This window comes from Lycium barbarum, chromosome 9 (assembly GCF_019175385.1).
Source record: "Lycium barbarum isolate Lr01 chromosome 9, ASM1917538v2, whole genome shotgun sequence".
Classification (NCBI taxonomy): Eukaryota; Viridiplantae; Streptophyta; class Magnoliopsida; order Solanales; family Solanaceae; genus Lycium; species Lycium barbarum.
The window spans coordinates 105,511,901-105,575,339 of record NC_083345.1 but is presented as its reverse complement, the minus strand read 5'-3'; the positions used below and the strand labels follow the sequence as shown (position 1 = coordinate 105,575,339).

The 63,439-nt window shown below is 35.7% G+C and overlaps 5 protein-coding genes and 1 long non-coding RNA gene across 6 annotated transcripts in view; 4 read left to right on the top strand and 2 right to left on the bottom strand.

Moving 5' to 3' along the window:
- Nucleotides 1-986, top strand: part of LOC132609248 (guanosine nucleotide diphosphate dissociation inhibitor 2-like) — a 6,838-nt gene extending 5,852 nt beyond the window's left edge. Inside the window, exon 13 of the mRNA XM_060323128.1 lies at nt 603-986. Coding sequence (XP_060179111.1) covers nt 603-653 — 51 coding nt within the window. The 3' untranslated portion in view covers nt 654-986. The remainder of the gene's footprint in view (nt 1-602) is intronic.
- A 1,677-nt stretch (nt 987-2,663) lies between these two features.
- Nucleotides 2,664-9,050, bottom strand: LOC132609247 (MLO-like protein 1). Its single transcript, XM_060323127.1, has 14 exons — nt 8,743-9,050; nt 8,278-8,335; nt 7,766-7,980; nt 6,870-6,986; nt 6,722-6,782; nt 6,344-6,438; nt 5,980-6,054; nt 5,810-5,898; nt 5,367-5,416; nt 5,173-5,213; nt 4,230-4,439; nt 4,053-4,120; nt 3,368-3,428; nt 2,664-3,274 (listed from the first exon to the last, which is right to left on the bottom strand). Exons 1-14 carry the CDS (start codon nt 8,869-8,871, stop codon nt 3,032-3,034), a joined length of 1,512 nt encoding a protein of 503 aa, XP_060179110.1. The 5' UTR covers nt 8,872-9,050; the 3' UTR covers nt 2,664-3,031.
- Nucleotides 9,051-26,811: 17,761 nt separating this feature from the next.
- LOC132612116 (uncharacterized) lies at nt 26,812-27,255 on the top strand. The gene has a single exon (XM_060326453.1). It carries the CDS (start codon nt 26,812-26,814, stop codon nt 27,253-27,255), a length of 444 nt encoding a protein of 147 aa, XP_060182436.1.
- Nucleotides 27,256-39,351: 12,096 nt separating this feature from the next.
- LOC132611429 (uncharacterized) lies at nt 39,352-41,575 on the bottom strand. Its single transcript, XR_009571634.1, has 3 exons — nt 41,378-41,575; nt 40,409-40,474; nt 39,352-39,468 (listed from the first exon to the last, which is right to left on the bottom strand). It is a non-coding gene; the product is annotated as an uncharacterized LOC132611429 (long non-coding RNA).
- An 11,433-nt stretch (nt 41,576-53,008) lies between these two features.
- Nucleotides 53,009-56,045, top strand: LOC132612115 (uncharacterized). Its single transcript, XM_060326452.1, has 4 exons — nt 53,009-53,149; nt 53,710-53,804; nt 53,965-54,044; nt 55,681-56,045. The coding sequence occupies exons 1-4, from the start codon at nt 53,009-53,011 to the stop codon at nt 56,043-56,045; spliced, it is 681 nt and encodes a 226-aa protein (XP_060182435.1).
- A 2,740-nt stretch (nt 56,046-58,785) lies between these two features.
- Nucleotides 58,786-60,089, top strand: LOC132612114 (uncharacterized mitochondrial protein AtMg00820-like). The gene is made up of 3 exons (XM_060326451.1): nt 58,786-59,084; nt 59,179-59,254; nt 60,003-60,089. The coding sequence occupies exons 1-3, from the start codon at nt 58,786-58,788 to the stop codon at nt 60,087-60,089; spliced, it is 462 nt and encodes a 153-aa protein (XP_060182434.1).
- The last annotated feature ends 3,350 nt before the right edge of the window (nt 60,090-63,439 follow it).

Below are 63,439 nucleotides of genomic sequence, written 5' to 3'. Positions count from 1 at the left end.
TTCGTCAACCAAGTTTGTTCAGTGGTCGTAAGCTTATTAATCTGACCCAAATTCTCTATTTTGGTACACGCCAAAGCCTTCCATTGCCGAATTGAAAGAGCCATCAATCACTATGATCTCTTTCTTACTAATCTGTCAAAGCATCTATATTTTTGTTGCTAGTCTTCTTGTGCCCTTCTCCAGTTTGTGTGGTAGAGGGGCATGGAAGTGTAGGTATACGTTGCTGTACCATTGCCCACATAGATTATATGAAGCATAGTTTCTAGCATGTGAAATCTTATGTTTACTTTTGTTAAGCTGGAGCTTTTGTACTGAAACTATCCTGGTGAAAAACTTCTCAAATTCATAGATATACCGTTATTGCATCAAATGGTACTTTCCCTAGGTCGCTGTTCCCTCCGCTACTCTCTTCCTGCCACCAGGAGTTAAGGGGTGGGGGTGGGTGGGGGTAGTTGGAAGGAAATGAAGGCCAAAGATAAGACTTGTAGCGTATTCTACTTTTCAGTCACTAGATTTCACTTAAAAGGTGGCATTATTTGTAATAACTAAATTGAACTTTGAAGGACCTAACTGAGTTTGACTCAATTGTATATCTTGTTCAGGTTCTTGACCTCAATGTGGATCTAAGTGCTGCAAGCGCCGCTGAAGAATGAGAAATTCCTTTACTCCTCTACTTTCACGTCTTTTGCTGCTGAATCCCTAGATGTGTCAACGGGATTCTGATGGTTTGGCTGTAGAAGTGGACTAACTTATGATGGTTTCTCTGTGATTACTATAGTTCAAATGATGTTTTTTCTTCCTGAACAAACCTATGTAATGTTTAAAGTTTAAATCACTTTTCTTAAACTTGGAGGTGCATGCCTGCCGGTCTCTCTTCTCCCCCTCCTCCCTTACTGTTATTGGTTGAGGCTGTACCTAGATGTGGGATTCAGATGTCGTTGATGTTGATGCCGAATTTGGTTTTATGAAATTTCATCCTTTGCCAATTGATTAGTCAATTCATCTACGACCTCATGTTTTTCTCAAATTGGAAGATGTTGGTAATACCATTTTCTCAACTCATTGTCTAACAGGGATATGCTTGTTTCTTTTGGTTTATATTGATTTTTGCCAATTTTTGCGGGTTAGGAAAGTAATTTAGTTTCATATTTGACTGGAAGTAGGAGCTTAAAGGTCTAAAATTGTTTTCGACCCTGGCTCCCTTGAATTTTTGAGGATTGTCTGATTATGCACACACAACAGGTTTTCTGATTTTAAACTCTTTTTTTTTCCTTTTCTTTTGTTTAATGGTATAGTGATACATTCTTACTTTTCGTTTTACCCACAAAGAGAATGAACTAACAGCCATAGTTCTAAAAATTGTCCCTTTTGGCGGTTGCTGCCAAAAATACTACTTGCTGCAATCGATGTAACAATGTCGATTGAGAATTCATACAATAGATTAGTCAGAGGCTCAAAGAATAATAGCTAAAGTTTTAGACTTCAAGGTAAATAGATACGTAGAAATTGAAACATTTACAGCTTTATTCTTTTCTTCAGATTTTTGCTTTACAGAAGCTCAAAGTAAACACTACAGCTGAAACCAAATCCTTAAGGAATTATGTCTTTTAACTCTCTTGAATCAGTAGTCCGGGCCTGTCAAATTAGGTCTTCGTGAAGAAGTTCACGGTGTTAAGCTCAGTGAGTTGAAAAAAGCAGGGCGTTGAGCTTGGTGAGGTGGGTTCAGTGAGTTGGATACGAACAGGGCGTTGAGCTCGGTGTGGTGGGTTCGAAAGATAAGAGACTCCATTGAGCGTTAAGCTCGGTGAGGTGGGTCGAAAGATAGGGAGTTGATGAGGCGGCTTCTCTAAGAAAAAACGCATGGTTCTTCCAATTCCACAACCCGATTTAAAATGATTAGTAGCCCAAAAAAATGCAAGTAAATTTGCTGCATTGCTTAGTATGAGCTAATCCGTTGATTTAGTTTGAAGCGGAAGTGCCACGATATTACAAGTTTTGAGATTATATATAGGAGAAAGGTGTTTTCATCCCTGATACCACTCTGGAAAGTATCTGAAAATAAAGCATGCAACAAAGGGCTAAATGACCAGAATGAATGGCAAAGCTTACCAATTCTGCACTCCTTTCTTCTATATCTGGTGGAGCTATTCCCAGACAACCTGAGAGCTGAGTGAGGACATTATTTCACATGCTTTTTTCCTTCCATGACGCATCAAATAGATGCGAGGGTGGATGACTCGGTAGGTCCTTGTATGGACTGATTGTGTTCCCCACAGGGAGAGCTTTAGAGGAAGGAATGCTTTCACAAGCGGTAGAAAGAGACATGTTCGATACTCACCTAGATAGACAAGCAGCCAACCTCGATTCCCGTAACGTAATTCATTCCCCGGTCTCCAACTATTAGGTTCGTGAGTTTGTGGTCCGTGTCTAAAGAAACTCTTTTCCACTCACGAACATGATTGTCAACTATTAGCATGAATGTCAAAAGTCAAAGAGAGTAAACAAACGAAAATTTTCTGTATTTATAGAGTAAGATTTGCATTGTGCTGGTTATTACCTACTGAAACGTGGGAACTAAAGATATCAGAAAGTTGTGACAACTTTGGTCCATATTCAATAGCAATCCATTTGCCTACTTATGGTGCAGAACATGGGAAGGCACGGACGAACAACCTATATATATAGCTTCAAAACCATATTACCGAGAAAAAATTTAATACAACCGAGTTTACTCTAAAAATAGTCTGACCATTCTTTTCTCTTCCTGAGGTAGGTATATGTATACATACAGCTTATACTCTAAAAATATTGCTCACTTTTACAAGTTTCTTTACTGTTTAACAGCTTTCAGATATCTGAGGAATGTTGTTGTTGGCATATTCATACCTAACGATTTTCCACAAAGCGGTGATTAAATGTATAACTTATACAAATCTTTCCATTTTCCAAGTCTTATCAGATCCATTCGTTCGTAGAGCTATTTACTCGACCGCAGACATTTCTGGAACATCTCCAACAGAGGGGCAAATAGTTAATTTACTTTTGAGTTGAGTTGGTTGGTCGCAGGCCTAATTTCCCCGGCATGGCCCTCTTCCATAGCAGATTCTTGTGTTTCTACTTGTGATAGCTGCACAGCCATAGGAGAAGGGGACTCTTTATGGACCACTTGGCTGGAGGAGCCATTGGTAGCTCTCCTTCTAGCCTTTTTAGCCCAAACAAGAAGCCCGTCTTGTAAATGATCGTTGAATATTTCTTTCTTGAAAGAACTTCCCATCTGCATTCATGCATCAAGACATTAGGAGAACGTTACAAGTGAAACAATATATTAAACCAAGTGGTAAATAATTGGTAGTAGAAGAAAGATCACCTGTGTGACAATTGCATATAGTGGTAGAGTACTATAACTGCAAAGGAATTGAACAAACACCCTGCAGAAGAACTCAATTAGATATGTCAACCTCATTAATATGAAATCTATTGAAGTGTGTGACACTGACCATCTCATCCATAGAGAGGACACTTTTACTTACTAAATTATATTTTCAACACGCCCCCTCACGTGCTAGCTTGATTCTTTTTCATGGGTCAAACACGTGGAAATTCTTTTTAAATAACGGGTGGCAGTGAGACTCGAACTCAGGACTTATACATGCTCCAATACCATATTGAAGTATGTGACCATCTTATCTAAAAGCTTAAGATGTTAAAGAGAGCACACTTCTATTTACTAAATTATATTCTCAACAAAATAATTGCCTCTTTTAAACCAAATATTAGCATAGTTGGTGTGGAGGCGTTAATGGTAAGACAAGTCGGACTCAAATAGGTGTGAACGATAAGCTAAAAGTAAAGTTTCACCCACCCCTGGTGTTTGCACCAAGCGAGTGAATACAAGACATATGTCCTGCGTATAATTTTTTTTTCACTTAACCATAGTTTGATCATATGTATTCTCACTTTAATTTGTGACTCATGGTTAAATTGTTCGGTTCGGCATAAAGACCCGATGCAGGCAAGTATTTTCCTCGGCTAGAGAAGGAGGGGGAACTTACCCTATGACAAGTCGTGGGATGATGTAACCAACCTGTCCCATGATGCAGGAGTTAAAATGATATTGAGCCTGTCAATGAACAAAACATGATATTCTCAATTACTAACGGAAGAAAATGAACCGAAAAGCATATGCCAATTGTTTCGTTAAGAGATTAAGGTCATGTTCTTGTGATTACCCAAATCCAGAAGAAAAATGCAATCTCAAAGGAGTTTTGGAAAAGGATGATATGAATAAGGAAAAGGACCAGACGCGGTCTATGAAACCAGAAGTGATCATCTGATGGCTTGACAACCAAATCTCCTTCCACCGCTATGTGCTTCGCAGCAACCTCTCCAGCAAGTTGAGTTATAACATGCTCTAGTTTAGTCCCCACAGCTAGTAAAAGCTGCATAATCACAATAACATATCCATCTTTTAGGAGTTGGTAGAAGGATACTGAAACTTTTTTGAACAATTGAACTAAGGGTTAATATTCTAAGATTGGTGACTATTAACTAAGATTGCTAAAGCTATATATATCCATGAAATATGAGAAGAGTCCTACTAATTAAGAGATTATTTCACAAATCCCTTGTCCTTCTATTAATAGCCTGTTTGGCCAAGCTTTTGGGAAGCCAAAAGTGTTTTTTTCTTTCTTTCAAAAGGCTTATTCTAGTAAGTTCAGGTGTTTAGTCCAGCTTTTAGGGGGGAAAAGTTAAGGGTTATGGAATAGTAGCGGAAACAATTTTTCAGAAGCTAGAAAAGTAGTTTTTCCCTGGAAGCACTTTTGGAACATTGTCCAAGCTCAAGGTACTGCTTTAATATTGACAAAAGTACTTTTCAGATTGATTAGCAAAACACAAACTGCTATTCTTCAAAAGTTTTTTTCCTAAAAGCACTTTTGACAAAAAACATTTTTCAAAATAAGAAGATTTTGAAAGATTGACCAAACATAGTGCTATAACTCTTGAACATTGAACAGACTGTAAAGTTAGAAAGAGATTAAAAATTGAGTAAAGTTTGATTTAATATAAATAACTGAAGCATCAAGAAATAAGTTTGGACCACCATACTGCAAGTAGCTCAAAGATGCACTGACAAAGATTAGTGTATATTTCTTAATAGTACTGATTACTTACAAGAAAGGGAATGAATGCTATCCAAAAGTATGCGTGCCAGCCTGCAAATACAAAGTGACTGAGAAATCAAAAACCGATGGAAGGAGAAAAAAGAGGGGTTGATAATTTAAACATAAGAGCTTATACTAGACGCAAAATCAAATGCAGTTATGCTAATAAAGAAAGAGGATGAAACAGTAAATGACTTAGCTCACCGTGAATATTAAGCAATAGGAACAAGACCACAAATAGCCAAAGATACCAGCTGCATAAGCAATTGTAAAGTTTCATTAGGTTGAAATTAAAAGGAACTAGAGCGCGTTTGGTTTAGCCGACCAAAAAACTGATAAGCCTCAAGTACTGAAAAAGAATTTTAAGTGCCGAAGCTGACTATATAAAGAATCAGATACGTGTTCGGATAGAAGCGTTGGACCTGGCAATAAGTTACCTTAAGAAAAAGAGATGTTGGTTGTTGGAGGTAAACACACACGGGTAAGTGATAACCTCAAAGAGGAGAGGGGTAAATTTTACTTGATTAGAGATATCATGTTATGCTGATAATATTTCGAAATTTTTTAACAGTAACATCAGATTGACTAATACATGTTTCCTTGTTTTATTTCTATTTTGTTCACTTGGTAACCATTGTGTAGCTCACCTAATCCCAACAACCTTCTTGAAATCAGCTTCAAGTACGCGTATCATATACTTGTGAAAATTGAACTTTGGATTCCCTTTGCAGTGAGTCTGAGAGGTGGAAAAATCAGCAAAAGTTGAGCTTCATGGAGAAACCAAAATGGTTAAACCAGTATATTAATGTAAATGTACCATAATGAAGCCAAGCCTCAAAGTTGTATAGTCCAATTTTGTGACAGATCCGAAGAATTGCTTGACAAAGGAATGCTGAGAATCAAGAGCAAAACAGAAAATTGTTAACGACACCCCTAAAATATTGACAATGAGCAGAATGTGTAATATGCAACCTGCTGAAATACATATCTGATCATGTTCCAGAGTGATGATATACTAAAGGATATAACTTATATTACACTGACAGTGTAAATAACTCTCACTTTATCAGTGTAATTTAACTCATTCGGCATACATACAGGCACACGCACACATCAACACATGTATATAGAATTGCAAATATGCATAAAAGGATGCTTAAGATGGAAGATTCTCCGCTTACCAGCCAACTTAATAAACGTGATCTTTTACCCAAACCTAGAAACCGGCCCTTGACAAAATCATGGTCTTGGACATTTGTAACTTTGGAGCGAAGTACTGCAGATACAATATAGGTTCATTAAGATGATAATAAGAGAGATTACTCTATGTTGATAGTCTGTAAATTCTGATGAATATGATATCATAATATCAGGCTTGGTACAAAGAATTGCCTGCTGTAGTAGGTCAACTTAGCTTGAGAATGTACAAAAATCTATATACCGTCAGTGGACAGAACTTAAACTCGTGACTTGTGAGTATTTATGCAAACTTTGTATCCAGTTTAGTTAGTTCAAAGGGAACTATACTAATAAGACTCAGCAGACAATAGGTAATATACCTTCTTCTGGATTATATTCCTCTTTCTGGATAGAATCCTCCCAAGATTTCCACTGTCGTATCTGTGTATAAGAGCAAGTGTTCATTGGTATAAGTAAAACACAAATGGGTGGATATAACTAAGTTGAATGATGACTGAGAACTTTTACCTTTATACTTCCAAATAAAATTGTAAGAGCTGAGAAAGTAACATGTGAAACAGCCAGCACAAAGATAAAGGTATGGAGATGATGCAGTGCTGTGAGAGAAAGCAATGGTGCCTTGTCCTGTTAAGTTCCAAAAAGAGAGTGTAGAGAAATTCAGTGTTGCCATCCTAAAATCTAAAATATCATCAATAAAACATGACAAATCATCAAGGGCATATGATAAAAAATATCACAAACATGAGCAAATGAACTAAAGCTATGTCTAGATAGAAACTATTTTATTAATCTTGAGGTTTGCCATTTTCAGAATCAGACTGGCAGAGAGAAATGAAACGGTCTGGTTGAAGAGGGTCTTGGCATCAAGGTAAGAGCTGACGTCCTGTGACCAGAAGGTCACTGGTACGTGCCGTCAAAACAGCCTCTTGCAGAAATACAAGGGAAAACTACATGCAATAGGTCCAATGTGGTCCAGCCCTTAAAATGGTTATGTCACACAAAAACAATCCAATGTTTGTCGACCCGTGAATAACGGGAGCTTAGTCCACCGAGCTGCCCTTTATTTAAAACGGTCTAGTTCTCTTCTCTCTAGGATGTTTTCTGTAATGTCCTAAGTAGTCATTTTCAAAGTTTAAATAGAGAATACTGCTCCATCTTTTTAAATTTATGTGACGCTTTTTCCTTTTTAGTCGGTCTAAAAAAAAATAACACCTCCTTTCTATATTTAGTAACAATTTGACTTTAAACTTTTTATTTTCCCTTAATAGATGATTTATAGCCACACAAATATCTAAGACTTATTATTTAGACCACAATTTTGAAAAGTCTTCCTTTTATTCTTAAATACCGTGCCCAATCAAACACCTTCACATATATTGGGATAGAAGTATCTTTTTACATACCTTAGCCTCACAATAACCAGAATTAGCAGATCCAGCAAGAAGGCGCCTTCCTCCTGGAACTAAAGAGAAGAAATTGGTCTGAAAGTGGACAGTTGCACCATCATCCTTTTTACAAGGGAGCCAGTGATTTGTCAAGTGCTTTGGGATGCATATTTTAAGAATTCTTTCTTGGAACACCGTCAACAGCAGAGATATGAATCCCAACAGCATCAACTCTGCATATGAATATGTACTAATCAGACATCTTTAAACAATGTATTCAAATTTAAAAGAAGTAATTTGCTTGGTATAATCCATGGTTTTATTTTATAAACTTTATAAGGTAGTATAAATTCTAGTAAGAACCAAAATTCCAGATTGAATATGCGACAGTTAAATATTTTTTCATTCATTCCCATCCAATCAAAAAAGACTTTTTCCGATTTTTTTTTGAGTGTTTTCTGAATTTTGATGACCTTCTATAAAAGTGTGTCATTGTGTATAAGAGGTACAAAGAGAAGTTGAAACTATACCTTCTTTGATCTTTTGTAAGGCTTCATAGAGTGGCTTCTGGTTTTTCTTGAGCAAATACTGCCAGAAAAATCACAATTGGTACTCATATTATCAAACACTGCTCTTTTAGCTGAGTTTTACAAATGTTACTCTATAAGAGATAATAATAACTCTCTGTCCAAGGGGAATTGGCTGATCAAGAAAAGAGACATGATATATATCAGCTAGCTATGTAGCTCGAACTCTTCGAAAAAGTCAATGGGTACATGTCGGATCCTCCAAAAATAGTGAATTACTGTGGACTAACATATAAGTAAAATCAAGGAAACTTTATGTTGCACACAACTATTAAAAACAGGTTGACAGTCAGCATAAAACTAGTAGAAAGAGTGAATTACTATATGAACCAACATAAAAGAAAAATCAAGAAAACAACTACTGAAATAACGAGTTGACAATCAACGTAAAACTAGTCGATCGTTCACCTTGCCAGCATAGTGAAGGATTCTTTCAACAAGAAGAGATATAGCAACTATGACAGTGCAAACCAAGGCAATAACCCATGTTGGTGTAAATTCCAAATTTGTTTCTTGATCTCCTTCACCTCCTGCCATCTTTTATTTGTTCTTCTTAAGACTCCTGTAACTGGATATTCAAGAAGACATAAATATAGGATTATGTGATTAACGAGGACGACAAATACTATGTTACTGCTACTATGTTTGTTGTTTGCAGGAGATTTCCAAGAAGAAATATAGCCATGTTATTATGTAAAATGGAAGTTACGGAGGAAGCAGGGAAATGAGAAACTGGCAAAAATGGTCCATTAAGTATTACTTAAGCAGTTTTAGTCCTTTAAATTTGTCAAATATGAACACTTTTAGTCTCGTAAGATATTTACCAAATTCTAATTTTTAAATTTAATCAGAACTGTGAAAATAGAAAATATTTAACGGGGATTCACATTTGGAAGTACAATTTTGATAATTTATGTTATTTTTTATATACTTTAAGAATCTGGAGCAACTTTTTTGAGGTACAATTTCTATTAAGTTTTATCTATTTTTGTGTTAGGTATGACGTTTTATGTGCGGTTCCTGGGATGTTGATGGAAATTTCGGGTTTGGTTAAAAAGAAAATTCACAGTTTCAGATAAATTTAACAACTAAAGTTTTGTAAATATGCTCACTTTTGACAAGCTTAAAGGACTAAAACTGCCTAATTATTACTTGAGGGCTGTTTTGAACCTACTACCAAAATTAAGAGACCATTTTTATCATTTTTTTCAAGAATAAGGAAATGGTCGGTAGAAAGAATTCCACAACATGTTGTTTGGGGTCCATGTCCATGACCTCTCATGTTTAATTAGTACACTGCTTATTATTAAACTAATAATAACAAAAATTAAGCCTAAAGACGCTCTCTTAGCTTCTCTGCTGTCCGCGGACATATTGACAAGTGACAAGAATTCTATCCCTCAAGTTGACAAATTTTAAGGGGAAAAGGGTCAAATTTGCCCCTCTACTAGGTGAAAAGGATCAAATTTACCCTCCGTTAAAGTATTGGTTCAAAAATACCCCCGACGTTACCGATATGGTTCAAATATACCCTCTTCCATTAAGTATGTCATTAGTGGACATCTAATCTCGCATGTCATTGATATTTTGGTAAGGTGGACGCCATATGGCATGCCGCCTCAGTGGCCCAACCCATTTTAATTCTCACCTCCACTTCTTCTTCCACCATTAACATTTTCTTTCCTCCACCACCATTAGCGCCGAAATTTCCCCTCACGTGAAGATCCTAATGCAAATACTTAATCCACAAGCTGAAGAATTGGACTCAAAGTACCTTTCGAACAATGCTTGTTATCATTTGCAACTTCTATTTTTCCTCTCCCAAGGTTGTGGGCCAACTGCTGAAATGCACAAATTTGCGAGAAGGCTGCAATGCAATGTAATTTCCACGCTAACACGAGTTTAAAAGGAAGAAAAAAAAGCTTCAGCTCCTGTGTTGTGGTAGTCATGAACTTCACTGCTGCCTTGCCTAATTCTTTTGTTTTCTCGTCTTCTTGTAACATTTTGACAACTTGAGAAATATCAAAGATTTTTTTATGGCATTTGTTCAAAAACTCCAAAATCAAAATTTGCAAAAAGAAGTATTTGAGTTTGCAAACTATATTTGAGTCCAATTCCTTAGCTTGTGGATTAAGTACTTACTTTAGTCTCTTCATGTGAGGGGTAATTTCAGCATTAATGGTGGCAATGGTGGTGGAGGGAAGAAAATGTTAGTGGTGAGAGAAGAAGTGGAGGTGAGGAGTAAAATAGTTGGGCCATTGAGGTGGCATGCCATATGACGTCTACCTTATCAAAATATCAATAACATTTGAGATTGGATGTCCACTCGAACATACTTAACGGAAGAGGGGTATATTTGAACCATATAAGTAACGTCGAGGGTATTTTTGAACCGATACTATAACAGAGGGTAAATTTGATCCTTTTCACATAGTAGAGGGACAAATTTAACCCTTTTCCCAATTTTAAGTTGAAAAACTAACATTACAAACTTGTTTTACCAATAAATGCAAACTGCGTAATGCTAGTTTCTAGAGAGAGTGAATATTTAATAGCTGGCATCAAGTTGGATAATCAATTATCTCAAAGGATTTTTAGAGACTAAAATTTGGAAGTTTACTACTGGTTCCGTCCTAATTTATGTGGCGGTATTTGACTGGTTATAGAATTTAAGAAAGAATTAAAGACTTTTGAAATTTATAGTATAAAACAAGTCATTTGTATGATTATAAATAATTTTATTAGGGATAGAGTAAACAACTTAAAGTTACATTGTTTCTAATTAGACAGAATGACATTCTTTTTCAGACACACAGGTAAAAAGAAAAGTATGACAAGTAAGAGTAGTAAATAGCAGTGTTAGGAACATTTTTATACTCATGCAAAAGAGGTTGACTTTGACTTGGGGATGGTTCCCCTCTGCTTAAAGGGAAAAGTTGAGACTTGATTTATCTTTGGATGAAGCTAGAAATGGCAACGAGGCGAAGCGGGTTGAAATAATTTTTTGAAAATCTAATGTGGGGCGAGACGGGTTGATAGTTTTGTGGGCTAAGAATCAACCCGCCTAGATGAGGTAGCCTATAAATGCCTTGCTACAGACTGGAGGGGACGATTTTTATTTTGTTTTGGAGGGGGGTGGGGGGAAGGGGGATGGGAGGGGGAGTTAGATAGTCATTAGTTTTGAACTGAAGATATCAATACATCCAAGAGTGATAAAATAAAAAAAACAGTGTATGAAATTTTCTTCTTGTATTTCTGAATAATTATCTCTACAATCTACTCTAGTATTTATACAAGTTTGTATGGAATCTACTCTATAACAGAATGGACAGGTGTACAATTTCTGTTGCTAACCTCCTAACAACTTTAAAGATAAATACTGAATTTACAAATACATAAATGAAATAAAATACTATGTATGTACAGCTAATACAAATACAGGTCATGCAGGTATTTGGGCCTTCTCCTTCTGGCCATATGAAATTGTTTCTGTCAGCCCAATACCAAGTTTGCAATTTTGTCCTTAAGCCCAAATTGATATAAGCCCAAAGATAAGTAATTAACCTTGACCTAATTTATTCCCAAACATCTGATGACCTCGATCTGTCCTATGTTCAATGTCCAAACATAAACTCATCTTATCTTCTCACATCTCACATCGTCTTCTTCCTTCAACTCATCGTCAACCATAGAAATGGAGGATAAATCCCAACACCCCCCCTCAAGTTGGAGGGGAGGATGAAACACCCAACTTGTCCAATACCCGAAGGTGAATCGGGCCAGTGAGAGACTTCGTAAACAGATCTGCAAGTTGCAAAGTCGATTTGACATAGGAAAGGGAAATCAGACCAGCGAGGTATTGTTGACGGACGAAGTGACAATCAATCTCAACGTGCTTCGTCCGTTCGTGAAATACGGGGTTTTTTGCTATGTGAATGGCGGCGAGGCTATCAGAATGCAATGGAATGGGCAAAGAAATCGGAACGGACAGATCCTCAAATAATCGTACTAACCAGGTAAGCTCAGCTACAACCCTTCGCATTGAACGATACTCAGCTTCAGCTGAGCTAAGAGAAATAGAAGCTTGCTTTTTAGATTTCCATGAAATAGGTGAAGAACCAATTGAAATATAGAATCCACTAACTGATTTGCGTGAATCTGGACAGGTCCCCCAGCCAGAGTCACAAAAAGCGAGTAGTTTGTAGCATGAGGAAGAAGACATGAAAAAACCAAGTCCTGGATCCTTCAAAAGATATCGCAAAACCCGAAGTGCAGCAGCAAGATGTGGTTCACGAGGATCTTGCATAAATTGGCTCAAGTGCTGGACGGTGAAAGATAAATCTGGCCTTGTGTGAGTAAGGTAATTCAACTTACCCAATAAATGTCTATATAGAGTAGGATCTGTAATTGGACTGCCTGTTTGAGCTTGTAACTTGATGCTTGAATCCAAAGGAGAAGAAACAACTTTAAGATTTAATGAATCAAACTCATGTAATAAATCAATTATAAATTTCCTTTGAGATAAAACAAGACCATGAGATTCTCTAACAACTTCCATGCCAAGAAAAAAAATGCAAATTTCCCAAGTCTTTAATTCGAAATTCCTTATCCAGAAACATCTTAAGGGAATGTAATTCTACTTGATTGTTCCCAGTCATTATAATGTCATCCACATAGACTGCAACAATAGAAATGAAATCACATTCCTTTTTCACAAATAGAGAATAGTCATTTAAGGAATGTTTGAATCCTTTGAAACTGAGAGCAGATGGCAGCTTTGAATACCACTGTCTGGATGCTTGTTTAAGTCCATAAATGGACTTTTTCAGCAAACATACATGATTAGGTGAGGGAGGTAAAATACCTTGTGGAAACTTCATGTAGACTTCCTCATCTAAATCCCCATGTAAAAAAGCATTGTTAACATCTAGTTGAAAAAGACCCCATCCTTTTTTAACTGCCAAAGCCAAAATACACCTTATGGTTGTCATTTTCACCACAGGTGAAAAAGTCTCATTATAGTCCACACCTTCTCTTTGAATATCTCCTCTAATTACCAACCTAGCTTTAAGTCTTTCAATACTGCCATTTGAATGATGTTTAACCTTGTAAACCCATTTAAAAGGTAAGGCTTTCTTTCCGGTAGGTAGAGCAACCACATCCCAAGTATTATTCAACTCTAGAGCTTCAATTTCCTTGTTCATAGCTTCTTGCCAACCAGGATGGTAGGCAGCCTGTGCATAGCTAATAGGTTCTTGGATAGTAGAAATAGATTTAAGTATGTCTTGATTAACAGAAGATAAGTTACTAAAAGGAAAGCATTCAACATTAACAGGACTAAAAAAACAGTTTGCATTCATATCTGTGTGTGTGATAGCATTGCAGATATAATCTTTGAGATAGGAAGGAGGTTTTGGAATCCTAGAGGACTGTCTAAGTATGGTTTCAACAAGAGGTTCAGGAGAATTAGGAAGAGGGGAGTGAGAGATATAAGAAGAGGTAGGACTATTGATAGGACTAGTAGAAGGAGATATAACATTCTCAGTGTCATTGCAATCATCAGGACTAGGATCAGAACCTTGAGATAAAAAATCATCTGTTGAAATGGTGGCTGGTTCCTCATTAGTTGATGGAATTTTAGACTGTGGAAAATAGGGAACAGAAAACAGTTTCTGAGGATTGTGGGGAGTAAGAGAAGAGAAAGGATAAAATTCCTCATGAAAAACAACATTTCTAGACACTGAAATCTGCATAGTCTTAAGATTCAGAACCTTGTATCCTTTCTTATTGAAAGGGTAGCCTATAAAAACACATGGTAGAGCCCTTGGATCAAATTTGGATCTGTGACTTGGTAGAGTGGACACAAAACACAAACAACCAAAACATTTTAAATGAGAATACAAAGGCTTTGTTTTAAACAAAAGTTCATAGGGTGTTTTGTAGTGTAAAACTTTAGATGGGAATCTGTTTATAAGGTAGGTGGCTGTTAAAAGACATTCTCCCCAATAGGTGATAGGCAAGTGAGATTGAAATAACAAAGCCCTTGAGGTTTCAAGAAGATGCTTGTGTTTCCTCTCCACTACTCCATTTTGTTGTGGGGAGGATACACATGTGGTTTGGTGTATAATACCCTTAGATAATAAAAAATCTGATTGCACTTTACCACTTCCTAATTCAAAGGCATTATCTGATCTTATTATTTTCACTTGAGAATTGAACTGCCTTTCCACCACACTTAAGAAGGATTGCAATACTGAAAAAGCATTTGATATTGTGCTTAATAAATAAGTCCAAGTAGCTCTTGTAAAATCATCTACAATAGTGATAAAATATTTAAAACCATCATGGGTAGGAGTTTTGTATGGTCCCCAAGTGTCTATATGTATTAGATCAAAAGCAGATTTAGTTGTGATGGTGCTTAAAGGAAAGGGTTGCTTGGTTTGTCTTGCCATAGGACAGATAATGCAAGGAGAAGTAAATTTAGAACAAGGAGAAATTGGAACAATATTTTTCATATTACTTAAAGGAATGTGACCCAACCTGTAATGCCATAATCTCTCTTTTACATTTGGATAAAAAACACTGGAAAAAGCTGAAAACACAGACACTGAATTGGAAATACAAATGGACTGATCCTTAGGTAATTTAAAACTAGAGCTAGACAAATATCTAGATACAGCCTTAGGAAAACTATTAGAAACTGTTGGCTGATTTGGCTTTAAGATGTAGAGTCCTCCTTGTTCTTTACCAAGCACCAGAGGGTTCTTCAGTGAAAGGTCCTGCAAAAGAAAACAGGCATTAGGTGTGAAGAGAAGAAACTTTCTGAGTTGTTTGCACAATTTATGTGCAGATAGAAGATTGAACCTAAAAGAGGGTATATAGAGGACATTATGTAGGATAAACTTAGAGGAAATAGCCACAGATCCTGAATAGGTCACTTTGACCTTTTGAGAATTAGGAAGAATGACCATAATGGGTTTAGAAAATGCTTTCAAATTAGTGAACAAACTTCTGTTAAAAGTCATATGTTCAGTTGCTCCACTATCTATTATCCAAGATCTACTATTAACATTGATTAGGCAAGCACTTGAGTTAAAGAACTTAGTCATACCAGCACATGTTAGATTTGCAGCAGTTTCGGTGGAGCCTCCACCTGGCTGGTTCACTTTAACTTGTTCCAAGAGCAGCAATAGTTGAGAAATATTGTCTTGACTCAAAGACTTTGTCTCATTGTTCCCCCCTGATTGTTGTTCATCATCTCCTGAACTGAATACATTGTTAGATTGAATAGCATTTTGAAACTTTCTTGGCTTTGTAAACTTGAAATCAGTTGGGAAACCATGGATCTTGTAACACTTGTCAATAGTGTGTCCTGGTTTCTTGCAGTAGTTGCAGTAAACTGTGTTTTTCTTAGTGTCATAGGCAGTTTTCTGATTCTTATAGTCATTAAACTTTCTTGGTTGCTGATTAGTTACCATAAAAGAGGATGATTCCCTGGGTAAGTAGGGGTTGCATGAATCTCTCTTTGTTTTTCGTCTTGAATAACTAGAGAGTAAGCTTGCCCAATACTAGGAAGGGGTGAAGATAATAAAATATTACTCCTTACACCTATGAAAGTGTCATTCAAACTCATTAAAAATTGTAATAGTCTTTCATCTTGATGTGCCTTCACAGTCTTTTCTTTTGCACCACACGTACACTCACATCCACAGGCAGAAAAGGTATTCATAGCATCCAGTTCATCCCATAAGCTTTTCATTTTTGTAAAATAAGCAGAAATGCTAAAGTTCCCTTGTGTTAGTGCATTCAATTCTTTTTGAAGTTGAAATAATTTTGCCCCATTCGCCTGACCAAATCTATCTTCCAGGTCAGACCAGAGTACTTGTGCACTTTGGGAGTACAACACACTCTCAGCAATTTCTTTTGATAAAAAGTTGAGCAACCAAGAGAGTACCATATTGTTGCATCTTTCCCAAGCTTTCTGGAGTCCAGAGTCAACAGCTGGAACAGTTAGAGATCCATCAATGAATCCTAACTTGTTCTTAGCTGAAAGGGCTATGATAACAGCCCTTCTCCATCCTCCATAGCTTCTACCAGCAAAGAGAGCACCCACCAGGTTCATTCCTGGATAATCTGATGGGTGAATGTAATATGGATGAGATGAATCCATAACATTAGTTGTAGTGGATCCATCAGTCCTTTCAACAGAAGAAGAAATATTTTCTGGTGTGGGTATTCCATCTCCAGACATTGTAAATTAGTATATAGATTCAAGAAAAATGCAGAGAAGAAAAAAAAAACAGTGTGATTGTAAATTAAGAACAGAATATAGGATCGTAAATATGACTGAAATCAAACCTGCTCTGATACCATGATAAAATAAAAAAAAACAGTGTATGAAATTTTCTTCTTGTATTTCTGAATAATTATCTCTACAATCTACTCTAGTATTTATACAAGTTTGTATGAAATCTACTCTATAACAGAATGGACAGGTGTACAATTTCTATTGCTAACCTCCTAACAACTTTAAAGATAAATACTGAATTTACAAATACATAAATGAAATAAAATACTATGTATGTACAGCTAAATCAAATACAGGTCATGCAGGTATTTGGGCCTTCTCCTTCTGGCCATATGAAATTGTTTCTATCAGCCCAATACCAAGTTTGCAATTTTGTCCTTAAGCCCAAATTGATATAAGCCCAAAGATAAGTAATTAACCTTGACCTAATTTATTCCCAAACATCTGATGACCTCGATCTGTCCTATGTTCAATGTCCAAACATAAACTCATCTTATCTTCTTACATCTCACATCGTCTTCTTCCTTCAACTCATCGTCAACCATAGAAATGGAGGATAAATCCCAACAAAGAGTGTGATGAGATGGAGATTGTAGTTAAAAAAGGTTAGCAGTTGATTTTTTTTTTTTTTTAAATTTTAATTTGTGGGTAGATCAGCTAGGCAGTATTTATGCTAATAGAAGGTAGAGGTACTCAGTGGAAGTGAATACACACACAAATAACAAGGTGGTCAGGCCATCACCAACAACAACAACTCGCAATTCCAAGCCAAAAGATATCGGCTACGTGAAGTTGCGATTCTTCAAAATCGATCTATTTAATCTCATTTCAAACTAATATTATTTGAGGTGAAAATAGTCATTTTAAGAAAATGAGGATATCATTAACGCACCAAAAATCATTTTTTAAGACTTTCATATAGGTGAAATCAATAGAATAAAATAGTCATTTTAAGAAAATGAGGATATCATTAAAGCACCAAAAATCATTTTTTAAGACTTTCATATGGGTGAAATCAATAGAATAAAACTGAGTCATCATCTATACTTTTAGTATAGCAAGAAAAGTCTAGTCTTCCAGAAGGGGAAAAGACAGTTAAGTTAAGCCAAAGTTTCTTCCAATGTAAGCATTCCTCAGTTTGATGATTGATTATTGAAGATTTGATGATTGATGTAAAACTGAAGACGCATTAAATATAGTCATGTCTTGTCTTTATCTTTACGCGGTATTCCTTCTTAACAATATACTTACCAGATATTATCTTATATTCAATAAAAGCAAAATGTAGAATCCTATTGTATTATTGGGAAAAAAGAAGAAGAAGAAAGTGGAGAAAGGAGAAGGTTGACTCCTGTATAAATTATTCAAAAGAATACATTCACATTGTAAACGTATTATTAGCTATTGCTCTTAACATTTAGAAAATGTTACTCTATTCTAATTTGTTATTGTTCACAAATGCAACTGTATCTTTCATGTTCACACCAAACAGTAGTGATGGTTGTAGGCTTGTAGCATATATTTTTGGGATAATTTTAATAATATATAATCCATCATAAAATTTTACATTCACGTAGTCATATTTTTAATTTACATCCGCATAGCCAACTTTTTATTTGCAATAGTGTTTATACACACGATATGTAACATTATATACTTACTGTAGACAATGTATAAAACATGTATAAAAGGGTATAATAATGTATAAAACGGTCATTTTCGGATAAATATTTTCTCCAAATAGACATAGAGTGTTCTTTTCCCTATATTTTAACTGGTTCTATTGGATTGATTGAGTTTTTTTTTTTTGGTATACAGAGTAATATTTTGTATGTGAAAAATTACTGAACTTTAAAAGAAAAAACTCGAGCTTATAATTTTAAAGTGTTATCGATTTAATTATAAGAGTTTAAATAGAAGTGTCTCATCGGTAACCGTTTAAAAAATGATTAGGGTTAATTTAACACGAATCAACTCTACAATAATATTCGTGCAAACCCAGGAACAAATTGATAAATAGGAGTTCAGTTTTTAATCGTTCTCTTATGGTGGAGCTTGAATATAAATTCGGTTTAATTTAAAGTTCACAAAATCACTATCGACAAAACAAATGATAAACTGTTATAAATATCCCAAGTAGTGGATATCCATTAAGTTATAAATATCCCAAAATATCCCAAAATATCTCAAAATATCCCATGTCCTGTTGCTCCTATAAATAGGATGCACAGATGCAATGTTGAAAGAACAGAAGTAATATAATCTGAAATCTCTCTACATATTTCTTCTGTGTATTTACTTCATAGTTTATTTTATAACACGTTATCAGCACGAGCCTCAGCCATCTTGAGCAAATACTTTGAAAGTCTCGAAGGTGCAATTCTTGGAATTACACTGAGTACAAGTCGTTGCCTCCTGGAGATAAAGTAAAGGACTTGCAGTACTTATTTAGTCTAAACAGTTCAGGTAACATGTTCCAAGTATTTTTTCTATCTTTGTTTTGATGGTTGATTGTTGTTGACTTTAACAATCATGAAAATTTTAAACTGATTTTTGGGAGAAGCTCACCATCAACGTAGTAAGAAACATGGACTTTCTTTTTTTTTAAATATTACTATGGAATATAGCACTTCTGCCTCTTTTTGCCAAAATATCTTGAAACCAAAGTTGCTGAAGGCCTTATGCCAATATTCTACTGGAAGGTTAGTTCGCAAATATGAATTAATTAAATGAGTTTATATCCGTGAACACCAGAAGTGGTAATATTTTTACGGGCTTATTGTGTTTATGATTGAAGATGTGTTAGAGAAAAATTCTCCACATTATATGTATGCCTCGATTTGCTCCTGAAGTAGCAATATCTTAAAAGAGGCTATAAGCTATCACGATTTGATATGCTTAAGGCGCGTTCAGATAATTATGTTTTATTCCTGAAGAATTAAAACTTTTGATAAATGTTATAAATATAGATCCATTCCCTGAAATGAATGTGATAATATGTAGTAAAACCTATAAATATAAACATGCATTTGATTGTGAAAATATCATGATCCATCTCCAGAAGAGGTAGAATAATTGAGAAGAAATATTCTGAATATTATATGTTTTATTCCCGAAGTGGTAAACTTGAAACTTTACTCCCGAAGCAGTAAAACTGTGAAACTTTACTCCTGAAGCAGAAAGAATTACCAAAATATCTGAGAAATACTTTGAAGCAATGTTTTCTTATGTTTGAGCAAAATAACGAGCTATTGATGAGCGTCGTATTTCAAGCACATTTAAATAATCAGGTTTCATTCCCCGAAGTGAATGAACAAATACCACAACTTATCTCCTGGAGGGATAAAATACAAGGAATGTAGATGTTATATTCTGGTGGTATGAAATTCAGACATTACTACATGTACCTGTCGTACGTCGAAACATATTTCTAAGGCAAAAGGAAGTAGAGTAGCTTTCTCCTATAACCACATTAATACATTATGGTTAGTTGTTATTGATTTCCTTGAAGGAAATAACAATTAATATATTTCTTTATGAAGGATTTGATTATTATGTGTTTGAGCTTAGATACAAAATTCTCAGTTAATGATGAATCTTCCTGAAGGAGATGTTTGAAATATTGAAGTTTAGAATTCAATGTTTATTTCGTGACACCAGTAGTGTCAAAATTTGCTTTAATGGTACCAGAAGTATTTAAGAAATATTTGGTAATAGAAATTAATGATCAAAGGCTCCAGAAGAGCTAATTATTTATTTACAAGTATCATGACACTAGCAGTGTTCAAATAATATATGATTATGGTGAACAAATTGATGTCTCTCGAAGAGCTTATATATGATAGTACAATTCATCTCAAATCATAATTATTTCGATCGAAAAATAAATTATAGTAAACCTGAAGTTTACTAGCGAGAAAAATGGTCATCATATTGAGACTACAGATGATTGGAAGATTGAATATCTCCAACTTATTACGGGTAGGGTCACGTGTGTAAAGCGTTACCCGAGCATGATGAGATCGCATGTCACAACAAACCAGAAGTTTTTGACATAAAATTTCATGCAATAGTAAACCAGAAGTTTATTAAAAGAAATAGCACTCGTCATAGTAAACTTGAAGTTTACGGGTACAGATAATTTTATCAGTTGACAAGACCATTTTGATCGTCCTGATTTAAATCTGATGTGCTAATTGAGTATTAAAAAACATATTGAAGAACTAGAAGATTCTTCAAGAATTTGTTTGTGTTGCTTGTTCTCATGATAAGTTGATTACACCAGCTAATGTTGGGACTAAATTCCCAAAATTCTGAAAAAATATAAAAGGTGAATGTGGCCCCCTTCACCTGCAATGTGATGTCTTAAATAGATGCATATATTTAAGACAGTCACATGTATGTTTATTGTCAACTGGCAGTTTGACATTTACAAAGTTGCTTGCTCAAAATAATTGAGTTGGAAGCACAATTTTCAGAATATGTAATCAAGACAATCATCTTGATAATGCCGGTTTATATCTAAGTTGGTTTGGCATTGGATGCCTCTATAATACAGCTAAACCATTGCTTATGAGAACAGAGTTTCAGATGTTGGTCTGAGATATGATATATTGCATACAACAACACTTGTATGCTTCAGATCAATAAATTTTGATAAATTCTCCCCTCATATTTGGTTCAGGGTCAGGAACTAGATATTTCCATCTTTTAGCATTTGATGTGCGGTACATGATTAATGGATATACCATAATGCACATAGATGGATTTTTCCAAAGAAAATGGGGACATATGTCACTAAAATAAGGGGGAGAGAATAAGCAGCTAAGAAATATGTTATGAATTATCATCAGTATGATCCTCAGATAATTCAAGTCAAATGCTGGAAGCATTTGTTGACCCAACTATTTCATATTTCATCTGCAAAATGATCTTAATGTCCCTGAAGGACAAAGTCTACAGCGTGCATGGAGCATGGTAGACCAATCGGTTCCAAATATAATAATCCTTGAAAAAGGAAGGAGCAAATGATCATAATAAGGAGGCAATGTGCTCTTGAAGAGCTACGACATAACACTTCATAAACCTTATAGGAGGTTCAGGTACCTGAAAATAATGAAGTGATGAGATCTCAGTAAGTTATGTCGAATTGCGAACCGATACAACATGATATCTTGTCGACAATATACAATATAGCGCGCAATATTGTATAAGGTTGTGAGGATTTGATTTCTACGTCTCTTAAAGCATGTTGACGTAGAATAATTACCAAGTAAAATGATCCATCTTGGTAAACGTAATGTTTTTTGGGCCAGCAGTCCAAACAACAGAAGATGTCACATTATTTATACTGATGGATGCTGTCACGGCCTATGTGGCTTACTTGATGAAATTTATATGAAAATTCCTGAAGGATATAAAATGCCTGAAGCATTTGGTTTAAAGTCTCGGGAAATGTATTCAATCAGATTACAAAGATCATTATATGGTTTAAAACAATCAAGGCGTATGTGGTATAATCGCCTAAGTGAGTACTTGATAAATGAAGGATATATAAGTGATGCCATTTGTCCATGTGTTTTTATTAAGAAAACAAAATCAGGGTTCATTATACTTGTTGTTTATGTTGATGACATAAACCTCATTGGAACTCCAGAAGAGCTCCAAAAGGCGATTGAATATTTGAAGAAAGAATTTGAGATGAAAGATCTCGGAAAGACAAAACTCTGTCTTGGTCTGCAAATTGAACATTTCGCAAAAGGGATCTTTATACATCAATCTACCTATACTGAGAAAGTTTTAAATCGGTTTTACATGGACAATGCGCATCCTTTAAGTACTCCTATGGTTGTTCGCTCACTTGAAGTGAGCAAAGATCCGTTCCGATCTCAGGAAGAAAACGAAGAGCTACTTGGTCCTGAAGTACCATATCTTAGTGCAATAGGTGCACTTATGTATCTTGCTAATGCTACAAGACCTGACATAGCATTTTTTGATAATTTGCTAGCAAGATATAGCTCTTCTCCTACACGGAGGCATTGGAACGGGATTAAGCATATATTACGATATCTGAAGGGAACTAGCGATATGGGTCTGTTTTATACTAACAAAGGTAGTACAGATCTTGTTGGTTATGCAGATGCAGGTTATTTATCCGATCCACATAAAGCTCGATCTCAAACGGGCTATCTGTTTACATGCGGAGGTACTGCTATATCATGGCGATCGACCAAGCAATCCATTGTTGCTACTTCTTCAAATCATGCTGAGATAATCGCTATTCATGAAGCAAGTAGAGAATGTGTGTGGTTGAGATCAGTGATACATTTCATCAGAGAAAGATGTGGCTTGAAGTGTGATACAAAAATACCCACAGTATTATATGAAGATAATGTTGCATGCATAGCTCAATTAAAAGGAGGTTTCATAAAAGGAGATAGAACAAAGCACATTTCACCAAAGTTATTTTTCACACATGATCTCTAGAAGAATGGTGATATTGATGTGCAACAAATCCGTTCAAGTGACAATCCTGCAGATTTGTTCACTAAATCTTTGCCAACTTCAACTCTTGAGAAGATGATATTCAAGATTGGAATGCGAAGACTCCGACATCTGAATCTTGGTCTTCGTCAGGGGGAGTGAAATACGCGTTGTACTCTTTTTTCCTTAACCAAGTTTTGTCCCATTGAGTTTTCTTGGTAAGGTTTTTAATGAGGCAGCTCTCAAAGCGTATTTCTAGATATGTGCACTCTTTTTCCTTCATTAGGACTTTTTCCCACAGGTTTTTTTTTAATAAGGTTTTAACGAGGTACATCATCTATTAATGGACATCCAAGGGGGAGTGTTATAAATATCCCAAGTAGTGGATATCCATTAAGTTATAAATATCCCAAAATATCCCAAAATATCTCAAAATATCCCATGTCCTGTTGCTCCTATAAATAGGATGCACAGATGCAATGTTGAAAGAACAGAAGTAATATAATCTGAAATCTCTCTACATATTTCTTCTGTGTATTTACTTCATAGTTTATTGAGCTATGGTGCCTGGTGGCCCTCCTCCTTCGTATACGCGTTTTAAAGCCGTGAGGTGCGCCAAAGCGGACAATATGTACAAGCAGTTTATAACACGTTATCAGCACGATGCTCGCGATGAGGGGGTGTGTTGTGAACTTGAAGTTCCCACATCGCTCGCACACGGGATTGTGTGCGTGCTTATAAGCTGGGCCTGAAGCCTTTACTTGTATACGCGTTTGAAAACCGTGAGGGGCCAGAAGTTCCCAAAGCGGACAGTTTATACAAGTGAGCTATGGTGCCTGGTGGCCCTCCTCCTTCGTATACGCGTTTTAAAGCCGTGAGGTGCGCCAAAGCGGACAATATGTACAAGCAGTTTATAACATAAACGAATTAATTAAAGAAGAAAAAAGGAAGGAAGAAAGACACTTTCTTCTGCTTTTAAGAAGATGATTTGACCTAAACAAATGGAAAGTTGAACCACTAACATAGAAATATAATGAATTTATCACATTAGTTAATATATGCAATCTCTTTTCCCTTTTTTTTTTTTTTTAAGCTACAAAGAAGAGCATCAAAATTGATTTGAAAGTATAAGGAAAATATGAGTGTTGTGATTTCTTGTAGGGATTTTTCCCCTCGGTGACGTTAGGTTCTTGTAATAGCGATGCATATAATTTGCTAACATTTCAACGTTAATAAACTTATGTATTTATTTTTGAGATTTTTTCATTTTGGTCCGTCGATCAAAATTAATTGCGGGCGCTAGCCACAATACACAAAATTATACATTGATTAGGTATATTTTATGCAAATTATATGCATATTTTATGTATATTTATACTAAATATACAAAACATATATATTTGCTGGCTATTATTCTTTTGAGAGTTCAAAAAATGCGATTATCCCTATATTTTTCAGGCATTCACAATTTGCAAACTCAAATTTTCCAACCAACCTCTTATGTATTCAAGCTGTTCTCTTTATCTAATAACTAGTATAAGCGCGGTCAATATTAAAAAAGTTAGTTAAAAAACTACTATTATCTTATTTGTTGATGAATATTGAATTATTATTATTAGTTCACAACTTACTTTGTCTATTAAAACTTCGTTTCGATTTTAGCTATGATCACCTACAATATCATTTTTATAAAAGAATTTTATTGGACTTTTATTAAGGCAAATATTTATTTTTGATTAATTTGTATTGCACAAAAATCACATAATAAATTATTATGAGTAAAAACATACATACAGAGTCCATCTTAATCAACCCGCGTTCACTATGTATTATCGTAGAACACTTTTATAATTGATTCAATTATAGAACAATACACTAAACAAATAAAATTAAAGAATAAGTTTAAGGAAATGATCCAGACAATAAAATTTTGTTGAACACAACTGGTGGAATAATTTTTTGCAGTTACTTCGTTTTGATGTATATTATATTAAGAATTACATTACATGCTCTCGTTTAAACTTTAGCATGAGAAACTACGATATATGGTATCATATCGAATTTAAATTGGACCTCTGTAACTATATTTTTGAGAATTTTTCCATATATTTTCTTTTTCCTAATATTAAGATAAAGTGAGTGCTAAACTACATTAAGCTATTTTAAAAAAAAAAAAAAAGCATATGAAATTCTGAATTCAAATACAAATTGGATTTATCTATTTATATTTTTACGTCGAAATTTAGATTTATTTTTCGTTAAATAAAGTGAAAAGAAAATTGACATTACGCTTTCTTACATGAAGGAATCCTTCCACCTTATCAAATTAAGGTACGTGTGGACATTAATGACTTCTTATTTAGAATCAATCAATGTTTCTGATAATCTACATACATACACCTAAACAAATTACAGCATAATCTCATTATCAACATGAAAATGCTTGTGCAATTTTGGATCCGGTTCCTCTTCATTTTTTCCAAGATCTAACTAGATTAGGTATATATGGTGTAGGTTTGAATGAGAATGGGAAAAAAGAAAAAAAGAAGAAGGTGATATTGTAAGAAAGAGCGCGTAAGAGGAGCCGCAATTGTGGAGTCAAACTTTGCCTTCAAATTTTTTCTTCCCCACACTTGAAATTCATTTCCACCTTTCTTCTTCTTCTTCTTTTGTCCTTACCATCCACCAAAATCAAAACATCATCCAAATGGCTTCCTCTTTCATTTTCTTTGATAAAGTAAAGTGCTTCTATCATTCTCATTTAAAAAAGCTTTATTTGTTTATAACAAAGTAATCCTTTTATCATCATCTCCAAATGCACCTGGCAACATGAATGTGTAACTACTATTAAACAATCAAAGATTACCCAGTTAACATCATAACTTTTCTTATTAAATTAGTGCGTACATAAGTGAAATAATCACATGATCAATAATTAAAGAGGAATACGATGCATATTTACAGATGCTAAAGGCACCGGGACTAAAAGGAAGGAATTACCTATCACAGTTAAATTGGAACGCCAACGCGGACTGAATAAGCACACATATACAATAAACAAAAGTTGCAACTCCATGATTTTTGCTAACAACGATCTTGTGCTACATTTGAATTTGGGCAGTTATGTTTCCACTATATATTGATGTAAATCATGAGTATAGCTTTGTGGTTTTTGCTCCATGTAACGATTTGTTGAATTCTAGTACTGGTTTTCTTCTTGGTCCTCACAACCGCATTTGCACCAACTTCTGCTTCCATATCTGCAACAAAATAAAAAAATAATCAACATTCAAACAATTGAAATAAAAAATGAAAACGTGAAGAGAATAGTAGTTGATAGTGTTGACCATATCAGATATGGTTTTATTGTCAGATATGATTTTATATATTCTCTGATTATGCAGAATCACATCCTTAATAATGTGGAAGATATGGCTCGATATTGTGCATGATATGCGCCTAGAATCATGCTTGTAATTATGTACATATTTGTGTATAAATAGTCTATAGTTCATGAATTGTAAATCAGAAAATATATAGAATATTTTTCAATCTCTTATGATTCTTGATTTATCAATAGTTTTCATGGTATCAAGAGCCTAATTTTTACCCCCTGAAATTGTTGTACTTCTTATACTTTGTTGCTATTTGATTTTTGTCATCAAGTTATCTTTTCTGTCTTCCTAATGGGGTCACAGTCTCATGATATTTTGTCTACCAAATTTGATCGAAAAAACTATCCTACATGGAAATTTCATTTTCGTATCTTTGTTCAAGGGAAAAGATTGTTTGGAATGTTGGATGGATCAACAACTGAGCCAAACGAAGATAAGGAAAAACTAGTTTGGCATGCTAACAATGCTCGTGTCATTTCGTGGATCCTCAATTCTGTACATGTAGGTGTTGCACTTAGTCTGCGTCTATTCAATCTGGCATCAGAGATGTGGAAGCATCTCAAAAATTTATATGCTCAATGTAACCATGCTCGTGATTTTGAATTAGAACATACTCTTTCAGAATACAAGCAGGGAGACAAAGACATTCAGAATTATTATTCGGGACTTATGGCGATCTGTTCAGAACAAGACCAAAGTTTTGGAGGAAACCTTTCTTCCACACGTCTCAAATAAGTTATGCTGGAGAAGAAGAAGACTCGAGTCGTTGACTTTGAACCCATTAGAGAAAACATTCTTAACAGAGAAACTGTACCGGACATTGATGTGGTTTTCGGAGAACTCATTCGTGAGGAGACACGCATCAATGCTCAAGCAGCAATGGATTCGTCCTACACAGCTGACACGGTTATGTATGCATCAAAAGGTAATTTCTACACTCAGAATTCGTCTCAAAAGTCTGGACCATAATGCTTTGAGTGCAAAGAGTATGGTCATATTGCGTCACATTGCAAGAAGAGAAATATATGCAATTATTGCAAGAAGCCTGGCCATATAATTATGGAGTGCAATCGACGCCCAAACACGCATCAAACCAAGCACAAAGCTTATATGAGTCGAGCAGAGACTACACCACCATCTGCCTTGGATCCAAAAGCACGTCAAAAGATGATACAAGATTCAGTTGCTGCTGCTCTCCCAGGGGCTATTTTCAATGCTCTCAATGTTGCCTATCCAGGTAAAAAATTAAATAAGAATTCAACAGTTTGGCATATAGATTCAGTTGCTTCTAACTATGATAGGAGATATCCATAATTTAAACTCTTTATCAACTCCATCAGAAAATCATCTTGTTATCACAGCCAATGGTGATACATTACCTGCCTCCGACATTGGAAACGCATCTTGCTTCACTAATGTCCTTTATGTCCCTAAACTCACTGCTAATCTTATTTCAATTGGACAATTGGTGGAGTAAAATTGTCTTGTTCTTTTCTCACGTTTTGGTTGTGTTGTTCAGAATATGGAGACAGGGATGGTGATCGCCAATGGTCGAAACGTTGGGAGACTTTTCCAGTTGTACACGTCTGAAACACCTCACCATGCATATTTTTTGTCTGCCTCTAAAGGCGACATCACTAAAAAATGATTACTTTCGAGCTATGGAAGATCTTGAACGAGTTCAGGCAGAAAAGAATGCTTTGGAGAGAGAGGCTGATCAAACTTTTCAATGACCTTGAGGATCTCCGAAATGAAGTTGATTTCAATACGGAGGTTTTATTTCTTAAAGAAAAGAACGAAGCCCTTCTTTCTACTGAGGTTGATAGGCTCAATAACGAGCTCTCCATGATTGATGAAGAATGGATAGCTGAGCTAACCGATGCTTCCCTGAGCTTCGAACAAAGACTTATGCAGCCCCAAGCCGAGAATTGTCAACTAACCAGCATCATTGCTAAGTTGAAATCTGATCTTGATGCCTCCGTCCGAAAGAACGAAGAAATTTCTACTCAGCTGGATCAAGCTCGTGCTGACTTATCAGCTAAAAAGGCCTTATCCGTTCTAAGGGATAAACACACTAAGTGGAATGTTCATAGGTTTACCCTAGAATAGAGTCGAAATGGCCTTCCGGATTGGGATGCAAAGATCGTTGAGGCCAAAATACTTGAAGCTCAAGCCTACCAACGAATATCTGCTACTGAAAGCTCCGAGGATAATCCTGAGGATTCTAACCCAGAAAACTCAGATGGTGAATCCGAGTGATTACTTATTTAAAATTCCTGCTTTTGCGTATTTTCTCCTCTCTGTTTTTTCTTTGTATTTTACCAGCCTTTTGATCTTTACTATTTTTGTTATCTTACTTAGATATTCTTATGAGACAATCTTCTCGTATTAACTTAACAAAAGTATTTAGCCTTTATTTATGCTTGTAAACAAGCCGTCTCTTATTTACTTCGAGCATGATTCAATTTACTTTTGATTCTGGACGGTATAACGCCTTTTAAAAAAAAGATTCAGATTTCATTCTGACCTTTTTTCATGTAGATAGTCCCTAGCTCAAGACTCGACGTAGTTAATAAAACATTTCGAATAAATTGAATTTCAACACAATCATTCGGAGGAAATAATTCAGATCAACATTTATTCATATTTCATGAATTTTTAGAGAAGATTCATTCGACCTTTATGTCTTTACAAAAAGTTAACATCGAGGCTAAAATTCCTTAGATCTTTCATGAATTTCAACAAAATCATTCGGAGGAAATAATTTGGATCAACATTTATTCATATTTCATGAATTTTCAGACAAGGTTCATTTGAACTTTATGTATTTACAAAAAGTTAACATTGGAGCTAAGATTCCTTCGATCTTTCATTCCCCTTGCACTTTGAAAAAAAAAAAAAACTAAACTTCAAAAACTACACACTTTACGCTTCTATCCGAGGGTATTCCCCCTAGTATTTGTGTTTGAAGTATGAAAATTCAAATGCTATGATAAACTGTCAATTGCCGTACAGTCCCGAGTTTATCTTGATAGTAGCACACTTTACATTGTTGCCTCATTAAAAACCTTGCTGGGAAAACCCTTTTTGGGACAAAAATCGGTATAAGGGAAAAAGAGTGCAATGCGTGTTTTCAGTTCTTGGATTGCCTTCTGCTTATGTGGATTTACTCCGAGTTTTCATCTTTCTTCCTACAAAAACTCGAAAAAAAACACCTCACAATTTACTTATTAAATAATCATAAATCATACCTTTTCTTTTCTTCAACAATAATACCGTTTCAGATGACTGATATTCCAATTGTTCAGCAACTTACGACTATTTGCATCTTCCAACTGATATGAGCCCTTATCTATGATTCCTGATACTTTATACGGTCCTTCCCAATTTGGACCTAACTTTCCTTCGTTGGGATTTTTAGTATTCAGAGTTACTTTTTGGAGGATCAAGTCTCCCACTTGAAAGTGTCTAAGATTTCTCCGTCGATTATAATATTTCTCCATTCTTTGCTTTTCAGCTACAACTTGTAGGAATTCTTTCTCTCGGTGCTCCTCCATTAAATCTAGCTTTACTGCCATAGCTTTGTTATTTGATTCTTCGGTGGCATGAGTGAACCTTAAACTGGGTTCACCTACTTCGACCGGAATCAACGCCTCCGTCCCTACACCAGAGAAAACGGAGCCTCTCTAGGTCTAGTCTTCAGTGTGGTTCTGTATGCCCACAATACTTCTGGTAAAGTTTCTCTTCATTTGCCTTTTGCTGAATCCAACCTTTTTTTCAAATTTTGAATGATCGTTTTGTTCGTCGTCTCAGCCTGACCATTTGCGCTAGGATGATATGAAGTAGACACAATCCTTTTAATTTTGAGTCTTTCAAGGAATTCTGTGACTTTTCTACGAATAAACTATGGCCCATTGTAGCAACTTGACCTGGAGCTGCAGGAAATGGCCCCACAATGTCCATTCCACATTTCATGAAAGGCCAGAGTGAGACGACCGGATGCAATAATTCCGCCGGTTGGTGGATCAAGTGAGCATGCCTTTGACATTCGTCACACTTTTGGACGAAATTCTTGGCGTCCTCCTTCATCGTCGACCAATAGTACCCGGCTCTAATTAGCTTTAGTACTAATAATTCTGCCCCGGATTGATTTCCACAATGCCCCTCATGCACTTCATGCATTACATAATCAGTTTCTCCAGAACCCAAACATCTTGCCAAAGGACCATAAAATGATCTCCGGTATAATTGACTGTCAACTATGCAATATCTGGAAGCCTTTGTATGAAGTGCTCTTGATTCCTTCGGATCAATTGAAAGTTTACCATCCTTCAAATAATCGACATATTTGTTTCGCCAGTCCCAGGTCAAGTTTGCGAAATTTATTTCTCCGTGGCAGTTATCTATGGCTGAATTTAAGAGCTGCACCACTTTACCGAAACCTACACCTTCAACATCCACTGATGATCCTAAATTTGCCAAGGCATCTGCCTCGCTATTTTGCTCTCGGATCACATGCTTTATTTTGCACTCCTTAAACCGACGCATTAATACTTGGATTCTATCCAAGTACTTCTGCATCCTTTCTTCTTTTGCATCAAAGATCCCATTAACTTGATCCACTACCAAGAGCGAATCACACTTGGCTTCGACTGACGTAGCTCTTAAGCTTTTTGTCAATTCCAAACCTGCAATCACAACGTCATACTTGGCTTCATTGTTAGTAAATTTCATATTTCTTATTGCCTGTCTAATAACTTCACCCGTAGGTGTTCTAAGCACAATTCCTAGTCCGGACCCTTTTGCGTTGGATGCACCATTAGTAAATAATAAGGTCCAAACTCCAGATATAGCCCTAGAAGCTAATACAAGCTCCTTTTAAACTTCCGGAAACAAACCTAGAGTGAAATCAGCTATAAAATCGGCTAAAACTTAGGATTTTATTGCCGTACTAGGCTTCTATTCTATATCAAACCCGCTAATTTCTACAGCCCATTTGGCCAACCTACCCAACAGCTCAGGTTTATGCATTATGTTTCTCAAGGGATAGGTTGTTACAACACATTGGAAATATGGTCTTAACTTTCTAGCCGGAGTTATAATACCATAGCCAATTTTTCTAGATGGGGGTATGATGAGGCCAATGTGTACAGATTTTTCTACTCGTACTCTGTCAAATTATAGTAAAGTTTAAGATATCGTCCCACAGAGATTGGAACCACCTATGTTACAGATTTCTATTATCTTTGTTACTATTTGAGAGAATCAAATTGATGAAAGGTGAGTTTTTGAAATTAAAATTACTTAAATTAAAAACAAATCACTTCCGGAAAAGTTATCTATAAAAAGAGTTGGGAACTGCTGAATTCACTTGATATATTTTTACGATAAAATCTCGGTTTCTACATGCATTTCTCTAAGGAATAATTGCTTATTACTAATACAATTATATTTTCACACTAAGAAATAAATAATTAATTAACACTCCGTGAGGTTATGTCAATTAATTGCTTTAAAACTAGTGATGATTAAACTGAAATATTTTCTTGCTTGAATTAAGCTACTGGAGTAAAGACCTCTTGCGATTAGCCTTTAAATCAATAAATTTATTTGAGTCAATTCCTCCGTGAGAATTAGGATTGGAAGAAATAAGATAAAGATTTGGAATAATAATACTAAAAATTACTCTCACTCTGCTATTTTACTCATTGGTTATTATATATTAATTTTGCTCCGCGAGAATTACAAAATTAATATAAGAATAACTTAGAGATAAAATATGTAGACGTGATATTAATGAATTGAAATTATCATTCCAGCACAGTTTGAAATATAAATAAAAAATTTCAAGCCAAGAACATATAAAAACTAAGATAGTATTATGAATATATCAAGCTTCCTCAACTATCCCAACAGAAAGAAATTACTCCATTATGGAGTAAAAAAAAAACTAAAAAAAAATAGAAAATGGTATCCCACAAAGACAAAAAGAAGAGAAATGGATCAAGACTAATTCTTGTATCTTGCTAAATTTGGATGCCCTTTGTCTTCAGAGTAGCTTGCTACTTATAGAAAGGGATGCCTGACTTTTCTCCATAGACGCGTCTATGGAAGTCATAGATGCGATTGTGGTGACGGACGCATCTGTTGATGCCATAGATGCGATTATGGTGACGGACGCATCTGTCAATGTCACAGATGCGATTGTGGTGACAGACGCGTCTGCGGATGCCATAGATGTGACTGTAAATATCACGGATGTGTCTACGGAGTTGTAGATGCATAAGTGGTTCTTTTCTTTTCTTTGGCAATTTGTTCCTTCTCTTTATTTCTCTTGTATTCTTTTTCCTGCAATATTTGTTAGAAGATATGGGGGAATATGATAGTATTATTCATGTTTTATTTATAAATCTTATTTTTTATATTCAAAATTACATGACTAATTTATATCCATCAGTACCTAGTTTCTGCGCTAGCCAGCATTCTACTTACATAATAAATTGGGGATTGCATACTTGGTCCTCTCAGACTAACACAACACTTACAACAACCTCTGAAATGGCCAAGTATAAAAAAACTGTTCATCCGCTTTTGGTTTATGCAGCAATGGCGGACTCAAAAGGTACTTCTTCAGATCTCTCAATGCTTGTTGGCATTCCCGAGTCCAGTCGAAATTCTTTTTTTTTTTATGTGTGAAAAGAAATTGTGACATTTTTCCGAGGACCTGGAAATGAACCGGCTTAAGGCTGCTACTCTTCCGGTAAGACTTTGTACCGTTTTCACATCCCCAATGACTTCTGGAATTTCTTCAATAGCCTTAATTTTATTCGGATTTATTTCAATCCCTCTGTTTGACACCAGAAAACCTTGGAACTTGCCCGAGCCTACCCCAAAAGCGCATTTCTCTGGATTTAGTTTCATGTTGTATTTTCGGAGGACATCAAATGTTTCCTGCAAATGCTTAAGATGGTCTCAAGTTTCCAGGGACTTAACCAACATATCGTCTATATAAACTTCCATCGTATTACCGTTTTTCTTTTCAAACATGCGATTTACTAAACGTTGATATGTTGCTCCAGTATTTTTTAAACCAAATGGCATTTTACTATAACAATATGTTCCATACTTGGTAATAAAAGAAGTTTTCTCTTGATACTCTGGGGTCATCCTTATTTCGTTGTACCCGGAGTAGGCGTCAAGAAAACTTAACATCTCATGCCTTTCCGTAGCGTCGATCATACGATCCATATGAGGCAAAGGAAAAGAATCCTTTGGGCAAGCTTTTTTAAATCTTTGAAATCTATATACATGCTAAATTTATTGCCTTTTTTAGGTACTACTACCACATTTGCCAACCATTCAGGATATTCAACTTCTCGAATAGAACCAATATTTAATAATTTGGTTACCTCTTCTTTAACAAATCTATTTTTTTACCTTTACAATGGGTCGCCGTTTTTGCTTTACCGGTGGAAAACTTGGGTCCAGGCTTAACTTATAAGTTGTGATTTCCGATGGTATACCTGTTATGTCTAAATGGGACCATGCAAAATAATCTGCGTAAATTTAAGAAATTCAATAAATTTAGCCCTGAGCTCCATAGTCAATCGGTGCCTAGGTATACCTTCCTTTCGGACCATTGGATTAATAAGACCACTTGCTCGAGTTCCACTATGGTTGATTGGTTGCATCTGAATCGTCAGGCACCACAAATGATCTGGGAACTCGATATAAATACTCTTCTTCTTCTAAATCTTCAATTTCACCCTCCAACTTCTCCGACTTTGAAGTGATTCATGTTTCCTCCGATTTTCTGCAATTACATCCTCCATTTTTTTATAATTTGTATTTTTCCAACATTTTCTTACTCTTTCTGTCTTTTCCTTTTTCCAAGTTTCCTTTAATGGCAACAATCTCCTCAGCCGCTGGTTGATCCCCTCGGATCTCTTTGATTCCTTCCGGAGTTGGAAACTTTAGCGTCATATGCAAAGTTGATGGAACATTCTTCATATCGTGTATCCATGGCCTACCAAATAACGCGTTGTATCTCATCAACCCATCTATGACATGAAACTTCGTCAATCGGACCGTCCCTGTTGCATCAACCGGTAGGATGATTTCTCCTTTCGTAGTCTCACTCGCCATGTTAAAACCATTCAAAACTCGAACTGCCGGAACAATTTGATAGAGTAGAGCCATTTGTTCTACCACCCTCCATTGGATGATATTGGCCGAGCTACGTGGATCAATTAAAATAAGTTTAACAGGGAATTTATTAATATTAACAGAAATTACCAGCGCGAAATTTGTGGATGGACAATATCCTTAGTGTCCTCGTGGTTAAATGTGATCGCTTCGTTGCGTAAATAATCCCTAGATCTTTTCTCTCGAGTCACTGACACCTTGGTTTTCTTTGACGCCATGATAGTTGCTTTTGCCATGTCGGTTAATAACATGCTGAGGATTGACTGGTTCCACCGGTTTATTTGTATCTTTATTTTTGCCATAATTTTCCTTGGCACGCTCACTTAAGAATTCCCTTAAGTGACCCTCCTTCAGTAACCGGGCTGCCTCATCCCTCAAGTGAGGACAATCCTCTATCTGATGACCATGCATTTGATGAAATGCACAAATCAATCTCCCATCCCTCAAATTAGGATCTGTCTGGATATCCTTCGAAAATTTAGCACCTTCTATACGTCGAATCGCTAACATTAATTCTACCGCATCTATGCAGAAATTATACTCGGACAGGCTGGGACTATCAACATGATTAGCAAAGGAAGTCCCAGCGGCATTTTTATCTTACAATCCTTTGCTTGAAGGTCTGCGATCACAACGCCTGTCACCACCGCTTCTATCGGATGATAAAGATCGATTATTTTGTCTTCGATCCGATCAGAAATTCGATCGTTCCTAAGTTTCATTGGGTTGATATCTATCCTTTAACGCCTTCAAGTATGAATCTATTATTCTTTTAGACTTTTGTTAATCTTTTAGACTTTTCTCATCCCTTAACTCTTCCTGCAACCACAACTGGAAGCTCAGACTGATCATTAATTCATTTTCTATCCGTATCTTTGATTCATACCGGTTGTGCACATCTGCCCATGTAACTACTGGATATTCCAACAAATTTTCCTTCAATTTCAGCAACGCAATAGAACTCATTGGGTTGAAGCCCTTAATGAAAGCTTCTGCTGCCCATTCATCTGGTACTGCGGGGAGGAGCATTCGTTCCTTTTGAAATCTTGTCACGAATTCCCGCAGCAATTTGTCATCCTTCTGGGCTATTCTGAATATGTCGGCCTTCCTTGCTTGCACCTTTTTCGCTCCGGCATGAGCCTTGATGAACACATCTGCAAGCGAGCAAAAGACGTAATAGAATGTTCGGGTAAGTGATGATACCAAGTCATAGCTCCTTTGGCCAATGTTTCACCGAATTTTTTGAGCATAACCGACTCAATTTCATCAGGCTGCATGTTGTTGCCTTTGATTAAACACGTATATGCCGTCACATGTTCCTGTGCATCTATAGTCCTATCATAGTTTGGGAGGTCTGGCATCTTAAATCATTTCAGGATCAGCTTTGGAGCAGCACTTGGTGGGAATGGCAATTGAACATTTTTCTTGGAATCTGGAGCCTTCAAAATTAGCGGTGCTCCAGGTATCTGGTCCACTCGTGAATTGAAAATATCCACTTTCTTTTCATTCTTCTCCATTCGATTAGTGAGATCTTTGAGCAATTTCAAGATCTCTGAGATTCATTCGATTCCGAATCTTTGCCGTTCCCATCACCCCGACCTTCGGTACGAGCCTCAACATCCTTATTTGACACAGTCATCCCGTTATCTTGTAACTGATTAATTGCTTGTTGTTGCTTATCCAACATGTCTAATATTTTGTCCAGATCAGTCCTGGCCACTCGCACCACGTTCTCTGCTTCATCCTCATTGCTGTTTCTTCTGGACCCTTAAGGTGAAACAATCTGTTCATTCCTAGTTTCACCAATGACTGGATCAAGAGCCGGCACCTCGTTATTGCTGATAGCGTTGTTGTTGTTAGGATCGTTGTGATCATGGTTCCCTGACATTCCTGATAAAATCCTGATTACAAGAAAACTTCAAATAACATAAGTGAGATTTGAACAAACCACTACTATTATCCTTAGCCCCACAGTGGGCGCCAAACTGTTTACCCCTGAAAAGGGTACAATTAAATTTGTACGCGGTTTAAAGGATATGTGATTTAATTTTCCAAAGTTAGTGTATAAATATGCAGTAATTAGTATGAAATATTGAAAAGATAAGGTTAAAACAAAGAACAAAACTTGGCCTCTGTGAGCTTTCAGACTGAATTCCGTGAAAAGGAATGCCTCCGACTAATATTCAAGCCATTAGCCCAAAACCATTCTCAATAATGACTAATAAAGGACCTTAAATGCCATTTTGAATGCCAATCGTAACGTCTACACTGAATCTGGTCCGGTTGAATAACGGTTGCAAGACGTGATATCCTTATTTAATGCGCTTATCGGGCTACCACTTCGGAGTGAATTTGCTACGCTGGATTTGCCTCAGGTAAAATCGTAATCCTCTTCTTGGGTTCGCTGAAATGACTCGACGCTTCCTATTCTAATCGCCACGTGTTTTGCTAGCTAGACGCCACGTGCAAAGCTGCATTTTACCACGTATACAATACCAACACTCTGTAACAACACCGAGCCAACCGTTTATATGCAGTGTTATTTATAAGAGAGTTGGAGTCGCTCTGCAAGTTTTGACCATTCATCTAAATGAAGGCGGAGTTTCATTTCTTGATAATTTTGACTATGGGTTGAGGTGATTTTTATTTCTCTCTCTTCATCTTTTTCTTCCTCGAAACAAATAAAATTAATGGCAAATTTTCATATTATCCAAAACAATGAAAACTCTGCATATGAATTTGGTGGATTTTCGCGGTACCAAATATATTTTAGGCACCGGAAGTATGAAGTCTAGACGAAGGCCATTATAACATTTATTGATCAAAGATATACATTAAGATTAAAAATCCAGTTGATGCTTAATTCGATTCCATCTTTTATAAGTGTTCAAACCTATTATACCTTTTTAATGTTTTATTCTATATTATCTTAAAAAAAATCAAATTGATCAATTTTATTAAGTTCACCTTTGATTATTATATGATAATTATTATTTTTTTAGTATAAGAAAATTGAGAAGATAAGGTAACGAAAAAGAGATGAAAGTTAAAGTTTGTTTTATGCTATCAACGACCTAAACCAGTTTCACTTAATTACTCAAATTTCCACTTCATTTTATATAAAATGTATCTTGCTAAACTAACAATCTTTTTAGAAGTGTAAGTTAAATATACTTTTCACAATAATGGTTTTTCCTTTGCACTATAGACCCCTATTTGTATAGGGTATATTCTATAAAGGTTATATTTTTCATTATCTAATTTTCATTTTTGTTTATGTAAAATTTTACATTTATATATTTTGAAAATTGTAGATGTACTTCAATTGACTTATATAAATATTGATATCTTCAATTTCGTAGGGAATGCACTTACTTACCTGCTAAGTATGAACCTTTTCGAGTCTTTATTTTTCGCTTTTTCTTAGGATCCTTTGTTACCTTGTTTGTCTATGGAAGTGGAGAGTTAGAATGTTACATGTATCTTCCGTCTTCTTTATAGGAATTAAGGTAAATTTACCTTTTTTTGTCTTTTCAATTGTTATAAAATAGTACTTTTGCATTAATCTTTGAGATGCTATTCGAAAATATTGTCAGAGAGCTATTATCAAGTAAGACTATATCAGACATGAATTCTAAATTTACATATATTGCATCTTTAGTGATTTTTATAGTATGTGCTATTTTATGACCATGAGTTTAAGAATTGTATTTTCTTTATTAGTTATTGTTCAATTAATATCGTCAAGAGAAAAAAGAAGTATTAATCACCACTTTATGTATTAGGAAGTGTTACGACAAATAAGTCAACCCCTTACTACATCGATTATGAAATAATATTTTAGTTTTTCTTCTCGACCGCGTGAAGCGCGAACATATTCACTAGTTAAAGTATAATTTTGTGCTATGATTGCTCCAATTAAGACCAATGTTGTGGCTATTACTGAAAAGGGTATTGTTATTTTTGGGGGAATAATGTCACGACCCAAGCCGATGAGCCGTGACGAGAGCCTGGCCCCTATTGGCCAGACACCCCTACTCTTGCTTAGCTATCACAGAACAATAGGGTGGACCATATCTGACTCATAACTGAACTATGCTGACTCTGTAAGAACAACATCAAGAGCTATATATCAAGAACTCACAACCACTTGTGTATATACATACTGGAAAGAACAGTGCAAGCCGACTAGGCCGCTACATATGCTGCATAACAAAGAATAGGAGCCGACAAGGCTACACAACATCCCAACTACATACAGCTGTCTACAGACCTCTAATAGAATAGAAGGCTATAGAGACCTATATACATATGTCAAAATAACATACCAAGAATGAACTGCAGCTTCGAACCAAGTGGAGCGCACCGACTACCGCTGAATGGAAGTCTTACTGAGCTAGACCACCTGTCCTGTCACGACCCAACCCCGTAGGCCGTGACTAGTGCCCGATCTGGGCACCCAAACACATCAATCAAATGCTATATCAAATTTTATCAAACGCATTCAAGTATATAGCAGAAGCCGACAAGGCGGTGTTTCAAATTTAGATAATTTCCAGAAAAATTTCGGCAGAGTTTCCTTTGTTTTAGAGACTATCCAAATTAACCCTGCGCACAGATAATATATATGAATGCACTAACAAATATATATACCAAAAATATAAGCTCCGGAATGAGAGGAGCACTCCGAATAGCAGAAGGGGGTGTCTTAAACAGGTGGATCACCAGGCTGTGCGTCTGTACCTGCGGGCATGAAACGCAGCCCCCGGAGGAGGGGGTCAGTACGAAATATGTACTGAGTATGCAAAGCAGAAGGTAAAGAAATAAATCTTGAACAGTAATCGAACCAGAAGTATGGAAAATAATACATATCCAAAAATATCAAAATGTTTATTTCCAAAGTATACATTATGCATAGGGCACAGGAAAATATGGTCGCCCGCCTGTCAATGGCGCCATAACACAGCATAACACCAGAAAGTTTCAAATCTCCGAATCCCCGGCACACATCACAACACAGCATAATGCCAATCACCGCATAACGCCAAACATATATGGAACCCGGCCCTCGAGCGAGGAGCTCGGTGAACCATAAACACAGCATAACACCGGAATGTATCATAATACGCACGACAACCGAACCGGCCCGGGAACCGGCGAACGATATCATAGGGCACGAGCGGAGTAGTGAGGAATCATATGCATAAAATCATTATCATAAATCCAAAAGATAAGTAAAATGGTCATATTTGAAATCGGAATAATAATTACAACATTTTCTTCCCAAAGTTACCGAAATTGCATAAGGGCGTCGCGGGACCCACGGACGAGTATAGACCCGAACTGAGCCCGCCTATGAAAAACATACTCATTTTATATCATACAAACTCCTACGAAAATTTCAAAGCAATCCGAGCTTTCCTGAGGAAGTTATGGGCGTTTGAACTTTTGGAATCGCTAAAGAACAAGCTTTGAAACCAAAAATCAACTTTCATGAAATCTTTACAAATTATAAACTCCAAGGATAAAAGGATCAATGTTATGGCATATGCGCCCAAGAATACCAAGGAAACAAATACGAATCATAGACAAGCTCGGATTTGCGAGAATAGAGTTTCCTAGAGGCTCGTATCATGGCCTACTTTAACTAAGGCATGCCAAAAAGAAAGGTTACTTCACATACCTCAAACGCTCTCCAATATGATCCAACTCAAGCTAAGTCCAAACTATGATTCGGGCTGCCCACGATCTAAAAATAAGCCATAAAATGTCAAACATCAGCTAAAGACTTATTGGGCAATAAATTCCGATTTCGCCCTAAATTCTACAGAAATTCGGACAGCATTTCCCTTGTAAATAGGCTACCCCGAGAATTTAACTCGGCCATATCAATCAACAACAACCACAACAACCAACCTAACAACATTAATAATTAATCCGAAAGGTAATTCAATAATAATAGCTCTCTTGCCATCATTTATCAACTTTCATAAATTCAATTCGACGACTTACCTTCAAGCCAAAATCGACGCTTATATGTTCACATACTAACCCGAACCCATACCCAAAACATTTCAAGACATTCTAAGAAATTTATACAACTTTTCCAACAACCCAAAGTTTTCCTCCAATTCAGCCGAAAACAGCCCCCTAACGGAGAACCTCAATTCAATTTATTCCTCATTTTCAAACCATGATTTGTATCCACAATTCACATTCTAACAATGCTATTATCATCAATATACCAATCACATTAGATGCACAAAAATCTCCAAATCAGTCCGCAACAATCACAATATCAATTTGAGCCATTAAGCATTCATTTCCAACATAGAATTCACAACGACGACGACTAAAACATTAAGCGATATCGATTCGTTTATTGTCATATAATATGACCCATTTCGACCAACACTGCACATATACATAAATGGAAAATTTCAATCGTTCTTCACCTTACCATGATCATAATATACTAATTAAACATTGATTCATCACTTCAATATAATACAACACACACACACACTACACGGCTAGAACACCACACCCACAACTCACTTCCCACATTCCATATTTTATGATTTTCCTCCATTATAACATACTACAACAAGCATACAACCTTCACAATACATAAAACGTAATGAATGCTTACCTTTCTTCTTCAACTTTCCAATAGCCTAGGGTTTCCAAAAGGTGAGAAATAATGGATTGATCGCTCCAACGATGCTTCCACGCTACTTAGGGACCTCAAAATAATGGGTTTACATCAACAAAATAATTTTAGAAGGACAAGAAATGGAAGGTGATTTTTGCTATGGCTGGCCGTGAGCCTCTAATGGGGGTTTCCAGCTTTTGCTCCTTTTTCTAAGTGTGGATGAAATGGAAATAAAGGCTAGAGGTCATCTTTTATCACTTAAGTGAAATGTACAATTCCCTTGGCCCACCTTAATGTGTTGTCCCAATTAAAAGATGACACAAAATTGTGTGGGGTCCCTTTCCCATCATACACGGCCAACATGGAAAAATGGATGATTTTCAACTTCCAATTTTTATCACTTTTGGTCCCAAATTTTCCTAATTATTCCATACCAATAAATTCATGCACAACTTATATCTCAAAATAAAATCGAAGGTCGAGAATCCCGACTTTGTATCCCAAAATAATTTTGTCCTTAGCTTATCATAAATAAATCTGGATTATTCCACTGTACAAAAATACGGGTTCTAACATGTCCGTCTACCTGAACCTACGGGCATGAACGCAGCCCCCCGAGCAATAGGGGAATCAGTATGAAAAATGTACTGAGTATGTAAGGCATAAGAATAACAAGTACATAAGAATTATGAAAGATATCTGAAACATGAAAGCTAATCTCAATATCTGAAAGTGCCTCTGTGGCGTATGATATGCATGCTCTCTTTAAAAATCATATACATATATATACTGTTAGTGCTGAGGAACGTACAGCCCAATCCATAAATGTTAGTGCTGAGGAACGTACAGCCTGATCCATATATCATGTCATCCAGCGTCCGGGGTAATATCATAATCTGCCCACTGCAGTGGTGTGCACATCTATGTGCCTGCCCGACGGACTATAGCGCGACGCGGTGTGAGAAATAGCTATACATATATATAAATGCATGAAGGACTCATGAAAGAATATCTTTGAAAGCCGTAGATATGAAATACATGAGGTCAATAAACAATGAATCCTATACCATCTAGGAGTAGAGTCTTTGGAACTCACTTGCTTACGTCTTTCGTTCATATGATAAGGATCATGCCAAAAGAATAGAAGGGACAACCTTAGCATACCTTGAAGCGTATCTAGTCGTCCAATGTCTACTTCACGAACTCGTAAGTCTACAATCAATATAACATAGGCCACAATTAGACCCTTTACAACACTTACTATTCGATTCAAATATAAAAGGAACTTAACGAATTGCGGACAACATCTCCTTTGTAAACTTAACAATCCTTCAACTTCCAATTCAATCCAACATCAACAACAATACCAAAAATAACAATATCAATACTTACATATCAAAATAAAATCAAATCTATTCCAAATCATCTCTCAAAACAGCCCTTGATCCTAACTTTACCCTTATTCAACTTACCACTTCCATAACTATTTTTCCTTTACTTAAAACCACTAAAACTCTTGATAGTTAACTTAAACACAAAGGTAGGAATCATATACATACCTTGAGGAGTCTAGGATTCCAAGAATTAAACTTCAACTCCAATTCCTAAGCTCAACAACTTCAATGGAACCCAAGGAACAACTTTCCCTTCACAAGCTCGGGTTTACGGGGCTCGGATCTTACTAAATCTTCACTAATATGATGGAAAATGTTGAGAGGAAATATTTTAGGGTTTTCTCTGATTTGGGGATTGAAAATAATGAGTATAAAACGTGAGGGCTAAATATATAGGCGAAACTAGAAATTTCCAGCGGTGCGGGTTGACGGATGGGTCGACGGCTCGTCGACGTGCTCCATCGACTTGCCACCTGAAAGTTCAGAGGCGGCGGCTCATCGACGGCATACAACGATGGCTCGTCGATGTGTCGACGGCCCGTCGAAGGCTACTGGTTTCTGCAGACTTTCCTGAGTCGCTCCGACTCGCGTCGATTCGTTTCGTTTAACTTCTATTCCTATCGTATTGCATGAAACACATACTAGTACTTCGGTATACGTGAGGTAAGGTACTTAATATCTCAAAAACTCGGGTGCGGATCTCCATACTAAGGGTATAAACTAACAATAAACCACAGACTTTCTTGCGACGAAAACGAGAGGTTTAACAAATAATAATTTGGGGAACTTTCATTAATACAAGATATATAATAGTTAATTACACAATCTACAACTAATTTAGATAATACAAATTGTGCAACTTAAAGCTAAAAACCAGTAGATTATTGCTATGAATAAAAAGCTAAAAATAAAGAGATTTCCTAAACTAGTGATGACATAATTAAAGGCATATAAAAGCACAATAATTGCTTACCTAAAAAAGCGATAGCACAATTACTAGCAAGCTAATTCATGAATTTTAACCAAAAAATATGCTAATTCATGAACAAGTATATATTCATATATTAGGAATATTATAATGTTATATATTATATACACAAAAGTTGTTATCATATTATATACTATATACAATCAAACCTCTCTATAGTGGCAGCGTTTGTCCGAAAATTTCATGGCTGCTATAGTGATGTGGTGTTATGCATGTATACTGGTATTCGATATTTAGATCTCATTTAGTTGTAATAAATAAAAGTACGCAAACAATTAACTTTTTGTACTTTTTATGTTATAAACGAAAATAATATACTTGTAAATTTTAAAATCTCAATTGATTTTCATATCTCATAAATTAAAAATTGAAAAGACTAATAAATTACTACTAAATCCATAACTAGTTGTACCACACAGATAAAGAATTAAAATATATGGAGCATATGCATTTTAAATTAATTGAGAATTTAAATATTTCAAGTTTGACGTAAGAACTCTACAATTGTAGGCTGTTTCGTAAATTCTAGTCTCTTAGTGATAATATAACGCTTCAACTGACGAAAATTTTTGTCCAAACTTTCAGTAAAAGGAAATTCAATAGCTTTCCCTTGAAGGCTGTCTATGTTACACCTCAGAAAATTTTTCGTTGATGCACAGTGAATAGACTAACGAAGAGTACAAGTATACGATATCTCAATAAGTAAGGAATGACGTTTGATGACCCTAATTAAGATCAGTGAAAAGATGAGTTATACGGTCGATTATATGGTCCGTATAATGGACCGCATGATTTTCACAGTGAAGTCCCTCATGGGTGAGATTATACGGTCACTTATACGGACCGTATAAAGTTATACGACCCGTATAATGTGCCGTATAATGGTCACAGAGGCAAGGTGTTGAAGAGGAGATTTTACAGTCACTTATACGAACCATATAAAATTATACGGCCCGTATAAAGTGCCGTCAAATGGTCACAGAATCGAGTGGAAAGAGGGGAGATTTCACGGTCACTTATACGGACCGTATAAGTTTATGCGGACCATATAAGTGTCCGAATAATTTCCCGACAGATCAGATTTTCACGCTATTAAAAAGGGACCAAGTCATTATTTCATTTCATTTTTCATCCAACACTTCAAGAACTCTCTAGAAACCCTCTCCACTCTTCATCTACAAGAACACAAGAGAAATTTATGATCAACTTCATCAAAATAAGAAAACCAAGTGTAAGGAGCCCATTAAGATCATCCAAGTCAAGAAATCTCATTGGAGGTGAAACTAGGGTTTTGCTCAAGTGAAGTATTTCCACCCAAAGATTATTCCTACACCATCTAAGGTAAGATTTATGATATTTCCATGTTGTTTAAGGTATTTGAAAGTTGAAACACTTGGATTGTAAAAGGATATAGAAAATGGGTCTTGAATATGGGAATAATGTCATTTTTGAGTAATAGCTTGGGTTGAGTAATGATTCTTGATATGCTATGAATGTAATCATGTTCTAAATGATATTGAGAATAGGGGATAGACATTGTATATGAGCGAAGGTAATAGTGTGCTATGACCATGGATATGGATGACTTGAAGTGAATTGAGGAATATGGATAATGTAGTTAAATAAAGACCATTGTTATGATGTTGTGAATGTATTATTGATGTTTGAGAGTTGATATATGAAATGGAGGAAGTCTTATAAATAAAGGAGATGCTGTCCAATTTTCTCTAGCTTTAGTCATGTATGCTAGCTATCGATCTTTCTAATGATAGTATAACTCTAATGAAGGTAGAAACGTGAGCATTGAAGGAGAACGTGCAAGTGATAGAATAGTTGAACGGAAAGGTATGTAAGGCTAACCCTTCTTTCATAAGGCATGGTTCTTTGGCCAAATATCTAATCCTTTATAAGCCTATGTCGTCCTCCAAATAATTCTATCTTCAAAAGCTACTAAGCTCATGATTCTCGATATGTTACGATTGTACTAGATCCCTCATATGAAGAGTAATCCTATAAAGATAGAGGTAATGAACGACGATAATAGTGATAATGATAATGATGACGACGATAATAGTGATAACGATAATGATGACGATGATAATAGTAATGATGCTAAGGATGCCTATGAGCTTGTACGTATATGTGCCTATGTATGGCTATTATGAAACCCCGAGCTTATATGGCCGGGTAGAATATAAGTATCTATCTATCTATCTATCTATATATATATATATATATATATATATATATATATATATATATATATATATATATATATATGTATGTATATGATTCGTGCGCACCACTGCAGTTGGGCACGGATAACCCTGAAGCCTTGGTAGGGCTAGGTATGTGAACCCTGAGCCTTGGTTGGCCAGGTATGTATGATAACCGAGCCTAGCCATGGTCGGGTACGTGAAACACTGAACCTTCGTGATCGGGTATGCTATGTATATGATATGGATATGTATGTGATATAGATATGAGTATGAATACGAATATGATACGAATACGAATAAGAATATGTATATGAATACGACTATGGATACAAAATGTAAATGAGTACGGATACGAATACGGACGTATGTACACAATCTCGCATTAGAAATGGAAAGTCCCTATGAAAGGCAAGTTAGTGCTTATGACGATGATACTTCTATCTCCCATCTTACGCTATTTCCTATGTTGCTTATTGTGCTTCTATAATGCTATTGATCATGCTTTACATACTCAGTACATTCTTCGTACTGACGTCCTTTTGTTTGTGGACACTGCGTCATGCCCGAAGGTGGCCAGGGAGACAGACTTGATCCATAGCTACATTACTCAGGGACTACATAGCGGAGCTCCATTTCATTCGGAGCTATAGCTTTTGGTATTGATTCTTTTGTGTACTTAATTATGGGCATAGCGGGGTCCTGTCCTGCCTATATGATATGACATACTCTCCTTAGAGGCTCGTAGACATGTGTATATAGTTAGATGTGTTTGGCCTTGTCGGCATATATTTTTGGATGTCATTTTGTTAGCCTCATCGGCTTATGTACATTGCTATGGGCATTGCTATTAATAGTGATATGTATATATGTATTGTTGTCCAATGGAATTAGCATGAATAATGGATACAAAGTATGATTTAGCTGTGTGGCTCACCTAGAGATAAATGTGAAAGTATGTTAAGAGGTGCCTGAGTGGGTTAGCACCGGGTGCCCGTCGCAGCCCTCCAGTTGGGTCGTGGCTGTCTAAGTGCTTAACATTTGACTCTTCTATCTCCAAGTAGCAGTAGGTTGAAGCTCTTCATCGACACTTTTGTTGTCACATAATAGATTTCTTACAAAATATTATTAAACGCTATTTGAGTATGGCTGTTATAGAGAGGTAATTTTAGAAAGAGTGTATCACTATAACAGATGCCATTGCTGTTATTGACAGAATACTGTTATAGAGAAATAAAATCTAATATGAAAAATCGGTTTTGGAGAAAATCAGGCCGTTATAGTGAAATGCCGTTATAACGAATGACAATTATAGAGAGGTTTGACTGTATAATATACAAACTTAGATATACTAATTTCTACTATTATATCCACAAATATTTTGTTATCATTTTTTCAGCTAATTTACCAATTTCAATATATCATATATTTTTTTCAGGTATATTTTCATGTACTTTTCTTATATACCATATTCTCATATACCATATCTTTTCATGTACTTTTCTTAATATTTATATATTCAGATAAGTTCTTTTAGTCACAAAATAATTGCATGAGTCATCAAGTGAAAATTAAAAAAGAAGAATAAAGAGGAGGAAAAGAAAGAAAAAAAATTCTTTGTAAAATGCTAGATGGAATATGAGATTTGAAGTTGATTTTATTTTGTGTATTTGAAAAATTATACTTTCTCTCATGCCTTTTTCATAGATTTTGGGGGAATGATTTTTAAGGAAAGAGAAAGTAAAAAATAGATATGCATTAATGATAGTAACTCCTAAAATTAAATGTTATTATAGTCATCGCTAATTGCAATTTGAGCGCTAGAAAAATGGGACGTACTTTGCACTCAATTTTTTCTGATGAAGAAGTGAAGAAGAGTAGAGTACGGTGACTTGGGTTAGGAATTTTAGAGTTTTAGGATAAGAACCAGAGAAAATGTTCAAATTAGCCCCTTAAGTTTGGGATTTACTCGAATTCAGGGTGTGTTTGGAATGAAGGACCAAAAAGTGTTTTCTTGGTTTTTCCTTGAAAATAAGTGATTATCTAGCTTACTCCCTTCCCTCCATCCAAAGATAAAATGTCACTTTAGCAAAACAAAACCATCCCAAAATAAGTGTCGTTTTAGAAATTTAAGACAAAAAATAGTAATTTTTTTTTTACTATACCCTTATATTAAGAAAAATGCTTCTTCTTAATAGTACTAGGAAAACATCTATTTAACAGCCCGATATTTTTCGAGTGAATTTTAGAGTTATTTACTTAATTATAGCCTACTAATTTTATCATATCGGAGCGGATATTGATTATATTCATATTATATGTAGGTATATATATTTATTGGAAAATATAGGTTATATGATATAATAAATGAGATAGGGAAATCAGTTAAGTGAATAAGTGGGCCAAGCCCACTACTTTAGTTGCAGGCCACGCCTTAGACGGTAATTAGTAGAATTTCCAACTGTCATATTCAGGTATTGCACTTAGTTCCTTCTATATCTACTAGTTACAAAAGCCCCGTGCTCAAACTCAAAATATAAAAATAGAAAAATAGAAATTCTTATTAAATACGCATAACGTGACACATCTTCTACGTCATAATTAATTTAATGTATTTTCAGGTTAATGATATCTTATTGATAAGTTTTTTAATTATTAAAGTTTCTTCGTCGCACAATTAGATGAATTTTAATGAAAAATTTATTTATGAGGAAGAAAGTTAAGTAAAAAATAAGCAAATCTCAAAGGGACACAATGACTCGATATCTTATACTAACATTGATTATGATAAAGTATGATAATTACAACTTGCAACGCTCATAAATCAAAAAATATTTTCGTATTTTTGTGAATTTGTGAGCATGTAATTTTATTCATAGATAAAAATTGATTTGTTTTGACATTTATTAGATTTTCATTTATCATCTTTCGTTAAGGGTTTATGCTAGCTAATTGTGATTTTTAACCTTAGTTTCAGAGTAAATTCAAGAAATAACCTATATTTATTAAAATGAACCTCAAGATTCAATAAAATTTAATTCTTCATGTATTCTTTATACTTAAAAAAAATTAAATTTAGTTAGCCAAACAAGAGATTTTAAAGATAACCCGATCTTAACAGATGACGTTGTCTTCATTTTTAACGCTATGTGGCATCATTTAAAAAAATTACTTTCTATATTTATAATAAATCATAGATATTTTAGAGGTGACGTATAAAATTATCCATAATTTTTTTATTAGGCTAAAATTACATTCTTGAAAAATTATCTTGTAAAATAAAAAAGAATCTAAAAGTAATTAATTGAAAAGTTTGACATTAATTTAAAACTTTTGTGAGGACTACCTTCATTGTCCCTTATATATAATAGTATTGTTTCATGAATTGAATTAGGATATGCAGTACAATTTATTCTTTATGGGATAATGCCAAAAATTCTATCTTTAGGGACATAATGTTAGGTCCAAGGTTTCACCTATTAATTTTGATGATAACAAACCAACATAAGTTTTAATAAAAGAACATTTACTTGTGGTAAATTTATTTTTGGTATAGGCTTGTTTGATGAAGACGGATCTGGTGGAGATACAAGAAAATATGGAAAAGAAGATATTACGAGATGTTATGGAAATTATGGGAAGAATATTTACTGCGATCCTATGGAAGAAAAATATTCTACAAAAGGAAAAGATCAAGATTGATTTGGTACTCAAGGAAGATCCAAAATGTATGTAGTATCAAGATATACAAGAAGTCTCAAGTTTACAAGGAGTCCATATTCATAGTGATTACAGTCCAAATTCAAGAAGCCGAATGTGATTATATTCTAATCAAGATCCATGTTGAATGAAGAGGATCTCGAAATTCTCTTGGGTTGCCTAAATAAAAGCTCATATTTGTAAAAATCAGAAGAAGAGTGCAGAGAAACTAATGGGAAGAATATTAGTTATTTTGGGAAGAAGATATTCAAATTTGAATATAGCTACAGCAAGCTTGGAAAGAGGGTGGATGGATTTTACTACAATATTAAGGAAAGACTATTCAGATTTGGTAAATTGCTACAAGTTTCTTTATGGAAATAAATTATACTTCCAAGATCTATGCATGGAAGGAAAGCACTTATGGAATAAATGATTATGCAGAAGATTGCCACAAGATTTAGAAATGGAAAGGAATATTATTGCATCAGCCATGGATGGTAAATATTCATTTCGTGATATGAGAGATCTTCATATATTGACTATGGTTGAAATTAAAGGAAGCTGTGATGATTGAGTTATATTTTTGGAAGGAAGACTTTTGATTGAATTAATACTTAAATGGAATAGAAGTTTCAAGCAAAGAGGGCATCAAGGAAGTAAATATAAAGGATATGTTTTGATTGGATATCACGTGGAGAAGAATTGAAATTGAGAGCACTTACTATATTGATGGAGCATTAATATTTTACTACAAAAGGAAAAGTCTTTTTGGAATGAGGATTTCTTTCCTTACCAATAATGAATCTGGAAGCATGAATCAAGACCACAGTCAAAGAAACGTTGGAGGAAAAGTCAGCAGCAAAGGAAATTCTTTTCCAAAATTAGAAGACCAGTTCAATGGCTAGACTATTCAAAACCAAGTATAAGAGACAAGACAAGTGCAACAATTTAATTTACGCAGCCACTTATACTTTCGTCTCAACCTTTTCAAGTTCGTTGCTCTACTTTTCATAAGCATTGTAATCCTGAGTGACTTACTGTGTAAACAAAAAAAAAAGAGGAGAGATATAGTATAGTTGGTGAGGCTTTGTATTGAGAGGTTGTGTCATTGTTCGTTTCTGGTGAGCGAGTGAAAACCAAAGAGTCGTTGTTGGTGAGCGAGTGAAAAACCAACTTTGTACGTTGTTGGTGAGCGTGTCAAAACCAACCCTTGTTCGTTGCTGGTGAGCGAGTGAAAACCAACCTTGTAAACGTTGGTGGTGAACGAGGAAAACCACAAAGATTGTACTCAACTCAAACTACAAAGAGCTTAAAGAGATAACCTCCTTGCAATCCAAGGGGACTGGATTAGGATACCACATTGGTTCCGAACCAGTATAAAAATTTCTGGTGTCATTTATTTTATTGCTCTCATATTATATTCTGTACCCTTACTATTTATTGTGGTTTATACTTGTGCAAATCAAAGGACTAATAATTTTGTGCAGGCTGTCTCGCTATTAGTCGACTGGCACCAAACAGTAGTCGACTAGATTTTTTAACAGGCTTACAATTCACCCCCTCTTGTACTTTCACATAATGATTATGGGTGCCATGATTGTGTTCATTAGACTTTGGGAGTCTAAATATTATTTAATAATAAACAATACCTCTTTAGATTTTATTTCAACATTGCACAGGGAATTCAATTTTGGCATCTGCCACTATTGTGGAATTAGTTTTATAAGGCATGGATCGAATAACTCATGTATGGGGATGGATGATCATGAAACTGAATTTCTACCGTAGTGTGCCGAGACTAAATGTGTGTGCGCGCACACAGAAAAAGACAAATGAAGTTTTGTACATAGGAATTTGCACCAACTTTTTTCGAACCACAAGTTATGTGCTTCTGTTAACTTCTTTTTCTTTCTTTGATCTGATAAAGAATTGCCATTTAGTTCTACTCTCTTCTAGTTTTAAGTAAGAGAAGATTTATAAATTATACCATTAACAACATAGTGAAAACGTTTTAAAACCAATTGAGTTGTTGAACATAGCGGTGCTTTAAGGGATTAGTCTACTAATAGCATGATAGTGTTGGACTTAGACTCAGGGGCGTCTAAAATTATGGGATAAGTTCCCTAGACTAATTTGAACCCATTATTTATGTTATTAAATAAATTGAGGCTATTGGAGATCGTTTGATGAGAATTTGACGTTTCAAGAGAGGTTTGCATTCCGATTACAAGACAAATGAGACTTAAACTCTTAGTTTACTTGATTTTCATAAAAAAGCATATGGTTTGTGTTGTATGTATGCATTTAAACCATTTAGTTCGTGTGAGCGGGAAAGTATGATCTAAGTTGGATAATTTTCAAGTATCTAAAGTAATGACCGTATGAGTCCTTTAGCATAATTTCACTATTGTAAAGCACCTTCAGTGTGAATTTGAAAAATCAGAGATGTATCATTATGTGGTCCCAAAAAAAATTCAAATTTTATTTTCTTTTCGTTTTTTTGAAATATTATTTTCTATCGTAATAATTTATTAGTTATTGGTAGAAAATTTCTTAAATCAGTATGTTAAAAATATTAATATTTTGTTAATAGATAAGGATAAGATGTCTACTTAAGAGTTAAGACATGTAATAATAAAGTATTAAATAAAGATTATATAAGACAACTTCTTAGTATAAGCATCCAGAGTTATGGTGTTCATGGTTCAATTTGTATCGGTTTTTATGTTAAAAAATTCAAATCAATTAAGCCGGCTATTCAAATCGTTAAACCAAACCAAAACAATTAATTCAGTTATTCAAATCATTAAACAAAACCAAATCAATTAAATCGGTCTTTTATCGCTTCGGTTTTCATCAGGTTTTGTTGGTTATTTCGGTTTTCAAAAAATTAACATTCAATTTTAGTAGTCTACAAAAATCAGGATACATTCTAGCCTTCCATTATTCTAATCTGAAGCAATATTTTGTGTTGAATGGAAAATAAATACTACTACATATTTCGAGACTTGTAAAGTTGAAAAACTAGCAGAAAAAAATAATGCCTATATCTTTTTTTCTCTTCTTAATGAAATGTGAAAATAGTTACGCAATTAGAAATACAGACAATTACAGTAAAGTAAACCCAACAAAGAAAAAATGATGACCCAAAGTAGCGAATACTAGACCAAATTGGAAGGGTTGCTTTAAGTTGTTCTGGTTTCGTTATTCTTCTGATTAATTTTTCTCCTCTTTGAGTAGTTACTTTTAAATTAGTTGCAACAGATAAGAGACAAACACTTAAAACGAACAGTGAATATTTGTAGAGGCAATTAACCACCACTGGCACATGTGGTTCAAAGAAAATGCTGACGAGTTCGAGTTCATTTATGAGGCAACTGAGCAGGAAAAAAAAGGTGAAAATCAATGTCAAAGAGATGGAATGGTGGAAATGGTGAAAATTGGAAACAAATGGAGGGATAACAAATGGGTATAATGGTTAATAATATTAAACTTCTATAAGACAAAATCAGCAATATAATAAAAATAAACACAACAATGAATGAATAAATAAATGTGGTAAAAAATTAATACACAAATTAGAAAGAAATAACGTACAAAAAATTAAAGTAAAAGCAAAAGGTTACCTGTTGAAGATGCGCTTTCTAATTTGAACGGTTGATTAATGCACAAATTATTCGGATAGAATTGATCTCTACCTTCCAAATAATATTTTGAAAGTTTTTATTTTTATTTTTTATGGAGAGCTTTCTTGACAGAAATGGGGAAAGGGGGGACCTTAGAAAAGTGGTGGGAAAGAGAGACATATATACCGTCATTTATTGAGAAGGCTCTCTAGGCTTAGGGCATTTTCGTAAGTTCACTGAAGGTGCCTTGTATGCTATGAGCCTTTAGGTTTGGAAAGGCTTATTTACTATGTCATATCACTGCAAAAAAAAAAATTACTTTTCAGATTCTCTAATTTTTCAAATTCACATTGAAGTTGCTTTATAATGAGTCTTTCTCCAAAGTTTGAAATATCCACTGAAGGTTCATGATTTAGAGAGCACCTTCAGTGTAAATATTTTTAATGGACCGTCTGTTTTTAGACGTGAAAACTATACACTGAAGGTGCTCCACCACAGGTGCGTTTTCACCATTTTGGTTAACAAACTTCTGACCGTCAAAGACACCATTTTGCTCAAAAATTCGTATCTATTCATCTCTTTTCCTCTACTTCGATTATCTTTCTCTGACGTTTCCATTAGAGAATTCGAAAGTTGTGTAATTTCCAATTTCGATCAGTGAAAAAAAGAAGAACAAAAACAAAAAAACGAAGCAAAAATTGTACTTCTTATCAATTATTCAAGGATCCATTGAATCAGGTACTGTGTGTATCATCTTCTTCTTCTTCTTCTTCTTCTTCTTCTTCTTCTTCTTCTTCTTCTTCTTCTTCTTCTTCTTCGTACTCAGCGAAGATTGACCAATCTGGGTATTCTCAAGAAACCATCCCTTTCTGAAGAAACCATCCCTTTCTGGAGATTGACCAATCAGGTACTGCGTGTATCATCAGCTTCTTCTTCTTCTTCTTCTTCTTCTTCTTGACCAATCTGGGCATTCTCAAGAAACCATCCCTTTCTGAAGTTTATTAAAGTCTTCATACGAACAAATTGAGGTCATAGTGCTAGTAATTAGTTCTTCTTCTTCTTCTTCTTCTTCTTCTTCGTATTCAGTGGAGATTGACCAATCTGGGTATTCTCAAGAAACCATCCCTTTCTGAAGTTTATTAAAGTCTTCATACGAAGAAATTGAGGTCATAGTGCTAGTAATTAGTATCAAATTAGAATAAAGGTATTAAACAATTTGCTTGTGGTGTTGTCGTCTGGTTTCCCACTTATTTTTGATATATCAAGCTCTATAATAACTTTTTGGAGTTGTTTGAGCGAATAATTACATGGCAATCCAATTATTCAAACTGAAGAGAAGCAGAAACTATTATGTTGAACTGTAGGACAATCTGAACATTCTATTTTACTTGCAATGTTTTGCCTTTAAAAATATGTTGCTCTGTTTTGTTCAAAGTGGGATAATTCAATACTTTAAGTTGGTAGAGCTACTAAGTTATGATCTATCAGCAATTTTATATGATAATGAATCTTTATGTTCCCGATTTTCTTGTTCCACTTAAGGATTTATAACTTCATCTTCGTTGAAAGGTTAACTTTGGCTAAGATTGATCTATTTGAGAGAGGAGAGAAACATAAGATGCCTTGAAGGTAGAAAAACATTAGTTCAACATCTGAAGTATCCTGCTCTATTTTTTGTACTTTTGGTGCAAATCTTTGAATATAATAAGTAACATAGAATGGATGGTAGATTTCATTAGATTTCTCAATATCTAGAATCATTCATATATTATTATATCAGGTTAATGTTAGTTACTAGTCTGTTAGGGTTAGTTAGTTACAGTTAGTGCTAGCTTATTCTGTTAGTGAGTGGAAGAACACTGTCAGCTATGTGACAGCTGGATCAGATATTTTAGATTGATTTCCCTCATTGTAATTGTGTATATAATCTCATGTACACCTAATGAATAAATTTATTTTTCATTTTCCCTAATTCACAACTCTCTTCTTCTCCTCTCTTACTCAATATGAACTGATCCTTATTTATCCATTGTTCCTCCATTTATGTGAGCTTGGAAGATTGTTATTATTAGATTGCAATTCTTAATATGGTATCAGAGCGAGGTTAACTCAATCGAGAATCGTTTACGCACAATTTTGTTCATCTTCTTCGACCTAATTGCGGGTTTTTTTTCAATTCGGTTCTTCAACTTTCTTTTCGATTTCAATCAATTTCTCGATTTCAATAATCAGTAGTTTTTTAGTGCAAATTAATCACATAAGATACTCGAGTTTGATCGTTTTCTCAAATCGATTGATTTCCATTAGTCAAAATTAATCACATAACAAAGTAGCTGTCATCTGAGTATTTGATAAACAACAACGGCAATTGAAGATAATCAACAACAACCAGCTCAAAGGACCGAACAATCCTCCATTGATGCAAGTTCCCCTTTGTACATGCATCCATTGGAGAGTGCAGGTGCGATGCTAGTTCCAGTCCAATTCAATGGGATTGGCTACAGATCTTGGAGAAGAGGCGTATTAAGAGCCCTATCTGTGAAAAACAAACTAGGTTTTATCAATGGTGAATGTAAGAAACCAGAATTCGCGTCTCCTCAACATCGACAATGGGAGAGATGCGATGATATTGTCACCTCATGGATTCTAAATTCACTTTCGAAAGAAATTGCGGATAGTGTTGAATATGTGAATGATTCTACTGAACTGTGGAAGGAATTGGATGATCGGTATGATTAGAAAAATGGTGCGAAGTTATATCAGATTCAAAAGGAGATAATCTCTCTCAAGGTACTCTTGACATCACAACTTACTATACTAGAATGAAAAAGCTCTGAGAAGAGATTAGCACTTTACATGCGAAAACTTAGTCTTCTTGTAACTGCACATGTGGTGCAAAAGACAATCTTTATAAAGCAGAACAAGATAGGAGGCTATGAGGTTTATACAGTGATTCATGGGAGTATTCTTATGATGAATCCATTTCCATCATCGGCTCAAGCATTTTCCATATTGGTTCAAGATGAGAAACAAAGGGAGATTAGGCCAAATAACCAGCTGTTTACAAAATCCACTTCACTAAGTGTCAATATCCCAAGACAAAATAACTATAGGACCAACTATTTTCCTGGTAGTACATGTCAAAGTAACACTTCTAAAGCTGAAGTGGTATGTGAGCACTGCAAACGACCAGGTCACACCAAATATAGGTGTTATAAATCACATGGATATCCCTTTCAATCTCCTGCTAGGAACTCAGGATATCATCAGAATGTTTTTCAAAATTCTTATCAGAATTCTTACCAAAACCATCAGAATCCAACTCAAAATTTAAGACCAGATAAGGGGAAGAGAATTATGGCAAATATACATGGACCCTCATCTGATGCTATGTCCACAAAAGGGGATGAACAAACTGACAAAGATAATAACCAAAGTATGAGTCTAAGCAGAGAACAGTATGAACAACTCATGAGTATGCTGCAGCAGTTCCAACATGGAAATGGGAATAATTCAAACACAAATCCCACTAATGGTTCAGCAAACTTTGCAGGTATCATTGTTTTCACTTTCTCTATTGATTTTGGAAAATTGTCTTGTGTGTGTTTCAAAAACAAGGCTGACTCTTGGATACTAGATTCAGGAGCATCAAACAACATGACCTTCAATAAATCACTTTTTATCAACATAATAACCTTACCCTATCCATTTTTGATCATCTTACTAAATGTTTACAAAGTAAAGGTGACACAAATTGGTAGTGTCATACTTGCACCTAGTATTGTCCTGCATAAGGTATTTTATGTGCCTTCATTCAAATATAATCTTGTGTCTGTTCATTCCTTAGCTTCTTCGTCTAATGGTATTGTTGCATTTACTAAAACATTCTGCTTAATGCAGGCCCCTTCAATGAAGAGGCCTCTGGAAATTGGTAGAGTCAAAAATGGAATCTATTTTATGTGTCCAAGGTGTCTCAACAACAAAGGTTCTACACCAGTAACTTCTACTGCTTCTGTTTCACTGTCTGTTCTAGTTACTTGTTGTCCTCATAACACACAATGTCATCACAGTTCCATTGTTCATAAGTCATTTTCAACAAATAAGTGTGCTTCTCAGCATGATGTAAATAGTTCAACAGAAATGAATAATACTCAGTTTTTCATTCTTATTCAGTTATGTCTGTGGATGATGTGAATGTATTATGGCACAACAGACTTGGACATGTGCCCTTTGACAAAATGAAAGAGATCCATTCAATACATGAGAATTTTTCACCTAAACAACCTTTTAACTATTCCATTTGCCCTATGGCAAGACAAACTAGACTAGTTTTTCCACAAAGCACCACTAAACCTTTCCAACTACTTCACATTGACCTATGAGGACCATATTATACAACCACACATGACAATTACAAATACTTTATCACCATTGTGGATGTTTATACTAGATCTACATGGACTCAACTTATGTCTAACAAAAGCAATACCTTGACTATCATCTAGGCATTTATTTGTTTAGTTGAGAACCAGTTCAATACTTTTGTTAAAACCATCAGGATAGACAACGGTCTAGAGTTTGTCAACACCAATACATCCATTTTTCTTCAATCTAAAGGAATTAATCATGAAAAACTTATCCATGCACACCTCAATAGAATGGTGTGGTGGAAAGAAAACATAAATACCTCTTAGAAACTGCCAGGGCACTTCTTTTTTAGTCCAAAATGCCCTTAACATACTGGGGTGAATGCATTCTGTGTGAAACTTACATAATAAATAGATTTCCAGCTTCACATGTGCAGGGAAAATGCCCCCATGAACTATTGTATAACTAGAAACCTTCATATTCCCACATGAGAAGTTTTGGGTGTTTGTGCTATCCCACATTTCCAAAAATTCATACAAATAAATTTCAACCAAGGATTGATCCTCATTTATTCATTGGATATCCATTTGGGACAAAGGGATACAAAGTTCTGAGTCTAGCTACCAAGAAAATTCATGTTTCTAAGGATGTAGTGTTTAAAGAGTCTGTTTTTTCATTTACTTTGTCTTCTGAGTTTAGTTCATTTCCTATTGTGTTTAATTCAATTCCTTTTATTGATCCTATATGTGATGATATTGGTTAGTCCACACACAATGCATTGGATAATAATAGGAACACAAATACCCCATAACCTAATGTGTCACCTCCTACTACACCCTCAAATGATACTAGTCTATCTAGTCCCACACATATCAGTCCTCCACCTAACATTTTGCCTACTCCACCATTTATCAACTCTCAAACATCAGATGTACCATTAATAGAAAGTAGGAAATCCAATAGAATTCTCGAAACACCAGCTTATATACAAGACTATCACCACTCTTTCCCAAATTTGAAATCAACTACAAATTTGTCCCTTAATGCATTGTTTTCATGTAACAATCACATTTCTTCTGCTGATCTTACCTCTTAGAGTCAACACCTTATAATGAGCATTTGTAATGACTATGAGCCTTCTTCCTATGAGGAGGCAGCTAAGAATCTTGCATGGCAGGCCACCATGAATCAGGAATTTGATGCACTACACACTAATCATACTTGGACCCTTACACCATTACCTAAAGGAAAGAAAGCTATAGGTTGTGAATGGGTGTTTAAAATCAAACACAGGGCTGATGGAAGCATTGAAAGATACAAAACAGGATTGGTGGTCAAGGGTTATACACAACAAGCTGGGATTGACTACAACGAAACTTTTTCACCAGTAGTTAAGATGACCACAGTGAGGTCCTTACTTGCTACTGCTGTAAAAAAAAGGGTAGGGTATTTTCCAACTAGATGTTAATAATGCATTCCTTCATGGACATGGATGCACCACCAGGGTTAGTAAGCAGTCCAGGGATGGTTTGAAAACTGAACAAGTCACTATATGGACTCCAGCAAGCAAGCAGACAACGGTATACTAGACTAACTGAAGCATTATTGTAACGACCCATTTGTTCATCATTGCATTCCCGACCCTTTTGATCCCTTTTCAAGCTTTATTAGCTCATATTGGACAAGCAGGGACCGTTGGCATGCGTTCCTAGGTCATCGGAGTTGATTAGGGTAAGTTTTGGGGAAATTTGGCTTTTAAGTGAACCATTTGACTCGTAATTGACTTTTAGGTAAACGAACTTTTTTGGAGAATTCGTCGATTTCGAGAGGTCCGGAGGGTCTTTTAGAACTTGTGCGTATATTTAGTTCGATTCCTAATGCACTCGGGTGCATTTTGGGACTTGTGTTCGGAAGTTAATTTTGAGGTATCGGGGGTTGACTCGGTCAACGAGATCTCCGTTGGGAATTTCGAGGCCACGAGGGCGTTCATAACGTGATTTTATATATGTCCGCATATTTGATATGTAAGCAGATGGCCTCGGGAGATACTCGGAAATTCGGGTTGAGAATGTGAAATCTTGGGATTTCTGGTGTTTGGTGCCCGCTTTGGCAGCACCACCACCGCGACAGCGGTACCACTATAGCGGTCACCCTTCCGCTGAAGTGGCTAGTGTGGTTTTGGGAATGACCGTTTTAGCAGTCATGGGACCGCGGAGGCGGTGCCGCTGAAGCAGTCTGCTGGTCGCGGAAGCGGGTGTCGGGCAGTACCTGAATGGTTTAAGTGATAAAAACCCCTAGTCTCTAAACATTTCCCCATTTCGTCTAAAGGCTATTGGAGAGGGTTTTGGAGTTCTTGAAGAGGCTAAGCTTTGTAGTGAGTTTCCCCAACTTTCTGCTTCATTCCTTGATCATTAATCACTATAGAAATTCATAGTTCATGCTTAGTTCATCAATAAGTTGGGTATTAATAGAGGGTTTTAATGGGTTTCTTCCTAAATGATTTCTTGGCTATAAATCTGAAATTCGTGGTTTGGTTAGCTTTATTTAGCATGGATTTGATGAATATAAGCTATAGTAACATGTTTACTTCTTGATTAAGGCCTAATTGTTGAATTGGGAGTTAGGGTTTATACCCAAATTTGGGGGTTTTTCCTAGAATCCGAATTTCAATAAATTGTTGGTTCTTCTAGCTTGATATTGATGGGAATTGATCACCTAGAGCTTTAATTTCATGTTGAGATCTTTAGATTTATAATTTCACCTTTCTAGTTCATAAACCCTATTCTATAGGTTGAGAATTTGGGTCTTGAATATAAGTAGGGTTTGAATTATGTTCTTCGTGATTCTAATTCCATGATTCGAATTTGTTTAGACTTTCATTATCTCGAGGCTCAAAGGAAAGGGAAGACTAAGGTTTGATTATTGGATACCTTGTTGTTCGACCTTCCAGGTAGGTTACAGTTTATCCTATGGTGAGACTTCATTTAGCGAAGCATATATTTAGACGATTTTGTCAGAGAATGCATGTAAACCTTCGGGTATGAAGTTGGGTTGGGTATTGTCTTAGGTTGGGCCCTATTGTGTGACTGGGGTTAGCCACCCCGTTGTGTTGTGACTTATCTTATTTGATTGTTGTTGGCTCGATGCCACGTGGAGATAGTAGATATAGAAGACTATTGATATATCTTGATTATGATGTTGTAGTATCTTACTTGTTGTCATTTGGGATGAGGATAGTGATTCTATTATGGCTTATTGTGTAGCCCTTTCATGATATTGTTGGTATACCCATGCGTGGTACTTTGATATTGATTTGATTATTGACATTGAACTCATACATTACACGCATTCTCATCCATTATGATATACTGTTGATACATTGATGATACTTAAGGAAACACTGTTACGAGCTGGCCTCAATTGGATGAGATTGACGTGAGAACCGATGTCCGATGTTTATCCCAAAATTGAGGATGAGTGGTACCGATTGCCGAGGTTTTTGCTGTAAACGTGAGGTAGCGATTGCCGAGGTTGTTGCCAGAATCGTGAGGTACATGGACTTCACAGGTCCCCCATGGGTTGTGTTGCCGAGATATGATGTTCCATCATCGGAGTACATGTGTACGGTGCATATGCATTGCATTCACATGCCATACATTATTGCATTGCATTGTACTGTGGCTTCTATTGTGATATTCTTGTAATGTAATTGTGATATAAGGATTCGGATTGAGTATATCGAGACTTGGCACATTTGGGTTAGATGCTATAACATATGTGATGACATGTACTTGGTTACTTGCTCGTGTTTGACTTATACCTTGTTGATTTACCTGTTTATCTTACTTTATTTCCTTGATATATGTTAGCTAATCTTAGTCGGCCTATGATACCTACCAGTACTTGTTGTTTGTACTGACTTGCACTTGCTGCATTCTTTTATGAATGCAGAGTACCAGGTGAGATCGACTTCTACTCCTCGTGACCGATATTCGAGGATGGTTGATTCGAGTCCTTCAGAGTGAGCATGAGGACGTTCGCTGCTCGATGACTCTTTCTATCATTATGTCTTTATTTCTATTCTGAGACATGATCTTTCAGACTACTTATGTATTATTATGATTCAGACTTGTAGTATTTAGTTATATGCTCTTGTATAACCAGACCAGATACTAGGGCGGATTTCATTTACTTCTGCACTTTCTTATTTATATTATATTTGTGAGACTTTCACTATTTTACTTCTTCCGCTATTTTTCCATTATTGTGAATGTCGAGTTAAGGGTTCGCCTATCGTGGTGAGAAAGGTAGGTGCCCGCACGACTTAGTGGAATTGGGTCATGGCAATTATATTCAAAAGGGTACATGCACTCCTTACATGACTACTCATTGTTCTACAAGAAGGGTCTTGGTTCAGCAGTATATGTAGTTGTATATGTTGATGTTATAATTCTTACTAGTACAGACATATCTGAGATAGATGAACTGAAATAATTTCTACATCATACTTTCAATATCAAAGACCTCGGTACATCACACTACTTCTTGGGATTAGAGGTGTTGTACAAAGATGATGGAATTATTATATCTTAATGGAAGTTCCTACTGGATCTATTGAAAGAGTATGGTATGCTTGAACAAAATTGCTTGTATTCACCACTAGATCCTAATCAGAAGCTGAAAGCTAAAGAAGGAGTGTCATTGCAAGATCCCACATTCTATAGGAAACTTATTGGCAAGCTGAACTTTCTCGCAAACACAAGGTTGGACATAGCCTACAGTGTCCAACACTTGAGTCAGTTCATGCAAGATCCGAGAGAACCACATTTGAAGGCTGCTTTTCACCTCCTCAGGTATCTCAAACCTGATCCATCCTTAGGAATTTTCATGTCTCAAGATCCTAGTTGTGGGGTGAAAGTGCTACACCCCGTACTTGCGGAGAAGCACTTATTAAATTTGAGCATAAGTATGTTAAACTATGGCTAAGTAAAACAACTTTGGAATATAAGGGACGAAGCATTATTAAGTACATTTTATGAGTAAATGATGCATATGAGGAATTCCGGAAGGTCCTAAAAGGAATTGAGTGGAAGAAGTTGAGTTAGTACGATTTTAGAAAAAGATGAGCGTTACTTTGAATAACAAAGTATGAGCCAACCTAGGGAAAGAATATATTTTAGTATTTGAGGAATTTTGAAGTAAAGAAAAAGCCTAAATTGAAGTTCATGAAGTCTAGTTTCCAACGCAACAAACCGCTCTTCGATTGTACATTATAAGTGACCATCCTAGTAGAGGGGGTTCGCAGTCGAGCGGTATGGCCACCTCTGCTAGGCTGATGGCCACCCCTGCCCGACTGCGAACCTCCTCTACTAGGATGTCCTCCTCCTCTAGCTGGCAATGCTGGAGGCCTAGATGTCTGAACTCTGGAACCCTGCCTGGATCTACGACACTCTCTCGCGTAATGCCCTGTCTTACCACACTCAAAACATGCTCCTCTGGCCATAGGCTGCTGAACTGTCATAGAAGAACCGGAATACCCTCCGCGGTCTGAAGGTCGAGAGTAAGAACCTCAGGAAGTCTGCTCAGAACTGTGCCCGCTATAACCTGAAGAACCACCTGGTAAAGCCTGTAGTGATGACTGGATGGGGCGACTGTAGGGATGATGACGAACCCTGTCTTGGTATCCCCCCCACCTCTAATAGGACCTCTGAAACTGTCAAATCTACGAGCTTTCTTGTCGCCACCCCCACTATGTGCTCGACCCA

Excerpts from the sequence above, each read along its gene's own strand:
- LOC132609247 (XM_060323127.1), bottom strand. The coding sequence starts at position 8,871 with ATGGCAGGAGGTGAAGGAGATCAAGAAACAAATTTGGAATTTACACCA. Across the intron at positions 6,055-6,343 it reads CACGTTTATTAAGTTGGCTG|CATTCCTTTGTCAAGCAATT; the intron begins GTAAGCGGAGAA and ends CTTGATTCTCAG. Across the intron at positions 5,899-5,979 it reads TGAGGCTTGGCTTCATTATG|ACTCACTGCAAAGGGAATCC; the intron begins GTACATTTACAT and ends TCCACCTCTCAG.
- LOC132612116 (XM_060326453.1), top strand. The coding sequence starts at position 26,812 with ATGGGGTCACAGTCTCATGATATTTTGTCTACCAAATTTGATCGAAAA.
- LOC132612115 (XM_060326452.1), top strand. The coding sequence starts at position 53,009 with ATGTGGTTCAAAGAAAATGCTGACGAGTTCGAGTTCATTTATGAGGCA. Across the intron at positions 53,150-53,709 it reads AATGGAGGGATAACAAATGG|GTTCATGATTTAGAGAGCAC; the intron begins GTATAATGGTTA and ends TATCCACTGAAG. Across the intron at positions 54,045-55,680 it reads TCAAGGATCCATTGAATCAG|ATAATCAACAACAACCAGCT; the intron begins GTACTGTGTGTA and ends CGGCAATTGAAG.
- LOC132612114 (XM_060326451.1), top strand. The coding sequence starts at position 58,786 with ATGAGCATTTGTAATGACTATGAGCCTTCTTCCTATGAGGAGGCAGCT. Across the intron at positions 59,085-59,178 it reads GTTAAGATGACCACAGTGAG|GGTTAGTAAGCAGTCCAGGG; the intron begins GTCCTTACTTGC and ends ATGCACCACCAG. Across the intron at positions 59,255-60,002 it reads CAGCAAGCAAGCAGACAACG|GCTATTGGAGAGGGTTTTGG; the intron begins GTATACTAGACT and ends TTTCGTCTAAAG.